The following is a 69,787-nucleotide window of genomic DNA, read 5'->3' as shown; positions in this document are numbered from 1 at the left end:
ATTAAGAGACAATGTACGATGTTCCTGAAAGGAGCCTATTTCTTTTGCTCCTGCTGAGTTACAAAACTTGTTTCCCAATCCTGAGAATCATCAGCATGAAAAGACCATAAAGAGTTTTCAAAAGACTTTCTTTGGCTTTGTTGTTAGGCAGTTCTTTACGGAGAACTGGTAAATGCCTGCTGGGTGCTGTCAAGATGTAAATGCTTCCCCAGCCTCCTCCCAGAGAAGGTGAGGGATTAGGTAAGGTGGATGTGTTTGCAGTCCTCTTAGCTGGTGTAAGAATTATTTTAACGTGAGATCTTTCTGGTCCTAACTTCCAAAAAGAACAGCGAGTCCCTGAACCATGGCGGGCTTTCTAGAGTAACACCTCATTGTAAGATCCTCTAAGGTGGGCTCTTTCTCCGAAGCGGGAGACTCTTAAACCAAAAAAGTGATGCAAGCAGTCTCTTGCTTGAAAAGGGTACGTGTAGAGAGATGTACCTACTAGGCATGAATTACTGCTGTGAAGTGATATCTTGTGCTACCCTCTGCTCTCAGGGGTTTGCTTGCTCATGGTCTGTTGTGATAACTTTGCTTATTCTTAGTCCTCTGGCATTGTTTCTATGTGGGTATGTGTACTGGTGGTACATGATTAAAAATATACTACACAGTGATAACTCACTGATATCTTTGCTTCTGATAAGGAAATAGAAGAGATTTTGCTTCTTTGGCTGTAATTCCTGGAGATCAGCGTGTTAATGAAGCAGTCAATGAACTTTGAATTGGATGTTGTAATGTTCTGCTAGCCGTGGTGCTTATCTGGATTACTCTTCAAAGGAATAATGTCTGTCTGCTTCACAGGGAAGTTCATAGAGCAGTCCATAAATCCTCAGCAATGCACAGACTGGATTTTGTTTTAATTTGTGATCTGCCCCAGGTCATAGTAAGTTGCTAACTAGTTCATTTGGCTGAGATGCCTGCTGTACCGATATAACCTGTATGTACAGTGTAAACTGAGTATTTTCCAAGACAAAAGCGCTTCTCCTTCAGTCTGAATCCTCCCTACCTGGTGGCAAAGCATGATGGCCTAATATGACCAAGACTTGGAAATATTTGTGCTGCAAGGATGTCTGTGCTAAAGTTTGGCTTGTATCGTGGGTTCCTGTGCTGCATATACTGTGCAAGAGGAATGTCTTTTAATGTCTCAGAAGAGATCTAATAGCAAATTTAGATGAATGCCAAGGCATATCTGGATTTGTCAATACAGTTTACATTTTTAAAACGAGTACAGCAGATAAGAGGGTATTCATGCTGCCTGATTTGAGACAGCTCCCAGTCGGAGCTAGGCAGCCGTTCTCTGTGGTGATCTCTGGATAGGCATCGGAGCAGGATTCAGAGAATTCAGGTTCTCTGAACTACCCCGTGGGAAAGCCTCTCTGATAATACGGAAGAGCTAGGGAGTTGAGGCTCTTGATCTAATATTGCAACATCTGTTTCTGCACACAGGCAGGCTGCAAAACTGTTAAACTTATTTACAGCCACTGAAATATTGACCTGCTTTGTTCAGAGTGATTGTATTCCTTCTCTTGGAGGCTCCTGAGTTTTAGCTGTAAGTGAATGCTTAGCACCGTAACCAGAAGTTTGCAGCAGGCTGGCAGCTGCCTGGGGCCTGGGTGCTTGCAAAGAGTTAACCTGCATCGCTGGTTGCATGACAGCCTCCAGCTGTCTGTGCCTTCCCCTCTGGCGTTTCTCTCCATTATTTCATCAAAGCAACAGGCATGGTTTTAATTTTCCATGACTTACTCATGAAATATGATCCTTGCTGTAATAAAGAAATGATTTGGTTGGTAATGGATACATAAGAAATCAATTTCCTATTTTTAAATTAGGTAGGATTAACAATGAAGCAAACAATAAGCAGTGTGAGGGAGAGAGAAGAGTAATGGGAGAAAGACCTGACGGCCCCGAGACGGAGCCGACTGCACTGGGACGTGTTACAATGCCTTGGTTAATTGCTTCACTGAGGCTGTTGCAGCTGTAGTGTTTCTTCTAATGTACGCCCATTTTGTGCTTGAAAATTATGAATTTGGGACGATTTCTAAAGATTCATGACTCTCCTGTCTGGCAGTGACATTTAATGGTTTTCATTCAAACTCCTTGTTCAAAAAACCAGCACCATCATAAATGTCCCAAGAGCAGATGCCCTCCCTGGCCTTCCTGCTCCATCTTCGGCAGGGACAGTGCTCAGCAAACCCATCTACCTGCACCAGCAGGCTGGAAGCTGTTCTCTAGCAACTGTCATAGAGGAAAAAGCTTCCAGCTTCTGCTTTCTAAGGCTGTAGCTACGCAGGAGCCAGCCCATGTGTGGAGACACCGGAGCAGTGTGATGTAGCCTGCAGGGAGATCCTGGCTGTCGCTGCTAGAAACCGTCTGGTCCCTGAGCATCTGGTCCCCCTCCTTTGCCTTCTTCCTGCGGTGCAAAGAACCTGCCTTCTGCCCGGGGAGCCCCCAAGCCTGGCAGCGCTGTCAGCAGGCCCATGTCCTGCCCAGGACTGATCGGTGCAGCCACCTTCCTGGCAGCTGCAGGCATCTTTCCCTGCACTGCAGCTTTTTCCAGGCCCTGCTGCAGTAAATATCACCCACACTTGGTAATGCTGCTGCTGCTTTCACTAGTGTGAGCAGAGCTGCCCAGTTCGGTGAGCGCTCTCAGAGGGGTCTGTGAGGCATGGGATGGGGTTTTGCCTCTAATCTTCCTGCCCTGCATAGCTTTTCCCTAGGTCCGTGGGGAAATTTGCCTCTGGTGCAGCACGAAGCAAGCGCAGTGCTTGCTGGCGTGTGCTGGGAGCCCGGAGCAGAGTGGGTTGGGCACTGTGCAGTGTGCTGCAGAGGCATTGCTTTCCCTCCGGGACGTCGTTCCTTGAAGTTGCAGGCGTCTCTGAAGGCAGATCGCCCTTTAGACCTTGGACTGCAGACAGCTGATAGGGATTCCCCTGCCAAGGCACGCTGCGCATTGCCAGCATGTTTTGGTGTCATTAACAGATGTGCTGTTATTCTGTTTTCCTGTGCACGCACACAGCATGCACACTCTTCCTTACAGGGCACGCACAGGTCCGTGTCCCCAGCGCTATCCGCTGTATCAGGGCTGAGGAGCTGTGCGTTCACAGTCTAGGAGAACCCAAACGTACTGGCGGGTAACAAGTCTGTCCAAGCCTGTCTCCCGCAGCAAATACCGAATTGCAATCTGGACTTGCTAGAGCTGTTTTCTTGGTGCCAGCGTCTCCCTCCTGGCTGAGCTCCACGCTTGTGCTAAGTGGCTTTGGAGCTGCCCCAGGGGTCTGTCACGGGCTGGAATTAGAGTTGCATTTGGCTGGCTGGTCTGCCTTTCCTTCCTGGATGCTGTTCCTTTTTTAGCTTATCTCAGTTCTGCATGGGTTTGTGAGTTCCTGCTGAAGTCTCTAACAAGATTTGTATGGTGGCTTCTTTTTCCTCCAAGCAATCATAATTTGGCCAGAAATAAATGCCTGCAAAAATCTTTTTAAAGCCTCTCCTTCAAGTAGGTTTCAGCAGCCTTCTTGAGAGACAAGCCATAAAAACTGATGGGACTTATGGAAATTGCTGGTAGGACTTCTTGGATTGGGCAGAGGTCCAAGCAGTTTCTTGTAATCTTCTCCATATAGCTCTGTTATTGCTGGGGCAGGTACCAGATGCATTATCGTTACTAATCTCCTGCAAGGGTGGAGGGATGCCTGAGCCCAAATGATAACTATGATGAAACAGAGCCAGACTTCTGTCTCCTTTCTGTAAGAACCAAGAAAAGCCCACCAAATCTGGAGCCTGCTTCTACTTATTAGTGTCAGGGGGATATTGTTTGTATACTCTAAGAGCATCCAGTTAAGCCTTAAACATCCTCCCTCCTCCAGCTGCTGTTCTAGTTAAATTTATGGTATCTTTTCTTTCCACTGGCTACCTCTGGGGCTTTAGGAGTATGTCGGTAGTATCTCAAACTGAAAGGGACGAACGGAGACCAAATGTGTAAGAACCAACCTGAGCAAAGAACCTGCAGGTCCCTCTTGTTCCTGTTGATGCCCATGGAAGCTCTGCCTTTAAACTCTGGTGGGGCTGGGTTTAGGCTCTTTATAAACTTAATATTTAGCTTTAAGGTAATCCAGTGACTAAGGTGGAAAGAAAATTTAGGCACCTTTAGCTTAGTCTTGTTGTACTTTGAAAGAGCTACAGGGAAAAGAAAATAGGAATCAATTTGTGCTAGAACTCGGGCAAGATAGGAGTCAGATTGCTCAACAGCAGCGACTGGCACAGCGCGCTGTCACCTTCTGGAGGCTTACTCGGGTCTCACCACCCTTGGGGCTTCTGCCATGCCCAGGTGCTGGTGGAGCCTCGCGCTTCCCTGGGGCACACCCGCGGGACAGGCGGCAGAAGGGATCCCACCTTCCCGCCTAACGGGCAGTAGGGAAGGCGAGCAGGAGCGATCCGCAGCAGAGCGAGGCTGCTCTAGGTTTAAAGGTATATAATGCAGAGTCACGCTGCTTTTGCAGCGCTGTTGGCTACTGCTGGTGATGCCGATCGCCCTGTGGGCTGGCATGCATCTCCACACCGCTTGCCAAGCGAGGCTACATCGACTTCCGAGCCAGCTGCGCTGGCACTGTCGTGCAGCATTTAGGTTTCACTTTGGTTCCAACCCCGGTTAAATTTAAAACTGCTATTCCTAGCTGCTCTGAGGATCTGGGAGCTACAGAACACCACGGGAAGTTTCTCATCTGTTCAGGAAGACGCAGGCAAACACAGTGGTGGTTTCTGGTGGGTGAAAAGAGGTTTTGTTGTGCTCTTCACGTTCATAGCTTACATGACTTTGATTTGGAGTTGCTGCTGCTGTGCCACCTACATCGCTGTTACAAGGCCTTCCAGTGATTCCTGGAGGAGATGTGGGGGAAAGAAGAGTTCAGGCTGTTTAACTCATCTAAAGCCACTAAAAGTATACAAAGCAGCGGTAAGATCTGTGCCAGCCTAGCAGCTTTTTCCTCTGGGGGAAGTGCTTAGCTTCTTCTGGAGAAGAGCTGGTTTTCAGAGTGCATTTCTGGGATGGACTGTTCCTTGGGCATCTTAACCTGGGAAATGGTGCTGTGATGCTTTAAAAGGAAAAAAAAATCCAGCAGCTTGGTAGAAAAACAGCGGCTTTACACAAGGTTTATTTTGCTGAATAAGAGGCCTTGAGACTACAGAAAAACAACCCAGAAACTTTGATATGCTCCTTTGGGAGAGTTAAAACAGATGGTTTCTTTTTTTCCCCCTTTTCTCCCCCCTCCTCCTCCCCCCCACGGCCAGTATCTGACATTTCCAAAGAAGATGCAAAGAACATTTTGGGGATATGTGTTATAAGGAAAGTTCTGCTAGCAGCTTATCAGCTTGAGCAAAAGCTAAAGTCAAATCTCAAAACCTACATCTGGCCATGCTTATGCTGGAGTAAAGCCAGAGAAACTGCAATGGAGCCAATGAGGAGGAGAAAAATGAATGCAGAGGTGACCAGTATCTCTGATAGCAATGAAGGCGGTGTAACCACCTTCAAGCTGTGCAGGGACATCTCAAGGGGTTTCTGCATGGCCTCTTATCGCAAAAAAGCGACAAGGATATTCATGTTTGAGATGAGTAGATTCAACCTGATTTTGCATGTTAGTATATGTGGATTTCTGTAATCTGCTCGCTGAATCCTTCTCTGTTTAAGTTTTGCAGCCAATAGTTGTATCTGTGATGGCTGCAGAGTGCAGCACAAGGCAGACAATAGCAATTCTTCTTCTTTTTTCCTTTTTTTATACCTAGCTATTTTGCCTGCAGATTCACAGATGTGGCAGGACACATTCTGGAATCTTGTTGACTGAGCTCTGCCAGCGCTGATTTGACAAATGTGCCCTTTTTGTATTGCTGAGGTTAAACCAGTGCCAGGAATGTCCTCCATGATCAACAGTGATGATTGCTAATTTAGAATTTAGAGTACTTGCTTTGCCATTCATAAGCAGCATTTCAGTAGTCGTTCCAGCCAGGTATGTCTCTAGTTATGATGATTGTCTTTCAGTTAGGGAGCCAACTGACTACACTGCAGCAAGTATGGAATAAATCATGTTACTATGGTAGCCAAGGTTTTTGGAAAACAGTATTTCCCAGAGCATAAATGCCTTTCTCTGAATTAATTAAAAAAAACTTTTTTCCCTGAAAATAACCCTATCATCAGAGTTGCAAGAGATCTGAAGTTGATACTGCTTGTTTTCAAGAAGAGTTTTGCAGCAGGCTGGCTTATGCTTTACGTCTGGGTTTTACTTATTTTAATTGAGCCTTCATTCATATAGATTGAATGCACACGAGGTGTGTGGATATTTCATATACTCAGGCTAATTACTACTGAGCCTGACACCTGAGAAAGGGTTTTGAATGAACGAGACACAACAGTAGTTGAAAATTTGACCTTGAAACATGAGAAGCGAGTCCAAAGCAAGACATCAGATCCAGACTTCTCAACCTGTGAAAAGATCCGGCCAAGGTCTGGATCTGAGCTTTATGATTTTATCTGTGCTCATTGGCCACTGAGGCTAGAATTTTTGCCTGAGTAGTTAAGTCATTTTGGGAAACTGCCCTAATCAACCAGTGTCAACCAGAGCCTCCCCTGGATGGAGTGCGTCCATAGATCTGGTTGGAGAGAGACGCACACCCCAAGTTTGTGCCAGATTTATTTCCCGCATCAGATGCACATACCTACTCCCCTGTTAGCTCTTCCATTTACATAAAAAGGGCATTTTAATGTAAAAACACATTAAATTTAGTTATAACTTTTCACTAACAGCATGCAATCTTCTCCCCCCCCCCCCCAAAAAAAGCAGGAGTTTATTTGCTTTGTTTTTTTGTTTTGCTGTTTCAAAGATGGGGCTAACCGAGTGCTTGAGAAAGTGAGCGACTTGCTTGGTCTCCTTGGGTTAAGGTTGCGGGGAATACTGTGTGGTTTTGTTTCAGGGAATCGCAGTATAAATGAGGTATCAGAGGCCATATCAGATAGCATTTGCAGCTGAATTCTGATTTTGGCCTTGTCCCTCTTTTTGCAGCCACCAGTACATCCACAAGTGTTTTAACAAAATACTTTGTTCCCAGCTTCCCAGAATACCAAGTGCGTTTCATAACACAGCTGTTGCAAATGTTATGGCTCTGTACACTTTGTGTTAGTCTTTCCTGTGCTTCCTTTCTCTGAATCCCATTTAATAGGCCAAGTTTTATATTTCTTTCCTAATTTGTTGAAATTTATTGCATTTGTTGCTTTCCCCTCTTCCTTTTGAAAATCAAGGGGAATTTCCAGATTTCAATTTAAAAGCATTTTGTTCTAATTCATTTTGTTTTTATGGAGCATGGTATTTGTTGGAGGGAGAGAAGTTGAGATCATAATCTGGCACGGTTGACTAAGTTTCTAAATTTTAAACCACCGCCTTCTCTCTTTTTAAACATTTTCTCTGCCAATACTAAACATTTTGATCATTCGAAATGTAAATTCTACTCCCCATAGATGCTGATGGGCTAAGGATATATTTACATACAAAGGAGCTGTTGAATGATTCATGTAAAAAGTTATTTTCTTGTTCTTACCCTTAACTGCACAGTAGATTTTTTTCCCCCCATTTTCTATAGTCTCAGGAATGATTTGCCTGCCCATCAGTCTCTGAGCAGTGTTTGAGAAGGTGCATGTGGTTAAAATGTGTGGGGAAAGAGAACCACAAATGGTTTAAATACCTTTGCCAGAATTGCTTGTGATATCCTCTTTTCATGAGTGGCATTATGTTGTATCAAAAGAATAATCCATGGAGGGCCCTGAGGGGAGAGAGGGTCAAGGGAAGAAAAGTTCATTAACTTCTACCAGTGACGAGGCCACCACTGGAGAAAGTGAGGGTTTAGTCAGAATAAGAAATTCATTTCTTTGGACTGAGGTCTGATGTTTTCGAGGCAGCTAGTGCCCTGCCCCAACAATAGTGTTAGCTCCAGGTGGGTGCTCCAAGGTCATGGCTATGTTGACTCACAGTGACGGTACCTATTGCCTCACTGATCAGCATTTTATTGGGTGAGCATCGCTCAGTTATCTCATGCCTGCTGGGTTTGGGCCTGCAGCATAAACCCATCTGGTATGAAGGAGGTGACCCTCCATTTGCAGTATTCGAAGTATGAGGGTTGGGTCTGACCCTGCGTGAGAAGCCACAGGAGCACACTGAAGTTGCTCAGAGTGCTCTGGAGAGCCCTGAGCTCCTGCACATCTTCTGGGCAACACTTCAAAATGTGGCTGAAACACTTCTGCACCCTTCAGGTCTAAGATCCTCTCATTAGTCTCAGTTTTTTAAGGGCCTAATTGATCATAACCTTCTGATATTGCCATGACAGATTTTTCTCAGACCACTTTGTTCTTCCATAAAAGTATCCACATACCAGATACTTGGTTCTGTCATATTAGTTTGGGAAAGCGCCAAGTCCTTCATCAAGCAGAATTACTTGATAAACAACTTTGTTTTACACACAGAAGTGATAGTAGTCCTTGAATCCCAGTGGACTATATATCCTAGTCCCTCCTGGTTCACTTTTCCTGCCTATGCTGAGTTATTTGCAGTCTTTCACCTTGATTTTTTTTTTTTTTTTTTTGTGGGGACCCCATTCATGAGTATGCAGGCTAAAGAGGACCATATAGGTGTCTTGTATCCATGCAGATGAGTTTTTGACCATCAAACAGGTCGACTGATGATCATCTCTCCAGAAGCTGCACAGCTCTCCTCTACTTTTGTCACAACTTTCTACTGTCTATTTATTGAATGACCTGTCTATTGACTTATGTTGTATTATTCACTTCAGAAATGACACTGTTTGCTTCTAAACATGCAGCCAGGAGGTAGGTAGAGGCTTTCCAGGCTATGTGACCTCTCCTAGCAAACTTTGAAGGGCATCTGTTGACCAGCCCTGGTACTGTTTGTTTTGTGAGGAAGCAGGGTCTATAAAAACGCTTATTACACAATGTAAGTGATTTTCTTTTTGCTAAACAAATATTTGCAATATATTTTGGGAGATCAAGCATTCAAAGTGAAAAAGCAGGATACCTGCCAGGGATGTGGGCAGCATGTAAAGGACACCTTTAATCAGGAGAACATAGGATGGTTTTAGTAACTTTATCTACAAGGAAAGAAAATACAGGCTCTTTCAGACCCTATTTTCATTGAGCTCTAAGGCTTTAGGCATCTCAACAAATCCAGAAAACTCTTCCCAAACTATATTTACTTCAACAGCTCTGCCAGTTAGTCCTGCAAAAGCCCGCATACTATGGAATGGAGACAACTCCTATGACTTTGGGAAATGAGCATGTCCTAATACAGGGCTTTCCTAGGGGTAGTTTATTTCATAAATGCCTGAAGTAACAAATAAAACTCAGTTTTGGAGAGCACATGACTAGCTGGATCACTGCTTTCAGCTGGTATCATAATCCCTGGATCATGCCTTTTGCTTGAATAGAAGTTGCAAGGAAAGTTTGTGACTTGAAAGCTATCTTGATTAGGGGTAGTGGGTCAGTGCTAGTCAACAGCAAACTTCCCCGACTGAATTTCTCTCTGCGCTGTGGTATTGACATAAGGCCCAATTTATATGCATGTAGTTTTATAAACAGTGAGAATACTGGAAATGAGGTCATATTTCATATAAACATTTATTTCAATAGTTTAAAGAACAAGCCATGCAAAACATCTGGAAATCACAGGAACATGAGGCATATATAATAACAATATCTTAAATACACATTAGTAATACAAAGTCATCTTTCACTCTGATAAAAGTTACAACCTCATTTTTCTAAAAAATATTTAAGCCATGAAATACATCTAGATAATACATATATACAACATCCAATTTTCTTTCTTTCTTGTAACCGATACTGTTGAAATATTAAAAAATTAATCTGTCTTTAGTGGTTTGTGCAATAGAAAGTGTGTTGCCCTTAGAGGTGGATTGTTTTAGAATTGTATAGGCAAAACTGTATGCAAATAATTTAAGCACATTATAGCTGTATGCAGAATTGTGCATGCAAATGACAAATCAGTTTTTAAGAGCATGTGCACATACATTCCCATAACTGCTCACTTATTCACCATAACTGTGATGTAGTTATAAATCATTAGGGCTGGAGTTACTTCTAGGATGCATCTATAGTTTAACTAAACTAAGACCTACTTTTCAGCATAAACCCCTGCCCATCAGTATGGTACTCCCAGTGAAGATCTGCTAAAACGTGTTTGTCCTGTTTTAGTATGTATGGATTCATAAATAAATGTGTGCTGATCAACTACAACTGTTTTATCCTCTTTTCCAAGGCAAGCACTTCTCCTTCTATTTCATAGGGAAGGTCAGCATTGATCTGCCCCTCAAAGTACTGTTTGATTTCTTCCACCTCCTTTTCCCAGAACTCTTTGGAGACCTCAAACAGTTCAGTCAAGCGGACTTCTTCTAAACCCTTCAGGTTCAAAGCAGTGTCAGCAGGGATGTAACCTATGGCAGTTGGCTTGGCAGAGGCTTTCCCTTGAATTCTGTTGAACATCCACTCCAGCACACGGGAATTCTCTCCGTAGCCAGGCCACAGGAATTTCCCTTGGTTGTCTTTCCGGAACCAGTTAACGTGGAAGATCTTTGGTAGTTTTGCGGCTGGACGATGTGCCATGCTGAGCCAGTGGGCTAAATATTTGCCAAAGTTATAGCCAAAGAAAGGTCTCATGGCAAATGGATCGTGCATAATGATTTTGCCTGTTCAAAACACAAGTGGAGAATAAAAGGTAATATGTGAGCATACTCCTCCTAAAGCACAAAGATTCAGACCCTCCCAGCATTTAGTACTCAGATCCCCTAACTACCTTTCTGCATCTGAACCAATGTCCTTTTAAGAAGCAGCATGTACGTTACCCTTGATGTACATAAAAGAAGCACAAATTGAGCTCATATTTGTAATCAGTGGAAATTAAATTGTTAAAATCTCAGGTCAAGGAGCTTTAAATGAAGAATGCCAAGGCTTCACTTCCATCCACCACTTATTTATGTTGAGCTCTAGCAGACCAGAAAGCTTCAGTTTGTTTATCTCGGACTGTAACAGCGGACTCCATATCAAGCCTTCTGGCATCCCATGCCTGCCCCCTGTTTTGTATGCTTGCCACCTAGGGGATTATTTTGCTTAATTTGACTTTTACAGAGAATTTGAGTTTTAATTCCAGTACAAATATTTTCTATTGTGAAAATGCACAGGTTGCAAAATTAGCTGCCAAAACTCAAATGTTAAAGGGAGGGGAGAGGGAGCAAAGCAGGCTTTCCAGAGAGGTTTCCTTTTAACACAGAAAGGCAGATTAGATTTTGATTTACCTTTGTGCTCAGCAGCTGCTGTTGCTTCAGATCTCATAGCTGCTCCTATAAATACTCCGTGCTGCCAGTTAAAGGCCTCGTACACAAGAGGCACACCTGTAAAGAACAAAATCACTTCAGTAATTAGGGGTCAGGAAGCTTTTTTATGAGAGGTTTTGCTACCTGAGATACTGCTGTATACATATTACTGTATAATTTATTCTACTTTTTCTTATTTTTCACTCAATTGCTTTCCTGCCCCCTTATGACAAAGTTTATAGGAACGTTTTCAAAGCTGGCTCCCGATTACCCAACACATCTATGTTTAGATGCTCAGCTGGAGATATCTGGGGCCTCAATCTCCAGCAGATTTTATTGGAAATAGAATCTGGTCCTGTGGTTGTGATATTAAACTCAGACCTAGCATACTTCTATTTGTTTTCCAACTTTGGTTGACCTTTAGCAGACCAATTCATTTCATTTCCTTGTCTGTAAATTGTTTATGACTGGTTCATTTCTCTATCCATTTTCTGTCCGAGATAGGCTGTGAGGAATTTGAGGGATGTATAGTGATTTGCTACATGTCTAAATACCACCCAGGTTAGTGGGTCCCAATCTCTCTCCAGTCCTCTATTATTATTACCTGTTTTGTGTTAACATCTAACAATTTGGCTGTTGAAATATCAGTGGCTGTGCGAGTATTGAACGCTAAGATGTAGAAGAAGCTAGACTATTTTCTTGCATTTTCACCCAGGATAGTAAAACCTGTGTTTACACACGCTTGTATCTCTATTCTTCTATGGCAAGCATTTCAGCCTTGAAACCTGGCTGCTACATCTCTTACCAGTAGGTCTGCGGCCTCCAAATATGATGGCTTCAATGGGCACACCTTCCAGTGACTCCCACGCAGGGTCTATGATGGGGCACTGGCTGGCTGGGGTGCAGAATCGTGAATTGGGATGAGCACAAGGTTCCCCTGTACAGATTAAAACAAAAAGATCATAATGGCAGAATTAACATTAATTCAGCAGAGAGGGGGAAGAGAGACTGTCCAGTGGGCAGGATTACCATTATCTGGGGTCCAGTCCTTGTTCTTCCATGAGGTCAGTGTTACTCCTGATGGCAATGGCTCATCAATGCCTTCCCAGTAGACACCTCCATCACTGGTTTCAGCTACATTGGTAAAGATGGTGTTCTTGGATATGGTTTTAATGGCATTGGGGTTTGTTTTGATCGAAGTTCCGGGGGCGACACCAAAAAAGCCATTTTCTGGATTGATTGCCCTTAAGTTGCCTGAAATTTAAATGACAAATTATAAGCAAATGAAACTGTCTTAATTCTCCCCAGAACTAGGGACCACATCTGGCTGCTACTAAAAGCAACTCTACTGGACCCCGCAACAATCTAATTTCGGTTACAGACCTTGTTCATCAAATTTCATCCAGGCAATATCATCCCCCACGCACTCGATTTTCCATCCTGGCAGACTTGGGTTCATCATGGCTAAGTTTGTCTTTCCACATGCACTTGGGAATGCTGCAGCAAAATATTTCTTGTCACCCTCTGGATTTGTAATGCCCAGGATCTATTGAAAAACAAGTGCAGGTGTTGTTAAATGTGGTCCTTTCTTCCTGCATTTTTCTTTCTGAAGATTGTCTTCCAAAAAAAGATAATGATAAAACATTTAATTATGAAAATTTGTTCCTGTAAGAGAAGCACAGTACTACAGTTTGAATATAATAGAGTTGCCAGCTCATCAAAAGGTCCACTCTTCTTGCCCTTTGAATATCCATTAAGAGTTCTTACGTTTTTTCTAAATGTGAGGTGTATATATAATTCAAACATTCATTTTTATTTTGCCAGTTAATGATATCCAAGTTGTATACAGCTGTGTTTCTCAGCTGAGACAGAAGGGAACCAGGCAATATTTTTTGGCTGTATGACTGCAGTGGAGTGAAATTGCTTCATGTATGAATACTTGTGCATTTTGCACAATATATATAAATCATTTTCCGAGATGGCTCTGTTATGTGTTTTGGAAATTCTTTAATGGTAGTAGGATGTTTAAATGATAGCAGAAAGTAAAGGCAGGAAGGGTGCAAAACAGATTTAGAAAAATCTAACTCATATCTGCAGGTTTTTGAGTGCATAAACCTCTTTAGAATATGAAAGAGTTTTCAAAACTTGCACTGATCCTTTGCAGCAATTAGATTTATAAGTGCAATGTGGATGCCCAACGATGTTGTTTAGGCTTCGCTCACTACAAGGGTCTGTCTATAAGCAGCCATTATCAGAATCAGTTCTAAATCTTTCTTGACTCCCTATTTTATAGGTACTACTTTAAAATGGCTGCTACTTAACCTTTGTAAGCAGTTTCCTATTTCTTATAAGGCTGCCACGTGATAAATACATATCTCATGTTACAAGACTGTCTGTATGAGACTGCAATTTCATTGATATCAAGATGTGATGTATTTATGTTGAGCTAATTTGGGGGTTAATGGCTGTTCAAACACATGATTTAATAGCTCTTACCAGCATGTGCTCAGCTAGCCAGCCCTCTTCCTTGGCGATTCTGCTGGCAATTCTGAGAGCAAAGCACTTTTTCCCCAGTAAGGAGTTTCCTCCGTAACCGCTGCCAAATGAAATGATCTCTCTGCGATCCGGGAGATGAGCAATCAGTGTTAACTCTGGGTTGCACGGCCAGTTGTTGATTAGCGGTTCTGAAAACAGAACGTTGTACTCATGAATATAGCAATTTCCGTGCTGGATCAGACTGTGTTTCATCAGCATCAAGCCGCTGACAGCAGCCTGTACCAGATGCCTCCAAGGAAACCCCCTGGTAAGTACTAGGGATAATAATCTCCTTTCCATGCAACTCTCATTGAGCTTTGATTCCTTTAATTGAGATCTGAACCTTGCGTTGTTGCACAAAACACTTTCTTTTTATGGTGTTTCCCATGTGCTGAGAACACACAGTCAGTTCCAAAATGTACGCCTGAATATTTCCAGAGGCGACAGTTTTTAATCTTACCTACCTTTTAGTGGTAGAGGGCATCCAACCGAGTGAAGGCATTTTACAAACTCCCCATTGCCCAGAGCTTTCAAAGCAGCTGTTCCCATTCGTGTCATGATCCTCATGCTGGCCACTACATATGGTGAATCCGTTAGTTCAATCCCGATCTTGGACAGAGGAGACCCGACAGGCCCCATGCTGAAGGGGATGACATACATTGTACGTCCTGTAGAACAGGGATGAGAATGTGATCTTGCAAACAGCAAAACAAGGAACTTCTGAAATAATATTTATTAACATGGAGGTGGTTTCTCACTTCTTTAAGAGCTGTTTGTCTTGTGGTCATTTCTGATGATGTTTAGAGATCTGTAACTTTTTGTTTGTCTAATCGTGGAGCAGTAAGTTTTATCTTAAACGCTAAAAGCAGCTGTTCAGACAAATTGTCTAGACAGCAGTAAAGGTGGGTGGAGGCCAAATGCTCTGTTGGTGTAAACTACTGGATCTTTCACTGAAGAAATTTGTGCTGGGGGTGGGGGTCTTCCATTCTTACTTTGATATCTTCTCTGCTACTCAGTTGCTCTGGGACTTCTTGAAAAGCCACACAGCCTTTCCTACCTTGCTTTGCCCCTCTTTATGAAAAGAAAAATGAATTGTTTACTGGAGAGAGATAGAGGACTACGCATGTGCAGACCTTTGGATCTGTTGTAAAGATGCAGATGAAACCTACAAGATGACTAATATCACCTAAACCTTCAGCTAAAACATATTTAATTAAAGATTACAATAATTATTAATAGCATTTCTGTAACTCTAAAAGCGTAGAGTCAGCTTTTATTTTCTCACCCACCTTGCATGCAGCCTGGGAATCTGGTATTGAAGGCTTTCTCAAAATCTTCTTCTGACATCCACCGGCCCAGCTGGCTAGTTCCAGTTTTAGGGATTGGAGTGGTATCTCTCTGTTCTTGAGTGATAATGACAGTTTTGCTCTCAATTCTTGCCACGTCTCTTGGATCAGTGAGAGCCAGCCAGCTGCGTTTCACCAAAAATGATGAGATTGAGTTTTAATCATTTTAAAAAAACAATATAACATTTTTAACCCTTCTACAGGACCCCTTTAGCACAAAAGGGTAAAATGTTTTGTAAGAGTGAAACTTAAGTGACAGAATCAATACAACTGAGATGACCTCAGAAATTAGTCAAATACATTCTCTCATAGAAAGTATCTCAGGACACTGCAGAATGAATAACAAATTATATGGCTTGGGTAATTCTCATTACTCCCTAGTACTCCTCTGCCTCTTACATCACCTTCATTCCCTGTTGCTAGCTTGCAGGGAAAAGTTAAACTCATTTAATTCTCATTCTCATCAGTACGGATAAGTAAAAATAGTTTTACATAGGGACCATAAAGCGATGCCTTGAGCAAAATGGATTCCAAGCAAGTACTTTAAATGTTGGTATATAAGCCTGTGGGACCAGAATTCAGCCTTGTGGATTGGCATTGCCCTTTAAGTTAAAGGCATTGCAAAAGAAATACTGAGTATCATAAAAAGTAAAGCTGACTTATTAGACAGGATTATTTTTTCCTCCTTCAAAGAATTTATTTGTCATTTATTTACAATAGAGAGGATTGCTTTACCATTTTCACCTCTGTGCATAGAAATTTTCTATGAGGATAAAAATGTTCTAGTTGGGCTGTCATAACCATCATCACTACAGCTAAGCATATAATTAACAATGAATAATTTATCTGGTGAATTTTGCCCTTTTCTCTCCCAAATAGTCTGCAAACAGATTGCCAAATTCTTGCACTTCTGAGTTATTCAAAAGTCTTTGCAGATTTCTTCCACGAAGATTTCTTGGTCAGCACGTAATTCCCAAGCATGTACTTGTTAATATTCTCCTTTCATGTTGGGTTATTTGGGAGAGATGAGGGAATATTTGAAAAAAGTATTTGCTGAATACATTACAGTCAAAGCTCATCGGCACAATATGAATAATGCCTGTGCTGAATAATATTTGAACACCCACAGAGCTATTTGAATGCCACAGAAAAGTATTTGATGAATAAATTAATTGACTGAAATAGTAGAATTCTTCAAAAGATGTATTTGCTAAAAAATATTTAACCATTGCTAATGATTAGTTACATAAGTCTCATGATATTGTTTCGGTCCCCTGATAAATGTAACTAATCAATAGAGACAATGTACAGTTGCTGGTCCAACTGATTAATGTAGTTTAAGTTAATTTTGAGAGGAAAATTGTGCGCTTCTTGATTATTTAACCTACGTAAGCTACAGATCTAAAATGCTCATGAAAAGTAAATATTAAAGGGTTTTGAACACTTTTAAATGCAAACAGATGGAAAATGCTTATCACTCCTCTGAGCTCCTACCTGACTTCCTTTCATGCCACTCACCAGTTCTCATACTTGCTCAGCTTCTTGATCATGCCTTGTTCTACCATGACGTCCAGAATTTTTTGGTTTTCTTCTTCTGAGCCATCGCAGATGTGAATGCTCTCAGGCTGGCACAGCTTGGCATTACTTTCAATGAACTCTCTCACTTCTGGAGGCAGGCTCTGCAAGTCCCCCTGGATAACCTTGGGGATGATGTTCAGCTTGGTCTTCAACTGTGGGGGCATTACTGTAGCTTGCGGTGGATCTGGATGATGAGTTTGAAATACTGATCACAAGCTAAAATAAAATGTTGTCCGTTAGATATTATGTCATTCTAACTGGCATAAATGTGCTTTCCTACAATGCATAACAGAAAGACAGCATTTGTAGCAGATTTGATTGTGTACTTCTACTTATAAATCAGTATAAAGAACTCAGATGACTGGCAATTTAAAGCTGGAGAAAATACATAGACACCATTCTACTCACTTTCCTTGAAAGCTCTTGGAGAGGCTTTTGCTGTCCCTTTCGGTTGATCCGATTTCCCTTGCTTTGGAATACTCTCGTGATCGCTGGTTTCCAAGGAGGCATTCTCCTTTCTTAAATAGTCTTCGTGGAGGCGCCCGGCCCACTAGGTGAGGTGAGGGAGGCTTGTCCTTGACGTCACCACTGAATGTGCCTTGGGACACTGCCACTGACACATTGTCATCGTGAAGAGCTGTCAACAAAACAGCCCTGAAGAGGTAATCATTTAACAGGTTTGATTAATGAATGCTGAAAGCAATGACTCTTAGCCTCCGGGTCTGCTGTTTGAAGCAGTTGGAAAATTTACCCATTCGTCCAAACTTTGATCTAGTTTGGCTTTGAAACCCAAAGCATCATAACTCGGTGTGAGGGAAAGGTTGAGTACAAAGAGTATCTGGAACGGGGAACGGGGGGTCAGCCAGGCAAAGCACAGTCGGCGCGTTTTGTAAGCCGCCGCTTGCTAGTTGGCTGTGAAGTGGAGGCTCGTCCAAGGTGTACTTGCTTACCTTGGGAATGTTGCTGATCCAGGGATAAAGTTCAGCACTCACCAGTGACAGGCCTGAATACCCACTACATATGCCTACAGCCTTATTTTTCTCCGTGCAATTCTAAAAATACAAGCAATGCAAATCTCAGCGTTGGGTTTCCTATAGTGCTGGAGAGAAAAAGCTTTTGATTATGGCTCGCTTCAGGCTCTTGCAAGCTGAACAGTTATTTTCCATCACTACAAGCACAGAGAAGAGGCAGGTCAGCAAGTGTCTTAGTGATTAACCCCCCTCCTTATGATCTTATTTGTTAATTTACTGGGGACTTATGGGGGGCCATAAAATATTAATCCATCTTTAAATTAATACCCAAAGACAAGGCACAAAACTGCTCGGGAATGTGACTGCATACTTGCTTCATGTGTAGGTATAGAGTTCACTATCCATACATGTATATATACATATTTACATACATGTCTTACCATGACTGTGTAGGTATCGGCAGACAAATAAAACCTGCTGCCATTTCATCTCGTTCCATTTACACCCAGTCCCAGCAGTGTCTGGGGGCTGGGTGACACGATCCTTTCAGGTCAAACCCTGGCAAGCATTGATGCTGATGGGGCTTCCACCGCAGGTCTAATACATTGTCAACAGCAGCTCGCAGAGCAGGACCTGGTAATCTGAGTTAAGGTTCAGGGACTTCTTTAAATCAACAAAATTGATGCGAGTGTACTACATAAAGGATGTTCACAACCTGCCACCCACCCAGGTCCACGCCAGGCAGTGACACTTTTCTAAAAGGCTTTCATTGATACAGACAGCACTGGCTTGCAAGCCCCGAACGGCCAGGCTTGGCAGAGCAGCGTGGATCGGGACTCCTCCTGGCCCGGCAGCTTTCGTGCATAAAACATCATGGAGCTGAAGACTCCCACAAGTGAAGTGGCTGGTGATCACAGGAACTCTTCCCTTGGGACTGCATCCTCCTATCTTTCCTGCAAAGCCTTTTATTATGTTTTGTAAAAGCAAAGGAAGGAAAATAGTGAAGTAACAGGGGCTGTCCTTGATGCACAGCAAAGCCAAACACTCCTGAAAAGGAAAACAAAAATCTGGTAGGATAAGAGGTGCTAAAGATTGCTCCAGAAGGGGCTTGGCAGCAAGGAAAGGTAAAATCAAAGACAGCTTAATAATGACAGCAGTGCTGTTTGTGTTTTGCGTCTGCGTACTGTGTCACAAGTCGAGCTGATCAGGAATATTTTGGCCATCCTTTTTCTTATTAAAGTATATTCTTAAATACTTCATTAAAAATAGAGTGCGGTATAATCCTCAACAATACTAAGCGTACCGGTATTTCAGTGAAGTGCAAAAAAACTCAAGAGCCCTTGGTGATGGCCAAATAAAGGTCATTATGCACACAAATAACAAAGCGAGAGTAAAACAGCAGCACTTCAGTTTGTGGAAGGAAAGCCAGTGGGCCTGACAGTGATCTCATTGCAGCACGAGTAAAGCCCAAATGAAAGCTTAAAATTGACAGTGTAACAGAGTGGGATTAGTCCTAGTGACTCTTCAGTTTTGAGTGGAGGAAAAAAAAAACCCCAAACCCAGAGCATTAGTTTCTGCCAATTAAATTATAGTCAGGCAGGTGTTGTGCAAATTTTCTCACACTGCAATCCTAACCTCCCACAATCTTGCTATACAAACTGTGGGCTTCTCTTGAGAAGACACTAAATATGCCAAATTGGTGGCACTGTGTTATGAACATATGTCCATTAAAAATCACATTAAGGATTCCAAATGTTTTTCATTTGTGATGGCAGCAGGGCTTGAGTGCAGATGTCCACTGGGAATTCTAGACACTTAAGCATCAAATTACTTGTATTTAGGTAACACCTCTCATCAGAGGATCTCAAAGCATATTACAAACACTCAGTGAGCCTCAAGCCCCTATATAAAACATGCATACTACGTCGTACTGCGGTACAATGGAATAACTGGAGCTATACAAGTCAGGGCCCAGATTTTCCCAAGAACCTTCTCATTTGGGAGATTCAACTTTTACATACCCAGCATGAGGTGTTAAAGGTTTAATCTGAAGATATTGTGAATTCTCGTAACTCCCAGTGGCTCCCACAAAAAATGCAAGTAGCATCTCCAGCAGTTCAGCTGTAGTGGTTTTGAGCTGCCCACCCAGCATCAGTTGTGCTGCTGTTTGCTACACGTGCTCCTGGTTTTTGGATTTAGTAAGCTGGGAAATCTCACTAGTGAGAAATATGGGAGGTGGGGAGATGTAATGGCTTTTTTTCAAAAAAAGTATCTGTAATGTAAAGTTTATTTTCCATTTAAATGTTTTTTTTTTTTTTTTTTTTTTTTTTTTTTTTTTAGCAGTAACTATTATAATACCTCTCATCTATTAGCTGGTACAACTCTTTTGGTTTAAACTCTTCTTGGCACTTTTCCTCTGTACTTTTTTGACACTTGAATGTGATGCTCATCAGGTGTCTTGGAAGCTGTCAAATTATTTAAATGAGTGTGAATCTGACATTTCTAGATGATTGTGTTCAGTAAGTATCTTGAAAGAAGTGTTTTTAGGATGTTTGCTTTGATGGACACCATTCAGGCTGTTCAAAATAAAGGTTTTGAGCACTTCAATTTAGACTGACTTACTAGAACCCAGAGCAGTAAATGTAAAGGTTCTTTAGATGCTCAGAGAGTGTCACAAGAAAGTTTTAGACCTCATCACTACAGAGAGGTGCAATAAAGCACTCAATGAGATTTGAAAGTTGTTAATGGCATATAATAGAAACACTACTCCCCTCCCCTTGCTAATCATCCTAGATATTGTCACTTCACAAAAAAGTTTTCATGTGACACCTATTGTTTTGTTATAAAATAATAGGGCTTTTTTAAAAAAAGATTCTCTGGGCTGTTCTGCTAACTCGAGAACATTTTCCTAATTGTTTTTTTTCCTATGATGCTGTGCTCTGTTGATGTTGAACATACTGCAATTGTCATTGTATTAGTTGCTGCACAAACCCAGATCCAAGGTCAGTCCTTGCCCAGCTAAATGGACAGCTTACAGAGACAACATCGGGGAATGCTCCCTGAATTTTACCAAAGAAAACCTGAACTACACACATTGCCTACAATGGCAAAAGAATCTGCAACAGAGCCAAAGTTTATCCCACCCCCCCACACACCTGTGTGACATTTCCACCTCACAACCACATTTCTTATGGCTGGTTCTTCAGCACCTGACACAGCTGCATTACATTTGGTGGAGGATATAGCCACAGGTGCCACATAGTCCTTTCCCTGTGGGTTGTGCTGTGTGAACGGTGAAGCTGGGTCTCTGGGACCAGCACGGACAGAGCGCTGCATGCCGTGAGTCTCCAGTCATAACCGATACACCATTATTTGTCTCTAGGCAGCTTGTAAGATTGTCTTAATGTGTTGGTGGATCGCTATGGTAGTGTAACTTTTTAGTCTGTCTCCAAAGTTAGGCGGCTTGTTCTCGTTGCAGAGAAGTGGGAAGGGATAAGCCTGGCTATTTTTTTCCCCTGATTATGTGCTACTTTCACTAGCCAGTCCAGCATTTTCATCTTGACAACAGACATGCAAAAACTTCTCAAAAGTAATGGAAGAAAGTTGCCATGCATTAGTACTTGCTCCTGTTTTCTAATCAAAGTCATGAACCTTGGATGTTTAGTACCGCCTCGAGGGCTCAACCCTGAGCTGTGCTTTAGGGGAAGTCCTTGTTGTGTCACAGTACCTGATGCCAAGACTAACCTTATGCCGCAGGCGGATGTCTTTCTTGCTTGTCATTCCTCTGCTTTGGCAAGGGAACTATGTACTCTGGGACTTTTCCTTACAGGCTGACTTTTACAGGCTCTGAGATATGGTTCTAGTCACCAAGTGAAAGTGAAGGTTTTCTCTTCTGTTTTCTCTTGTAAGGAATGAAAACTGGAGCCCTGAGTAGGGTGGTATTGTGGCTCATACACTGACTGTCTGTAAAGGATATTGTGGTTTTAATTCCCCTTTTCCACTGGCTTTAATTTGTCACACTGGCAACCCATCTCAGCAACACAAGAGAGCACACATGCAGGCCACGGTCCAGTCCTGAGATGGGAGATTCTTCCAGCAGCTTGAGACGTTATAGACATTTAGCCTTGCACTCTGATTTTACACCTGGATCTCATGTGGGAGGCAGCACTGCAGGCTCAGGGAATCCACAGAGCAGGCAACCAAGGCAAGTGGTCCCCATTAATGGTGCTGGCTCACGTAGCGGCTCTGAGCAGCATGTTGCTGTTCATCCTTCTCTCTCACCAGCTTATTAGTTCTGGAGATGGGGTTGATTCACATAATGCTAATGAGTAGTCACTTTTGGAGCACCCTTCTCCACCCGTGACTCCAATCTGGGGACTCGTCTCTCTTACGTAACACCCATAGCAGGCATCAGCGTGAATATTTGGGTAATGGGCTCTGTAGCCACTGCTATCTGAAGAGCAGCCATGTACAAGCAATCCTCTGAAGTGTGAGTTTGGGAGCTCTCCTAATCTACTGTGGAGGATCTGATAGGCCCGTGGAGAGTTTGGGCCCAAGAAGAGCTTGACTGGCTTTATCCTCGCCAGCACAAGGTTGATAAGAACATAACTATTTTTGCGTGGTTAATACATTTTTTGGCTGGATGCACAGCAGAACCACAGCCAGGAGAGAAGGGGACAAACTGTACTAAACAGAGTGGAAAATAGTCAGCATAAGGTTGTGTGTTTCCCTTCACCTATGCAGCATCTGCTCTATTCAGTCATACAAAGCCCAGATGGCACTGAGAATCAGCTTTGCAAATAAAAATGGGTAACCCTTGCTGGAGCGAAATCTGTTTACCACGTAGCTGTGTGTTTGCAGCTGTCAAGGACTCCCTGCTTCCTACCTGTGGAGGGGATAAATGACAAATATCCTTGTAGCAAACCCACAGTTTTAAGCAGCAGGCTCTGTTTCAGCCTTTTGTTCCATAGCAGTCTTCTGGCTTCTTGCTGGTTACTGCGGTTCTGCTAACTGTGCCCCTGGACAAAGATTTCACCTGCTCAGGCCCTATGGAACGCAATAGCATCACCTTTTTAAAACTGGCTTACTTTTTCTGAGATGAGAAAACCCTGATTCCTCTTGCTCCTTCCCATTCTGTGCTGTTCCCTGTTTCTCTCTGTGCTCCTTTGCTTGTTAGCAGCACTCCATTCAGGAACATTTCAGTGTTACACAGCTCTGCCCACCTGAGCGGCAGTGTGCTTTTTTCATTTATTTAAATACTCCCATTCACCTTTTATGTCTCTTGCCATTTTCATCCCTCATCATGTGCAATCTGACCCAATGGACACCCGTTTCTATACCTCTTTCACCAGCCCAGTGCTCTAAATAGGCTCTGGACAGCAAGCATGGGCACAGACTCGAAGATCTAGGCTCTGCGCTGGGTTTCCTGCTATGGATTTCCTCTTTGACATGACATCCCTGAACTTTTATTCCCCCTATAGGAAGGGGACTGGGAGGTGATAATGCCACTTTCACTCTTGTGCATTCTTCCTAGTTTGACAGTTCCTGTCCTGAGGCATTTAAAACCTAATTAGACAAGATCATTATCTCTTACCATATTTATGTTCTGGGCCACAGGTAGTACTCTCTGCTGGGTCCTCTTTAAATTATTGTAATGCAAATAATATGTTCTTACTTGAAAGGAAATACATTTACTATAATCTGTTTTCTGCTTTGCCAGCAGCACAAAAGCACCAACCTGGGCTGAACTGTGTTTTCTGTTTCAAACATGATTTGTTCTACATTTTTCTCAGGAAAACAGCTTTGATGAATATTTCAAGCATTTTGTAACACTGAAACAACAAAAGGATAGAGAAGCTGATCATGCAGAAATAAGTCAGGTTACATCTAAAGGTCAGCAGGCAAATGTGCCTATGTCAAGCACTACATACCTTTTGGTTCTTGAACCTGACTGGCAGGAAAATCAATATTACAAAAACCAATTACCTCTGTAATAGATTGCGTGTTTACTGGTAAACCCTGATGCAAGTGTTAAGAGGTCAGGCGAAATCCTACATACTGTACACTAATTGCTTAGCACATTTCCAATAGGAAGAAGGCAACACAGGCGGACCACAATGGGATGTTTCTTTCAATGTAAAAGCATCTTTGATGGCCAGTATAAATGGTTCCTGCCAGAGAAGTGTCACAACTATGATTATTGCTATGAATGACAGTCTCAGTAAAGAGGCCAAGGCATCAACTGGGCCCTGGAGACCACAGTCTTTTCTTATCCTTTTAGGTCAGCAAAAAGACAGAAGTCTGACTGTGCTGTACTCGTTTCTGTTGATTGACCACCTGTATCCAGACTTACTAATTCAGGCTGATTCATAAGCATATGAATACTGTTTACTTAAAGAGAAACCTCTTAGACATGAGCTTAAACTGATATGTACAATTGAATAGCAACTGACTTGCATACTGCAAATAGAAAAAAGTAACCCACTTGCTAACCTTGAACAGTTTGCAAATTTGCATTGCAACAGTACCAAGGCAGTACCTCATTTTATTGGGTGAAAACATACAATGCTCTCTGCCCAGGAGATCTTACTGTTTAAGAGAGCACAAAAGAAGGCTGCTATGAATGACAGAATAAAAGACCATAAGTTAATAGCGAGATAGCTCTGAACAGAGTAATAACCATTATTCAGAATACACCAGCCACTTGGCTGTTTTCATTGGCTTTCTAGGCACTTCCTCATCTCAGTGCTTAGAAAGATTATAAAGAGGAGGACAATAAAGCTGATTTTGTTTATTCTTACAGGAGCGTAGAAATATGGTGTAGGAGACATGCATCTTTTGTGTTACCAGTCCCTGATGGAGAGGCATGAGGTTGTTTTTGCTCCTTATAAATGATGGTTTGTTACTAAAGCAAGGAGGAAGATTTTAAGTTTTAAGATATCTCTGCTGATAAATATCAAGGTGTAATTCACCTGCTGTCAGTGAAGTCACGCTAATATGCATTCCTTTAAATATGCCCTTAAAAATTTTGTAGCCCATTCTAGATTTCTTTGGATTTTAACATGAGGAAGCTCTATTCAGGTGCCCCAGAAACTTTAGCACTTGCGCAGATTTGTGACCTAAGCTGCAAAAAGCTCGCATGGAAAGCCATTGCTCTTCTGAACCCACCAACCAACTTCTTACTGCTGATTTTGCAAGGTTTAATGTGCACACTACATATCCACGTGGAAGCAGAATTTGAACTCCTTTGGGTTGTACATCTCACTCATTGATTTATTAGGACAATGATTTAATAGTCTCGTTCTCTGGTGATCCTATTAACTTCCAAGCACTGATGCCTGCTTAGCTGTGCACAAAGAGCTGTTCTCAGAACTGTTTTCCTGATTAAAGATTAACAATGTGATAAAAGCAAGGAAACACGGGCATCCTTGAATTTTGTTTCTTACATCAGTTGAGTTAAACCTTTACTATCTTTTCTCACTGTGTATCTTCACTTTGTGTTTGGCAATCAAATTCTGCACAGCTCTAGCACGTTTCCTCCAGTTTAGTCAAAACAAGAAGAAAACTTTCTGCCTTTTAAACTTTTAACTCTCTGACCCTTGCACAAACAGCAGCAAGAACCTTTACTGACTAACTAAAGGGAGTTGTCTTTAAAACTTTCTTTGTTATCTCTTGGATTAAAGAGCAGTCTATAAAAACAGTGGAAGTCACCGAGGTGTAGCTAACTGTGTAACCATGTTATTGTCTTTTGAAATGGAAGAAGTAATATGCTTCTAAGGCAAACACCCTTCTTCCCAGCAGACCCAGGTGCACAAGTCTGTTGTCTGCCATAAGCAGCAAATTGTGTGTTACTGGATGAGGGAACTGTTTCTAAATATGTCTTGATATTAGATGAAAAGGTTAATAGATAAATTGCAATTATGGTTAATGTTTTTTAGACTATTTCCACAACTTGTGTCTGAGCAATCAGCCCTGGTACTTTGAGCTCCAAGAAGTTTATGTTAAATACTTCCTCTTTTATATATGCCACATCTCTATATTATTATGCCTTTTCTGTTTTTGTCATGCTATATAATTGTAATTATTAACAGTATGGGACAGTACTTTAAAAGTATAGGCAAGACTTAAAAGCAGAAGTCCTTTAACTGACTAGAAGCTGCTTGGGTTCTTCTATGAGGCCCACTTGTATTTAAAAAGAGATGATTCCCATCTCTCAAAGCCAAGATGAACACTGGAGCAAAGAGAGCAAAGCAAAGCTTTCACCATGCCCTAGGCACAGCCCTCAGCAAGCTGACCGTGCGGGAATGGCACAGCCCAAGCAAGCGCTGCGCCTCAGCGTGAGCTCCGCATCTCTCCTCGTCCTTCTCTGTGCACCAAGAAAGCCAAGTTGTCATTTATTGCTGGGCTAGTCACTAGTCAGTCAATACCCTCCAAGATGACGTTCATCTGTCTTTGCTTTGCTGTGCTCCCATATCCCCCTTGCTTTGAGGAGTAAGTAAAGAAACAAGTAGGACTGTATGTTCTGAAGTTCCTGGGTCTGAGGCCTGAGTAGCTTTATATGGCTGTAGAGATGGGAACAGAGCCTTACGCTTTTTTGTGTGAATCCAGGTCAGATCTAAACACTAAATGACATCTGCTGAAATAAACTGCAACTCCCATCTCAGGGCATGTCTGGGGGAGAAAAAGCTTACTTTAATAATAGTCGTCTTTCCAAATGATCACTATCTGCTCTGAAATGCAGAATGTATAATTTCTCCTGAGAATCAAGTTAATTCTGAATCTGCAACTTTCTGTTTCCTAGAACAGCATCCAAAAGAATATAATCCAATTTTTTTATCTTGCTCATTAGCTGACATGCTTTCATTTTTTAATTACGGTTTCTGGTGGTCTCTGAAGTGCTTCATCAGTGTGAAAGGCAAATGCTAAAGGAACAGCAAGTTAACAATAACACCAGAAAGTGCAGTGGAAAGATTTCAACCATTTAGTGACTACAGCTTCATAACTGAACAATATTTAAAGGAAGCATATGAATTAGATTATAACGCTGTACTCGATTCCTGTGAAATAGGTGGTGGTGTGGGGAAGGTTATTTACTGCTGTCAGTATTAAGAGGGGCACTATCTCTCTGCAAAATAGGTGATGAAGGTAGCAATTGTCCCTAGTGTAAGAGAAAAAGTAAAGGAGTGTATGTTCTTAGACCAGTGTTAAGGCATACAGATACCACTATGACGGGCGTAGTGTAAATACAACATACACTTGGAAACAAAACTGAGACATTGGAGGAAAGTGATAATGGAAAACTTTCCAGATGCCAGGTGGAATAGGATATTAAAGCTGTCAAAATAAGTCACAACAAAAAGGCTGAGCTTTCTAGTAGACTAACAGGAGTCATGTTCTGGATGAAAATGGAGTTTTCAAGAACAAGAAACAATATCATAAATGGGATTATTCTGAGCATGTAAGGTTAAATTGGGGCTTCCTTTTTTGGCTTTTTTGCTTTGGTCTTTTTTTCTTTTTTCTTTTTCTTTCTATTACCTGAATTGATCCCATGCTGTAACAGTCCTGATCTACTCGGAGTTTTGTGGACAGGTCAAAAATCTGCAAATAAATCGCACCATTATTGCTTCACATATTTATCTATTCTGGGCCTAATTCCAAACCCATTTAAATCGATGGCAGACCTTCTATTGGCATCAAGGGACTATAGTTTCAGACCTATGACAGGAAGATGGAGGTGCAAAATACACACAATAATGGCTGCTTACACTGCCTCTGCAGTCATCTGAAGTGACTTTCTAAAACACAGGAAGGGAATCAAACTGAAGACTCTGAATTAACTTCAAGGTCAAAGATGCTTTCTTCCATAGTGATGTACCTTTTTATAAAAGTCAGCTGCGCCTAACAGGCACTCAGCATCTTAAATGTATAAAAGACACTGTTCCGATTTAGAGTGAGAATCTGAACAAATAATCCAGTATTTTACTCATGTCAAAAATAGCTGAGCTGCTTATACACAGGGAAAAACACAGATCAGACCCAAGTCTCCTCTGTTTCCCTAGTGCAGCCAAGAGTAGAATTTAGTCTGCTGATTTAGGATTTTAGTTGTCCATGTATTCACCTTCATGCACTGGTAGATTCTTATCAGCAATTTATCTGCAGCTTTGTTTTTTATGTAACCTTTGTTTAGCACAAGAGAATGGGAATCAGTGAAATTCTCTATTAGAAAATACTCCTAATAAACATTAATTCATATTGAATATGTTTACCCCCACAAAATATAATTATGATGCAAAAAAGAAAAAGATTCTCTATTCTTTTCATGGTATAAATGCAGAAAGGAATAGACACGTCAGAGGAGTGGGTAAAAGCCTGAATGCAGTTAGAGATAGGTGATGCAGCAGACAGTATTGGTTACTGCAGAGATTCTATATACAATAGACCATAATGGCCATTATGGAGCCGTTAACCTCTATTGTGTCAAAATGTAATTAGAGAGTGGTAGAATTTCTAGATTGCTGATCCAAGTAGTTCCTTTAAATTCAAGAAAAATGAATTGAAGTGCTATTTTGTGTTTGAGTTATAAATCCTTGAAAATATCAGTTTATAATGGAAATAATGACAGACCTTTAACTATGGCTGCATGGACCGTGCTGGTATTAATAATGCAGAAGTACAAGGCAGGACAGCACTTGGATGTTGATGACTGTTCAAGTGCACAGAAACTCATTAAAATGACCTAAAGGAGGATATATTATTATAACAACTTTTTTCCTCAGTGCCCTTGAACTATCATAATTGCATAGTATACAGTAGCAACTTGGAAAGATTCAGAAATGCGTAAGAAGTATAATTTCTGACTGCAGTCACCAGCAGTGTAATTATATGAATGTATTTTGTATTCTGCACCTTATTCCTTGTGGTTTTGAGAGTCCACCGATTCTGTGGATTATAAATAATGTGGTGTCTAACTAAAATATTGGCCCCAAGTTGTTGGAATAGATAGTCTCCTTTAAATAACTACTTTGAATTTGTGTTGATTCCAAGTAACTTAATAGTTATGAATAACTTGCATTTATTAAATATAAAAGACAATGATATATTATTCTTGCCTTCAGGATCCTGCAGACTTGTGGATAGGAGCAGTTGTTGTCAAGGGTATTTATGGGAGTTATAGAACTTGTTATCTCTGAAGAAAAAGCCCAGTAATGTCAATGACCTAAAATCAGGCTCATCATGAGATTTGGTTTTCAAGATGTGCAGGTTTTAATTTTTCATTCTGCAACTCGTTACAGCGGCCCCACCGATATGACCCTAGTACTTCTCATTGCTAGATCTTCTGCAGGAATTACAATCACTGCCTTTTCCAATGATGTTGTATAGCACCTACTCTCTTGGGCGCCCAAAGTGCAGAAATAATAACGTCCCTGCCAAATCCTGTGGAAAATGGCATGCATGGATCCTGGATACCCAGCAGCATACACTGTATTCAGAAATATGCAGTATGCACAGCATAATATTGGCTTTGTGCAAAATACCACCTCGCCTGACTGAACAGTACAGCTAAATAGATCAGAAACATTTGCTGCTATTTTGTACTAAGGGCATTTCAAAAATGCTGGTTTTAATGGGCTACTTACATAGGTAAGTAAAGCCATGAATTAGGGCTTTTTTTTGTTTTAAGTTCAGTACACTGTTGAGTGGGATCTGAATCATGCTAGGCTAAAGGCACTTTACCACGTGCTGTACTTTGTAACGTACTGAACTATCATTTAGAGATAAGGCTCCAAATCCTTCCTTCGCACCGGTGTATAATAGAGTACTAATAGTAAGTGGGACTCATAAACTGTTGGAGGGTTGCAAATTGCTAGCCTTGAAGGGTACAAAAGATTAAATGTTAGTTTCTCAAATCTTACAAGTTTACCTCAAAGACATTTTTACAATGCCTTTGGAGGACTCTTAAACCTAAAACTTCTTGTTCTTTCACTGAATAACCAATCCTGAACTAAAGTATAGTATAATGATGCTTATATATCGCTCTACTGCCTCTGCAAGCGTACTTCAGCCCACTTTGTAAAACACTCCAAGGGAAAGCGATGACACCGCGCTAGCGGTCACCAGCTCTTCAGCCACGCTCGGCCGACATGGAACCCGGGCTGAAGCGCTTCCCCGAGCGAAACGCGGGAAGTACTTTAAATACTCTGAAAGCGGAAAACCAATCCAGCTCAGCCCGGCGGCCTGCAGCCGAGTGGGAGCACAAGGTTAAGGACTGACAATTACGGCTGGGAGATCCTCCTCCTCCTCCTCCTCCTCCGGGGTTGAGTGTGGCAAAACGCCCGCCTGTCCCCACACGTGGCGTCGCCGCCATGTCCCCGCATGAGGACGAGGGCCCGGGGAGGCCGCAGCAGCAGGGCTGCCTGGGGAGCCCACGCTGCGCTCGGCCCCCGGAGGCCCTGGCGGGGAACCGACAGGAGAAGGAAGCCGTGAGGGCACAGTTCCCCCCCCCGCCCCCCCCAGCACATGGCGCCCGCGGGGCCTCTGCAGCGGGCGGGTTCCCCCCGCGCACACACCCACACCCACCCCGCGGGGTGTGCGGAGGGGCCCGGGCAGCGAGCGCGTCTGCCCGGTGCGGGGCCCGGCGGGCAAAGCCCCTTCGCCGGGCGCCCTCCTAGGCGGGGCGGCGGCGGCCGCGGAAGGGCCGGGCCCGGTGCCGCCCCCTGAGGGAGGGAGGGAGGAGCGCGGCCAGGGGAGGTGCGGGGCTGGGCGGCGGGGCAGGTTGGGCTTGGGACAGGCTGGCGCTGGGGAGGCGAGGGCGAGGAGAGGGGTCGGGCGGGGGGGCTTGCTGGGGGCGGCTGTGGGAGGAGGGGCTTGGGGCAGGGGGATGGCCGCAGCCCTGGAGCGGTTTTGGGAGACAGGGCTTGGGGCAGGGGGGATGGCAGCCATTCCCTTGTGGAAGGCGGCCCAGCGGGTTGCGTGGCAGACCGACCCGTGGGGTAGTGCCGGAGCCGGCGGCAAGGCTGGGGTCTTGTCCCCAAGGCCTCTGATTTTTCCCTCGTCTTTCCCCTCGCCTTTCGACAGGTTGGCTCAGCAATGGATGCGGCCTTCGGGCTGGTGGAGCCTTTCACCAAAATCAAGGGTACGGGAGAAGAGGACGACGAGGACAGGGTAGCCTGGGTGAAGGAGGAGAGCAGTGCCTGTGACTGCGGTGCTGGAGTCACCGCGCTGGATGGAGGAGGTGACCCCCCAGAGTGGTCCCTGCCCCCCGAAGAGGGCGAAAAGCAGTTGCTGACATTACAGACAGTGCATCTGGAGGCGGGGGAAGACGCCTTCCAGGGGGAGCATCAGCTAAGCATGCCGCCGCAGAATGGGGAGCGCGCGGGGGCGTGGGACGGGGCCGGCCTCCTGCAGCCTCTGGTGGTGGTGCAGCAGGGGCACGGTCTTCTCCAGGACCTGCCTGCAGGTGTGGCCCTGAGCGTACAGGAAGGGGTCTGCGTGTTTTATGACCTGGAGGTGATCCAGAGTAGTATTTTGCAAGAAAGAATGCAAGCAAAGAATTTAGAAAGCAAGTCACCAGAGAGCCCGGTAGACATGCTACTGATTGAGGTATAAATTCTGCGTATGGTGAAGACTGATATAATAGCTGTTAGCTAGTAGTGTCGTACTGATACGGTTCTGATTTTAATATTATTTTGCCTAAGCGTTCAAGTTAATTGGACTTAAATATCAAATTCTTCATACAGCTTTTTAGAATTTTCATCCTATATTTAAAAAAGCAAACCAAAGATTTAACCTTCCTAGACTATTAACCCTATTATGACAAGTTTTTAATTCAATTCATTACTTGCTAGTTCTGTACTATTTGTGTTTGACAGCATAGATCTGTTAAGTAGCGTTGGACAATTTTCCTTGTTCTCCTACATCAGTACAATACAGCAGTGATTGTTGTCAAAGCTGGATGCATACCATGGTTTCATTTAACGTGCATTGTATTGAAAGGACATGCAAATCTTGGTATTAATACTGTGCTGTTGGTTTTATTTTAAAGAAAAAAGCATATTTCCCCTTTTAAAAGTCATCTGCCACTCTATATTTTCAGAGGTATGATCGTATTCAAACTTATCTAATGCGGAAAAGTACCAGGATGTTATTAATTGCCATATGACCAAGAACAACACATGGACATTACAAGCTGGCTGCCCAAGTCCTTTATTAGTTTGGTTAAAAAAAAAATTAAGAACATATTTTCTTTGGCCTTTCATTTTAAAAGATAAATATGTTGGAATTAAATTTAAAATGTTTAAAAAATATTTCAGGATGTAAGTTTCTATGTTCTGAGTGCTGTAGTGTCAAAAAGATGCTATGAAATTTGATATAAAATTTTGAAGACTTAGGGCTCAATTTTACAGATTGCTCATCCTCCATTTAGGCTGCTGCACGTTAAATGCGAACTTTAGTTGCAGTGCTGTCCATCACATTTAGACTGAAAATCAAAGTGAGTTAGTAGCTTGCTTCTTGTTGGTAGCTTGGATGTTTTCTGACTAGTTTTGATTAGGAGAGCTGTAAACTTTTTTCTTTTTTCTTTTCTAAATAGCTTGACGGAGATAAAGATGTCATCGCACTTGAAAATAAGGTCCAGCCACTAACTCCATCTGAAGAGGGAGGAGAAAAGGAACTTTTCAGTGTTGGGGAAGCAAAGAGCCTGGACTGTAAAGCCAGTGGTGATTTGTTGGTTTCATGCAATAAACACAAACAACAGGAATATGTGAATCCATCAGAACAAGCTGTTACCAAAAGTCCCAAGTCTCTAAAACCTCAAATTAGCACTTCATGTCAGAAAAAAGGTAAAAAGTTGACTGCATAATATTTGTAGTTTATTTTTAGATAGCATATTTTAGATTAGATTTATAAGTAAAGTTGAAATGTTATAGGAAACTTTCACAGTGTTTATTGTTAGGTTTAGATTAGCTTAAATCTCATTTTTAATGGAAATTTGGAAGAAGGAATAATACCCTTCAGTCCTAAGTGAGGAAGATACTCAGTTTGATGTCATCTGTGTAGTGTTCAGGAGAGAGATTTTGAATAGTGTTTAGAAATTAATGGTCTTTTGAACAGTATACAATACTTCAAACCTCCAGGGAGCTTTCAATGTCAATATTGTATATAAATGCCTTTGAATAAACCTAATAAAGTATTTAGTCTTTCTTAGTCCCTTCATTCCATTTCAAAATGTGCATGTTCAGGGGCTTGTGGATGAGCTTAGAATGATTCCAAGCTGCAGGCTGAGAAACAGTGGTAGGTAAATATCGATGCCTGTCATCAAGGTATCTACCAGAATCTAAATAGAAGTGACAGAAAATAGGTGATTTAAGAAACACAGAAGTATGTTGCAGGAGTTAGGGTTTGACTTAGAAGGGAATAGAGGCGTGACTTTCTCAAGAAACTGTGTGCTGTAAAAGCTGGATGACATCAGTAGAGTTGAAGAATCTACAAATGCATGTGCCATAATATGGATATTGTACCAGTTGTTAATATCCCTTGTTTTAGTCACTGTGTTTATAGGAAACACATTTGAGCAGCTTTAACAAAGCTAACTATTGTATGAGCATGAATCCATAATGAATAAATAAAAATAAAGTGTTTTCGTTTGCTGTTATTGAAGTGTTAGCCGCACATCTCTGTGCAGTATGAAGCACTGTATAAAATACATTTTGGTCTCAGCATGAAAATCACTACAGAAAGTGCACTTGGGAGCTGAGATGGCTGTTCTGGAAAGGCTCTTCAAATATGACAGTATTTGCCATTTGGCAGTTCTGAATCTTCAAAAATGAAAGTCTGTCATATTTCCTCTTAACTTGTTACTGTCTAAAGAAATTCATTATTGCTGTGATACGAGTTTGGAAATGTTACGAAATCCAGAAAGGAGCATAACTCTCTTCCTTGACTTCTTCAAGGAATTGATCTATCTTTCCTCAAATTCAGCTAATAATTTTAAAGAAGCTTCATCCATCATAATAAGTTTTACTTATATTTTATGGATTCAGGCCTACAAGAAAACTGATGATATCTTAACCTGCCATTTCCAGTTCTTTGAGCAAGCTTAATTAATACTAGTTACACAGTTGACATCAGGAAGTGTGTAGCATAGGTCCCGATGAGCCAAATACTAATACCATCAAGAGAGGAAGTTTCCTCCTGTCTTGGAGGTGAGAGCTAGACTAGGAGTTAGGTTTCCGGGGATTAGGTTCTAAGCTGTATCACTAACTCATTGCACTATTTTTGGATGAATCACTTCAGTCTTAAATAGGTATAATAATTCCTGTCTAACAACTTGACTTTTTTATAATGCATTTTGAAGTTCTTCTATTAAAGGTATTGTAGAAGTGTGAAGTAGTTTTACCCAGACTAGAGGAACTATATTGAAATTGGTGCTATTTTTGAAAAAGTAAAGTCATTTTGTGGCTCATATGATCTAAACGTGATTTTGTTCTCACAGCAGTTTTCAACTGTGATTTGTGCGCGTTCACCTCACTCAGAATATCAAGTCTTAACCGTCATGTGAAAATCCATTCTGATGAAAAACGTCATGTGTGTCACCTGTGTCTCAAGGCTTTTCGTACAGCTACTCTCCTGCGTAACCATGTGAATGCACATACAGGTAACTAATGTATGAGAACACTTTACTGTTGCATATTACCTGCAAAATTTAATAGACAGGTGACTTTGTCTTAAGGGTCATGTTCAGTCATCATTCTGTGCTCAGAACTTTCACTGATTTCACTGGGAGTTCCACACTGAACACACGTGATTTACAGTTATTAACTCTCTCTGTAGGTATGCATTTATCTTATTAGGTATCATTATACAAAATTTTTCAACTGAATATAGATTTCAGTTGGTACCGATTCCTACATACGTGATATGTTCTATCTCATTTTTTTCCTCTTTTGTTATTTAACTATATGAAGCAAATTGATTAACCTTGTGTTTATAATAAACCTAGGATGTATACTTATTGTCTATAACAATTTCTGAGATCCTAAATTTTTATATATAAGAAAAATTGTGCATGCTTATTTGAAAAAATGCATTGTTGTGTTTTTAAATAAAAATCTAAGATTTGGTATATTTTTACAGGGACCAGACCATATAAATGCAGTGACTGTGATATGGCATTTGTGACCAGTGGTGAGCTTGCACGACACAGGCGTTACAAGCATACTTTAGAAAAACCTTTCAAGTGTTCAATATGTAAATATTCTAGCGTAGAAGTAAGTGCAGCATTACTGAATCTTTTGGGAGGGTTTATAGACTTTCAGATACTAAGATTTCAATATACTGTGAGGTCATAGTGTTTTTGCTAGACTGTTAACCTTGAACTTTTTGCTGAATTGGGACCTACCTGTGCATGTATCATGCTGCCTGTATTGTCCTTGTTTGTTGTCAAGTTCATATCTGAGATCAGTTCAGTAAATTAGAGAGGTAATGGCAGTTGTCAAGCTACAGTATTAATATTTAGCTTGCTTGAGTTGTACTGGTGAAAGTCACCATGGTGATGTGGAAGTATGTGTTTTTGCTGAGTTGGGAGGAATGGCCAAGCTTATGGTTGCTGCAGTACATTCATACTTTGAAGGAGGACCAAAGTGTGTTGAAGGCAAAGCAGGGAGCTCTGTGGGATCCCAGGAATCAGTGGCCCATGTATCTAGTAGCCTCAAGGTGAAGGCCAAGGTTCTGCTAATGGCCTGTGGACCACACTGAAGTATTGAATTCCATTCTTCTAGTATGTTATTGCAGAATTATTGTATGATATCAGATAAATAAAACTTTGTGAAGGTACGCCTTTCATGTTTTATGCAGATCTTTTCTTCCCTATCTCCCCTCAGAAAAGGAAAAAAGCAGTCTGAATTCCTTACTTTGTCCATATAGTAAAATTTATAAATGAATTATATGAAATTAGTACTTGTGGATTTATTTAGCTTTTAAAAATTAGCTCCCTTCTAAGGACCTTTTTCTTTTTTAATGTACTAAAACTGCTGCTAGATAATGTATTCATCTTAACTTGATCCTACAAAAAGATACTTGGTTTTCTTTTTGCATTTCACTGAATATACCGTAGACAAGAAGACTGGCAAAGTAAAATGAAGCTAATGTATAATGTTTATGTGCTTGATGTTTGTTTTTGTTACATGATTGGAATTTTCTTAATCTGGAAATAAAAAAATTAGAAACTGCCTAAAGGTTCACTGGGAAAAAATAAGTTTTCGGTCATGCACCTATGACTGAATGTGTCACTGTCATGGTTGTATCAGTAGATAATCAGTATCTACGTTTTTACATGCTGCATCCAGATCTAAAGCTGTAGGCCAGCCTGAACTTTATTCTAGACACCTCATGTTGCCAATTAGATTTTGAATAACTTTTATCTTTAAAAACCTTCTCAGTTTACGTTGCTCTATTCTTTCCTTTGTTGAGGTAAGGAATTATTCAGCACTCATTGCTGTTGCAGAACTTTCACTGATACTTCTGTAAGCTTTGCCTGAATAAGGAGAGCTTGAGGAGCCCCCTAATAATACCATGCATATGGTTTGACTTTTGTATGGCAAAATTGGTTTGACTTTTGTATGGCAAAATTGGCAATCATGCTTAATTTTATTCAAGTGAACAGTGTTGCTGATTTGAATGGATCTAGCAGTGAGTTCATAAAGTATGTTTATAAGTGGAGGAATTCAACATTAGGAAATCCTAGTTTTAGGTTGCATACCTACAGTGTTTGTATAGAACGTATCACAAGAACAATAAACAACTGAAAAATGAATTAAACTTTTGTAATGAGATTGCTTCATTAGGATTTGAAGATGAATAAATACTTTGATTAGTGAGTTTTGGCTTTTGTTTATTTTTCCTGAGTATTTTCAAAGTGTTTTAAGTTTGGCTTATCAAAGTAGCCTGAAGGTGGTAGGTATCCCATTTCGCTCATTTAGAAATTGTAGCCTTCATGTTCTCATTGTGAAGTTTCTCCTTTTCTTAATGTCAGTGTTAGAGATGGAAGCAAGAAGCTAGATGGGAAGTTACCTAACTAAAAACACAGAAGTCTGATTATGCAGGAAAATTGGGAAGTGGACTAGTTCTGGGATTGATATAATATTTGAAATTGCAATAGAATTATTTTGTAAAATTGCATACATTTTAATTGATTGGGCTTTTGTAATATAAATGTTATTGCAGAAAATTTCTTATTTTTATGCTAGGCAAGCAAACTGAAGCGACACATTCGCTCACATACAGGAGAGCGTCCTTATGCCTGTTACCTTTGCAGTTATGCTAGCAAAGATACATGTAAACTGAAAAGACACATGATAACTCATTCAGGTAGGACTTCGTGATGTAATCAATCCTATGTCCCTTGTATGTCTTTAAAATTCATAGGTTTACCAATTACTTTAGAGTGACCTAATTTCAGACTCTAAAATGCAATAGGCAGTTTTTCATTTATGATTTTGAGTAAAAACATGGGAAACATTATGGGGAAGAAAGGTAAGAAAAGAAGTTACCTTCCCCCATTATCAGTGGCTTGTGTTGCATCACTTCTTTATTATATGGTGTTTACAGCTGTTCAACCCTTCTTCTTGCACATTTGATCAACAGTATTTTTTATAAAATATTCAGGACAGAATAAACGATTATTAAAATAAATTATGATTAATAATTTAGAATTATATTAATGGCTTTATGCTTTGTTAGTTTGACTCACAGCTACTGGAGACCTAAGATCTTGCATGATAATCAGCTATGTAAACTTGTTTAGCCTTTTGTGCATTGTCTGCTAACAATAAGATTTTGGTGGGCCTGGAGACCGACGCTGTTAAAATGTAGATGTTGGTCTATGGGAATTTTGCATTTGCATCAATTATGGAGGGAAGCGTTTCTAAGTATATATAATTTTTTGATTTTCATAGGTGAAAAACCGTATGAATGTTATGTTTGCCAGGCCAGATTCACTCAAAGTGGTACCATGAAAATTCATATATTACAAAAGCATGGTGAAAATGTGCCAAAATACCAATGTCCACATTGTAGTACATTTATTGCAAGAAAAAGTGACTTGGGTGAGTTTAAAGAAAAAATTGAAAATGAAATTAGAGATAATTAGGGGTGAAAGCTGTATCTAATTTTTACTGTGTATACCGATACCAAATATGCTATATTTGACTTTATATCATTGCAGAATATCTCCAGAGAAAATATATTCATTGATTTAAAGGTTACTTCCTTCTGCAAGGAGATGTGGTGACATCTTGTGGTTGATCCTTTTTTTATGTTTAAAATGTGAAGTATCAAATCTTTAGCTTTCTTTGCTTAATACCTGTGGCATTGTGACTTTCTGTTTCCCAGTAAGAAGGTACCTAACAAAAATCTACATTCATGTATTGCCGAATTTATTCTTAAAGCTGCAGAAAATGGAGCAGATCTGTATGAAGCCATTTCAGTTCTCACGTTCTGTTTCCTTCTCAGCTCTAGTTAATATATGAATATCTGTATAGCTATGTGAGAAACTAAAATAAATTGAATGTTTTAGTATATACATGTTTTTACATATACAAAATCAGCTTTTACCTCTTAGCTTGAAATTGCTCTGCATTTTTTGGTTGCTGAGCACATCGTCCTTGTAATTTAGAAGTATACATGGAATTGCATTAATTAATAAAATGCAAGTTAACTTTTAAGTTCGACTTTATCAATTCTGCCTGCAGTGTTTTTTCTATGCTTCAAACATTCAAAACCCTTAGAATTCTAAATTTTATTAGATCACTACCAAAGATGGTTTTGAGGTTCTGTAACAGTTATGAGACATTGCAAGTGATACAATACACTAAAAAAAAAAAAGCTTTCAGGTGCCTTTAGCATCTATTTATATTTTCAAATAAAGCTCCTATTGAAATCTATTGGTATTTGAAAGAAGTGCAATTTTTTTTATATATATACACCATTTCTTTGTTCTTTTTTGCATTTATCATTTTGTTATTGTAAATACTACTTTGGGTAGCATTTATTTGTGTATATAGATAAAAACAGGCACTTGCTAGAATTTTCAAAAGAATTCGATTTCCATGGAAATCGATGAGGCTTAAGCTTATAAACTGCTTAATTTCTCTGGAAAGTCATGGTGTCTTGTTGCATCTTTAGTTAGTCAAATTGCATTGAGAAACTGGCTGTTTGGAACTTGAGAGAGCCAAATCCCATGCTTTCTGAGGTTATGAGTTCAATAGTATGTTTTCTATGTTTTTGCCACTATAAGAAGGAACACAGAAGGTTCTTTTCTGTATTTTACTGTACCACATACGCACAAGTGCATACTCAGGGCTATGCACAATCTAACTCTTGTCCAAAACTGTGGAAATCCAAAACTCACCATTAAAATTAATTGCTTTTACTAACTGTTTAGGTGTCCACTTGCGAAATCTGCATTCCTACATGGCAGTGGCAGTTAAATGCAGTTACTGTGAAGCCGCTTTTCATGAGCGCTATGCTCTTACTCAGCACAAGAAGACTCACAGAAATGAAAAAAGATTCAGATGTGATCAGTGCAGCTATGCATGCAAGCAGGTATTTAATTGAAAAATGATTGCTTATTCAATCAATGCTTTGGTAAGGTAAGGTTAGCTTTGGGGATATATTTACCTTAAAAAGATAAAAGTTTTTGTTACTGCAGTTTTATAAAATACTGTAGTTATATTTATTTGCAAGATAAATGGTTGACGAAAAAACAGTAAAATTGGAACGCGAAAAACGTCTAAGGCTATCTGATAAATCTTTTGTACATGAATTGTTTAGGAGTGTAAAGTAAGAGCAGTCATTTTTTGGTGACGTTTTGATGAGAACAAATTATTTGTACTGTAAGTATAATTTTCAGCAGTGTCACAGAATGTGGTCTGAACTAAATTTTTTATTAAAGAAAAAAGTGCTATAAAATATTTGGGATATCATTGTTTCCAAACTTTGAGAAATGATTGGATTTCAGCAGAGGATTGCTGCAAGTTTAGAGGCATAGCAGCTCAACTGGAGAGAAGTTTCCAACAGAAAGTGGGAGAAGGGATGCTGAGAGCTCTCAAAACACTCAAAATAGGCAGTTCTTGATTCTGTGCTTACTCTCACTTTTATAGAAGAGAATTTCGTTTTATTCCAGACATCCCTCACTTGATTTCATCCTGACCTGAAAAAATTAGAAAACTTAAATTTGATCTTATTGCCTCTTATCTTCTGCCTTTGGTCCTGATTATCTTCTTTGCTAACCTTAATAAAGTTAGGAGGAAAAACTCTGACCTACTAGTCAGTAGGCATTAACCTAACATATTCTTTGGCATCTCTTTACAGTGAAGGATAATTAAGGAGCCTGTGCAACATCCTTGTACTTCTGTGTGTGTGTGTGTTTTTTGAACTTGTCACCAAGTTGGATAGTTATATTACAAATACTTTTTTGTTTCAGGAACGATGCTTACTTGTGCATAAACGAACCCATACTGGTGAGAAGCCCTTTACTTGCTTGTGCTGCGGCAAAAGCTTTCGACGAAAGCAGCTTCTCACTGTTCACTTTAGGAAGCACCACGATTCCAATTTTAAACCTACAGTTTATGAATGCCCTAAATGTGGTAAGGGCTATTCACGCTGGGTAAGATACTTCCTTTTAAGGAATCTCAGTGGAGTTATCTTTAGTCGAGTATTACATATCACGTTGCCGTAAAGGACTGAGAGTAAAAAGCAGTGTACAGGCTAGAATGTTAACCCCTTAATGCTGAGCCAGCAGCAACTTGTTTGTTTTTTTCTAAGCCTTACATTGGTGAATTAATAAAGACATTACAGTTTTCCTCTTTTAGGTAGAAAATATCTGCCAGGTGGTATTTTCAGGGGTGATACCAGTTTGTACAATCCAGTGTTGGAGTTATTAATGTTTAGTACAATAGCCTACTCAGAACAAACAGGAAGGCAGTGTGGAGGTGTGAATTTTAGCACAAACAGAAGTACTTGGAAAGCTAATTGAAGGGAAAGAGTTCTGGGTCCAGTTCAGCAAGGAAAGTATGAAATTACTATTCGCTTCAAAATCATATGCTATAAGAAAGTATCACTGCTTTTGGATTAACTATAAAACTGAACTGTTAACTACAAAAGCCAATGCAACCTTTTTGACATTTTATGTGTAAAACCTTATTGCTTACCTGTGAATCAGATAATTTTATTTTATGCCCATCAAGTGACAGTGTTCCTATAAAGCAGAATTTTAATATGTATTCTGGACAGATCTTCAGGAGTTTAAGGAAGTTGTTAACTAAGTCAGACTTTCACTTAGTGTTCCAAAATTTGTCTATCAGAACCATATTTGTTTTTTTGGTGTTAAAGTGCTTACATAGATTAATATTTGATTTATATATTTATGCTTCATTATGCTAACAGAGTAATATGCATAAGCATGCTGAAAATTGTGGATTGGTGAGGGCAAAAGCTGTTACATCCAGGAAAAGAAGCAAGGGCAAAAAGAAAAAACGCGAGAACCTAAAGCATGTTAAGCAAGAAGGTAATCAGCGAATAAGTTAGAATTTAATCATGTAAATTAGAATCAAGAATAAAAGGCTAAGGCAGTGACTCTCCCCTGCTGTTTAATTACTGTTTCACAATGAAGCTAATTTAAGTGCTAATAATGGAAGAACGCTTCAGAAAAGTCTTTATTGCGTGTCAAAATTCTAGTCATCTGAGCTTGGGTCATTGCTCAGGTGCCCATATTCCCCTGCTCCTGCAAATGTCTTCCTAAACTCCCTACTCAGCAAAGCTTACAAATGCATTTTTCTTTTCCTTTTTTAAAAAAAATCACTTTTCCTTTATCATTTCTGAGTGAGCCATAGTGAGTTTTCTTAAGAGCCCCTTTTTTAGTAATAGATACTGCCTTAAATATAGACCAGCTTGAAAACTCTCCAATTTCAGAATTCAAACCGGATGTTAATCACGACAGAGCTAGCACAGCTTAGCAAAAGTTGTTCTTCCTTCTCTCATGCTTTTGCCAGATAATGGTCAAATAATCATAAAAATGCTAGTGGTTTAAATAGCTAGATTTATCCCTCTGTCATGTCACAGAAATGATCAGGCCAGTTTACAGGGCTCTTGGTTCAAGGTGTGCACTCAGACCCTTGTAATTACTTAGTATTAATTAATGTAGATAACTCTTGAGCACTGAGTGTTCATTCCATAAATTTCAATATATAATAAAGAGTAAATAATCTCTTTTCTCCTCTTCCCTTTGCTTCCCCATCTTTTCTGATTAGCTTAAAGATTCCCAGAAAGTGAGTAAGTTCAGATTTTGGCAGACCAGAAGGGTTGGGAAGGGTAGACTAATTTGTCAGTTGATGTCCTCTCAGAGGGAGTTCCACAGCAATAACCTAAGTGTTTATACCAGTATATTCCCGATAAAATTATTTATGCTTTATCTTCTTTCAACCCTAAAAAGATGTTAATTTTTATTCTCTTAAAGAAACCTTAGGTTGTTGTCAGGTTTGTTAATATTCTAATAGTTCCACCTTTCAGCGTTAACTTGACCCAGAGGCAGTATCTGCCCATAGTTTCATTTATGTACGTTTCTGTTGAATTAGCCAGAGCACAATGTAGAATACTCAGTTAGTCAAGGCCAAAGGCAGACACCTTGTATCCCCATGCATTGCATCCTGCCTTCCCCTTGTCTGTTTGGTCTCATGCTGAATCTCTGCACTGTTGCAGGGTGACAGTTGTTCATTTGTTTCTGAGGTCATCTTCAGGGCCCCTAAGGGAAGAAAAAAAGCTTTGCCTGACTGGAGTATCCTGTTAGTTTTTGCCTCTCTGCCTCACAGATACTGTTTGAAGGCCATAGTAGTCTCCTTGATATGATTTTTAAGGTGATTTTTGTGGAGAAAGGGTCAAGAATGGAGACATATCTAAAAGCCTAGGTGTCCCAAAACCTTACATTTTGGTATATCAGATTATATTTGTGCTGACACGTGGCCAATGACACTGAGATAAAATTTGACATAGTGAAAAGAAGAAATGGTGATGTTTTTCTGAATCTAATGAATATATATCAGCAGCTGAATTTACATTAGCATTGACACTTCTGTTTTCACTGGTAAGGCTATAATGGTATGGTTAGAAAAAAATGCTACAGCTGCAGTGTTCTGTTTTTGCAGTAATTAGATTTTGTTGTTTATTAATGTGTTGCTATATGCAAATTTTATCTTTCTGGTGTCTTGAAGGTCCCTTCAGCTGGAAGTTTTCTTTTCTAAGCAGAGATGATGTCTCTTTAGGTGTTGCTCATGCAAGTACTCAGTCCATTAATTCACTTGCACAAAAATTAGAAATCTCTGTGCTGGTTTCAGAAGGTTTTTCCTGGAATTGACTTTTGGGAGTCTGTATTGCTCTTCACTTCTTGCACAACTTGCAGAGGCCTATAGGATACTATATGAGGCTTTCTAAAAGATCACATAATCCCAATAACTTTGCTCTTGTTAGAAAATACCTGTGCAACTGGTGCAGTTGATGACTTGCTGTTACTAAAATGAAAAAAAAAAAAAAAAAGTATGTGTGCGAGAAGTAAACTTCGAGTTAAATAATGCTTAGTTTTCCTCTGATAAGAATATCATGGGTACTGTTCATTAACAAAACTTGTAATACAGTGTTCAAAATAAAATTCATTCATCCCTCTGAATAAAATTTTTAAAGATAAAAATGTGTTATTATATATTGCAAGTATTCTCTCCACTCAAGTAAATTGTGTATTTGTTAAATTTATTGAAGTATTTACTACTTTTTCTGGTTAATCACCACAATATTTAATTTTTTGCAAAGTTAACCTGGAATCCTTCCAAGATGTCTCCACTGTGAACAATGAACATTGTGCCAGTGAGATTGTTCCCATTTTGGATGGAATAGAAACAGCAGCTCCAAGCGAACAGAAAACAGAAATGACATGTGAAATGCTTCTCAACATGATGGACAAATAATGCATGAACAGACCCTGGTTCTCCCTGTTAACGCTGTTTGTAACTGACCAGTTCAATGTGCGTAACTATGTCCAGTTAGTAAGCTAGAAAAGACATTGGTTGAAAGCTGTTGAAGCCCTTCTGCACTTGTTTTTTCTTCTTGTTGCAATTTATACTGTGTCCTCTGAATAAAGAAGTGGGCTAAAGAAGTGCAAAAGTTATAAGGAAATTTCACCTGTTGTATTATATTCACATAATAAGAGAACGAAGAAAAAAATTACCAATTTTCAAAGTAATTTATTAAAAAGTAGATAGGTTTGTTTCAACTTGCATTTCATTTTTCTTCCAGATTTACTCAGAATTATATACTGATCTGACGCAAATTTATTCCTCTGTAGCTCTGTACATTTGAGAGCTGCATGAACTTCAGCTTATTTGCACTTTACTGAGGTGAGCACATGAAAGGCAATGATAGTTTAATGCAAGGAACATTTGCTAAATCTTCTTCCTGTAAACTTTAGTTTCTAATAGATTTCACAGTACTAAAATATAATTCTGTGCTAAAATAGTGGAATTTTATACCCCACAGTTTTAGTAATTGTTTAATGTTTTCACATTTACATTTAATGTATTTTAATTTTCATTGAATTTTCTATTAAAGTAGTCAACAATCAAATCTTAAAACTTGCAGTAGAAATTAGCCACGTTCTCTTTTCCCGGTGGTTTTCAATAGGTATAATGTCATTGTTTTCAACAAAGTTGCTTTAGTTTTACTTAAGCATGGAAAATGGTGGCCTAAGCAGATCCCTTAATTTTTGGCTTCTTGTTAGAATATTAAGTTTCTGTAAGCTTTGGGGTATGGTTTCATAGCTGACTCAAACTAATACAAGACCGTGCTGCCACTGAAGGGGTTAGTCCTGTCTTTTTCCCCATGTCCTGGGCATAATTTCCTTTTTTCTCTCTTGCTTCACCTCTGGCAACCATATAACTGGGAGGGTGAGTTGGATCAGCTTGCTGATCTAATTAAAAACTAACTTTTTTTGATGGATTAGTTTTCAGTCAGATCAGTAACCTGAACTGACAGGTCACTCAGCTGCATGATCATTAGAGCTGACAAAAATGAAGAAGCAGCAGGTGTGCTGGGGACAGAGAAGTGTGCAGGACCACCTCATTCTAGGCATGCACACCTTTACATCTGCTTAAGCTAACTTAGATTTTTTTTCAAGTGATAATTTTAATGCTAGTAAGAGCAGGAGATAACAGTTTACTTTTTTTTTTCTTTAAATAGCAGTCATGTAAGGGTTTCCATGTATTGACTGCAAGATTGTGCTCACACATTCAGTACTAGATCCAAAGCACACCTGTGACTTTGATTTTAATTAGGTCTTCAGTAAAGCATACTTGCATTATTTGTGAAAGCTTCATGTTTATACTGTATTTAAGAAGCAGAGAAATTCTGTCAAATATAATTCTCTTTTTTCAGTGCATAAGAACTAGTGGTTTTATTGCTTCATTCATGATTAATTAATATATTTAGACTAATTACAGAAAGTACTGTTGATTTTTTTTTTTTATGATTAGTTACAATTGCCATTTACACTGTTTAGTCATTTTTTGTCATAATTAATACTTGGAAGTCTGTTCATAAAATCTTAAATACTTTTAAAATATTCATCTTTAATGCTACTGTTCTTATTCTTTATAAATAAACAGTAGCATTGCTAACCTAATCTTAATAATGTTGGGTCATGTAATGAGCAAATAATTTTAATTAAAAATGCCAAATGCTTATCCTAATTTCAAGATATGTTTATAATTAAGTTAAAAGCACATGTTAATACAGAACTTGCACAATGTAAATTCAGACTGATGCTCTATTTATTTTTGCATGTTGAACAAGCTATGTTTGGTAGCTGTGTTTATGTGGTCAGGGGTGGTAAATTCTGCTGTGTACTGTGTGTTCCAGATTAACTGCAGTTTGAGATCGAAATACTTGAACTTTTTGTTACTTTGAAAATTCTGTTAAAAATAAGTTTCCTTTTTTTCCGGTTAGTATATCAAATGAACAGCTTTATCTTATGCATGATAACATATCTACATGCCGGTTCTACTAGGATAACTGTAAATTCAGCACCTGTTTTACTTTTAATATGACGTGAGCCAATGGTATACTTAGCAGCTTTAACTGCCATGTAATGTCTTAAGTATCTCCATGTACTGGTTCCCCTTACAGGCTAAGAGGTAGGAGTGTTGTCAGTATTTAGCAAGAGAAACTTGCTGTCTTTCAAGAGTAGGTTATCCAGTTTATACAGTATAGACCACCTGATGCTAAAGGGCCTGGTCAAGACCTTAATCAACCAGCTCTATCAAATATATGAACAGGAATTACCACGGTGGTAAAAGAAACCTCATTCAGTTTTTTAGCATATGATTTTAGTAATCATTGAGAAGTCAGTATATCTCAATTTATCAAAATTACTCGTTAGTTTTGTCCTCCCATTACAATGGTGTTATTTGAGTGTTTAATAAAGATTCATGGTATGTCTGTTACTGTTTTGTGGCAATTTTCATAATGGTAACGTTTATCCAGTTTTAGTAGGTTAATGATTTGTTCTGGCTGCCTTGTTACATCACAGACTTCAGAATACTTTTGTCTATGTTGAATGTTTAAATAATATTGTTGACCTCCTGTGTTTTTCCTGTGCCATTACCATTTCTCTCATAAATACAGAGCAACAAATATCTTTGTTGAAGTTAATTTTAAAAATCGTGTAAATTACTTGATCAGTTTTTTGAATATATGTTGTTCATCTGAACTGCTGTTAATAACCTATTTGACTTCCATCTTGCCCCAGTATCTGAAAATCAGACTGCATAAAGTGAAATATGAATGTAATAATAAAAGATCTTGTTATCTCTGAACTTGCAAAATGATTTATTTAAGTATTTGGAAGCCAGAAATGTTGTGTGCTTTTGAAAATCAAGAAAGGATCTAGTGGCCCTGTGTGTTTTTAACTGGAAACAGTTATTGTTCTTCATGTTAGGAACTTGCATTATTATGACTTTGAGATGTTTATTTTACAGGGATAATTTAATGATAACATTAGTATCTTTTAGAGTAGCACACATTTATTAATATAGTTTAAAACAGTACATGTGATGAGCATGTGCCATTTTAAAATACTTTAAGATACTAATTATGGAGGAGCTGTTAAATACCTGGGAATGATTCATGTCATGAAATGGGTAGTACTGAGGTATTCTGTAGCATTCTCTAACAGTGTTCTCAGATAGTTTGGTTACTCGAAATAGAAGATTTCAGTGTGAGAGGAAGCATACATTCTGAGTTTCCTCTACAGGCAAAAAATGCCTACACTTTAAATAGTTAATGTATGAGGAAAAGTACAGTTTCAGTACAGGCACATGGAACACATACCCAGTAGATAAAATGAGGGGAAAGAGTCAAAACACTACTTTGGACAAATTGAACTAATTAGGTTCCATAGTATAACTGAGATTTTGAAGCGTGATAACTTCAACAATATTAATGTGTGGCATGTGGTCCTATAAAAATAACTACATCTTGATGTGTCCATTAGAGTGAAGTTGTCTTCAAGCACTGCTAAGCTTTGAAGAACTGTTTTAAAAAATTCTAGAATCTGTCAAGGAAATGGAGAAAAATAGCTTTGGTCAGAAACAGTGGGGCTATATCTTGAAATATGTGCTTGTATGGTAACATTTAATTAAACATTATCCTGTGAATTAATGATGGATAGAAGTAAGTAGGTTTTCCTGTAGATGGCAGTGTATGTTCATGTCTATTTTAGCAGTCATCAGAAGACCAACAAATCATGAAATGATGCATGTTAGAGGTGCTTTTTTTGTCTTTGTTTTGACTTAAAAATCATCAGCAAGATACATTACTATGCATGTTAAGACTATGGAAAAAGAGTTCTTGGCAGCTTTTTTTCTATAGCAGGCTAAGGAGTTCTGGTGTGTCTACAAAGTGTAGTCACCACTAATGTGAGAGAGGGTGGGAGGTGCCTCTGTCTTCCTTCTACTGATGCGCAGCTGTGCTGCGATGGGGCTGCCTTGCTGCTGTGCAGGTGGACGTCCCCACTCAGTGGAGCTGCCACGGCCTCGGCTGCGCAGCCCTGGCCCTACACATTCATTCACTGTGGTGCTTTAACCCTGCACTCTTTTGCTGTTTTTTTTTTCTTTTTTTTTTTTCCCCCCTGTAGGCTTAGTTGACTGAATTGGCTAAATGAACGATCAAGGGAGTGCCAGCAGTGCAAGGGAGGTGCAGGTAGCAGGCACTACGAGCAGGGCCTCGCACTTGGCCCTGGTGCTGCCAGTGAGCCAGTGGGTTTGCTCCGCTGGCCTGTAAGACCTTCCCATGGCGAGCACAGGAGCAGCCACGGTGTCTGACATCCCAATGGCTTGCAAAGGAAGAAAACTGCATTGGTGCAAAACCACATATTTTGAGTAAAAGTGTGTGTTAGGCAAGAAAAAATAGTATGTAATGAGAGAATCAGCCTGCGTCACTTGGTTTACAGTACCATTGGAGAGTTTTCTAGAGCTGAAAAGAAGAATTACTGGAATAATGAAGTGATCATCCCACTTTGTAGTATGATGAAATTAGTAACTGCTGAGGTTCAGAAGAAACTTCACGTCTTGCAGTATGTTTCATAATTGTTAATTATTTGTTCTATTGTATTTTCTTGTAAAGTATGTGGTTACGGCAGCGAATGATGACAATCAGATCTGTTACACAGGTGAAAAATGTCCTTCAAGGTGAGCTGAAGTGTGCACACAGACTATGTGGCGTGATTTGGCCCTTCAGAATGGTATGAGCTTGTCATGTCCTTTATTTTTGTTTTATTTTTTCCCAAGTTAAGCTTGGAGAAAACAGTGTGGAAATGGTCCTTAGTCAGTGTCACCATAAAGACTCTTTTTTTTCCTGCATGCTGTGATGTAAGATTTTACCCTGAGGTGGTCTTCAGTCATTCTCTAAATAGTATTCTGATAAGAGCAGATGAGGAAAATAAATCAGCTGATTTCCACTTCTGTGAATATTCAAAAAAAATTTCCTTGCAAGATCATCTGAGGTTCCTGCTATTCTCTTCTTCATATCCAAAATAGTCCTCCTCTTTTTTTCCTGTCTTTCCAATCTTTTTGCTGATTACTGAGTCTGGATTAGCCAAACACGTTTACTGGCTGTCAGTACATCTACTGGAGATCTTTGCTGTGAATACTTTGGTTATAATGAGTTTTGTTAAGGTTATTTGCTAGCAACTATGCTGCAAATATAGCCATGTGAGATATAGCTGCAATTTATCGTATGCCCTTTGTGCTCTCATTCCTTGTGCACATTTGCCTTGTTTTGTAAAAAGAACAAGGTCAAATGTTAGTCAAGGGATCTAAGCACTAGCAACTGGAGTAAACCTCATGCAGGCTGTATGATTCTCTCACATTGCCTATAGCAGGTCGTGCCACCGGTACTGATAGTAGCAAAGTTATTCTGCTGCTACAGCCCAAAACTTGCTTGAAGCTGGTAAATGGACCTCCTTTTTGCGCCCCAATATAAAGTGGGTTTATTCTTCAATTACCATAAGCCAGACTCCCCCATCTCTCAAACGTCAGTTAGGGCAGTCCGCTCGGAGGGTCACTCAGCACCCTTCACTCTAGAGCCAGAGTATAAGGCAGCGATTTGACTCTGAGCTGTGGTACTGAGGTGGCTTTACAAGACACATAGCCCAAATGAATTGCTAGTTTAGATACCTGTGCCATCTAATTGTGGAAAACTGATTTCCGTGTGGGCTAATTATCCTTGCTGAAAGAATGTCTGGCAGTATTTTGGTTCCTGTTTTTCCTTGCTTTTTTTCTTTTACCATCTTTTCATTTTCTGTTTCTTTTAAATATTAACAGCTAGGTACTGCAAAGCATTTCATTGGCAGATTTTTCTGTGATTTACAGAAAGGGCTGAGGCGCGGGGCAATGGTGATTCCCTCAAGGTCACCAAAAGGCTAACATCTGGAAATTGGACCCAGATTCCTTTCATTCCAGTGCTCTAAGTAATATTGTTCACCTATGTTCACCTATTTCACTAGGTAATATTGTTCACTTATGTTTTAATGAAGAAATTCTGGATATCTACTGCTACTGATGTGACAGAAAGTTAACAAAAGGGAATTAAAAATTTTCGTTGTCATGGAAAAAACAGCAAACTCTCACAAGAGTAGTTATGGTATCCCCATTGTGCAGAAGAGGAAGATGATACAAAGAGGCAAATTAATCTCTGATTTAATTCTTTTACCTTCAGCAGCAATGAAGCCCAACGATGCTACAGTATGCTGCTGCTTATTGCCTGTCTAATAATCTTACTGAACTAGAAATAGAAACCCAGGGGTGCTGCAGCATGTAAAGATTAAGTTACATTAGCAGAAGATGGTGAGCAAATGTGCAAGGACCTAACAACATTAAGCCAGCACTGTTAATCACTTTCAGAGCCATTAAACTCAGAATATTAAAACTGAAATAACATTTTTAACTTCTTAAAGGTCAGCGCTTGAGATGATATAAAGGCAGTACGGCAGCGTGACTAATGGCCATGGGCGAGAGTGGTGTGGTAGAGTATCTCATAAGGAGGAAATACGGAGAGGATTCAATTTCCTGGTAGTTGGGAAAGTTCATATATGAGATGCAGACTGAATAGTCTTAAGACCTTCTAAAGTAGGAGGAGTAAAATGAGTAATCTTCTTAGACACAAGGGGAGACCTGTCCCCACTGAATGTAAGCTACCTCCATGTAGTTACTGGTGGGTTCTCTGAAGGGTGGCTGAATGTTGCGTTACATGGCTCCAACAGTGACCTCCACTTGCAGTTTAATATCTATTTTTTTTGTTTTGTTTGAGAAACCGAATGTTCATTTGAAAGCAATTTACGTTAATGCAGTATGCCTTCAGGCAAAAATCATTCCCTGTTGTTGCGTTTTTAAACAGTCCAACTATTGTTTGAAGTTAGTCACTGAAACAGTTGGACTCTGTCTAGCGTCATGGGTGTGTGATCGTTACAAGATGGTAAAGAATTTTCTGACAGTTTTAGTTCAATCTGTTTTCATTTTGAATTGGTACTTGACAGTGAAGAATTTAGTTTCTTTCCTCATTGGTAGTTGACTGTTTGAGTTACCTCTGTAAATGATTTTGCCTATTGACTTTGTGTTTTTCCAGATTCAGTCTGTGATTACTTTTATCCCTGCCCTGTCCACATAGCAAGATTTGCAGCTAATGGGAAGAGTGCAAAGGAAGAGTGACATTGCTGTTTGTTTTGATAAGGAAGAGCGTTGCTTTTATTACCAACTAATCAAATGGTAGGTAGTTCATTCATTGTGTGAATTCATTCCAGATAAATGTGAGTTGAGACAGTTGGGGCTTCCTGTTGGGTTTAACTTCCAGAAGTGATGCATAATGCACAGTCCCATTGCAGACTAAGATATTCAGCACCTTTTCAGGCAATTCTTCTGTACTTTGCATACCAAAAGGATTTTTCTGCTTGTCTTGAAATTCCTAAGAGAAATGCAGGAGTTTGTAAGGGTGCCTGCCAGCTCCATCGTGACAGCACAGCGTAGCAGTGAACTGCTGTTTGTTCTGTGGCTGGCCACTCTGTCTGGCAGATGCAAGCTAACTACAGGAGGTCATATATATGGGCAGGCAGGCTGTCCTAATAGTGGAGTTTTCTCTTTCTCAGAAGGAGATGATTGAATAGAAACAATACGCTGCTTTCCCCATCTGATGATGAAGACTGACAGTTTGTAGGAGATGAGTCAAAGGTTACTGATGAGAAGATCCATCCAGATAATTGCTGTAATTGCACCCTGAGGACGCAGCTCCTATCACAAAGCATTAGGCAGTAACTCTGTTTGTAAATATATACTTGACAGTGAACTCCATCCTATGCCTTAAAACAGAAAGTTTCCTTCGTTAGATATAAAGGGAGAAACTTTTCTTTTAACTTTTTCTTAAGTCAGCCATGTTTTCCTCTGTTGGCAGGTGAATAGGAAATACTCCCATCTGAAATAGCTAATTGTGATTTAAATGTAAAAATACCAGTTAGAGTTAAATCTTTTGACGAATACATTAGCTGCTGTTATTTCACAACAAATAGCATGAGCAGAATGAATGAGTGAATATACATCATTCATAATACTTAATTTGAAGATGCATCTTTTTCTTACAGTGTTTGGTTCATTTTTCTTGAATTTGTCCAGTGACTACTCTGCAATTAAATACAAACATCTTTTCCATTGGAGGGTGAATAGTCTTAGACAGGATGCAAACAGTGTTACTGCCACAAAAATAGCTGTTTAATCCATCTCTTCATAAGACGCAGAAATAAGGAATATGCAAGCATTAGTGTGAGAATTGATACTGAGGAATGAGAGTCAATGTAAGCACATCAAATTTCTCAGTGTATCAACAGGTGCTTTTAAATACATGCTTAGCTATTAGGAGCTAGAAGTTAAAAATTAGTCTCATATACATATTTAGGCACTTGCCTTGTTATTAAAGATGCTGATCTCAGCAACTAGTTAGCAATTTTAGATATTGTGGCCTTAGCTGCTTAAACTTGTAAATGAGAAGAGGGTGAACACATCTGGATTTTCAAGAAAATACGCAAAGCATTTTAAAGATATTTATGTGTCTAAAAATCCATTAGAGTTTGAAATGTGACTTTCAGAAGTGTGCATGGCTATGTCTGTCGTTGCTGCAAAAAGCAACCCCCAGTGCTGGTACTAGCAGCACACGCCGATTCTAGTGAACGGCTGCGCAGGTGTGGTTGGTGATCTGGTACCCAAAACAGTGCTTCCAGGTGAACAAAATCCTGTATGTTCCAGCTTGTGACTGTGTTCAACATGAAAGCAAGCCTGATTTTGAGAGCAATCACAGTTTAATGGTATAGACATACCTGTTTGATGCAACTTCTGCTGAAATCATTGACCCCAGATTAGTTTTTATTTTTCAGAATTTAAATTGTTGTATGGTTGTTTATGAAACCAGTAAAAGTCCCACTAGGTACTATGAAAGAATCAGATTTGTGGCCAGATGCTATGTTTAGAAATTGAAAACTTTTATTTTATAAAATTAATTATTCTAACTTGAGAAAATTATGTTGCCTGAATAGTTATGCCCTCTTGCTTAATAAAGAAGTAACTTACGGAAGTCCCTGCGCTGCATGATGCAGAGATCATTAGCAAGGAAATGATGAAGTTTGTTCTCTTCTAGCCCATGCTCTCTGGGACTGGGGAACATGCATCTAGCCTGGGAATCAGCACCTGCCTGGCACATTTATATACATTAATTTACATTTACCATACTGCCCTACTGTTAGGAACATTTTTCCTTTTCAATATGACTCCATTTTTTATGACTACACACTAAGAAAGAAATTGTATATAGTAATTATCATTGACAGAAGTTTTGTTCCTTGCAGCGCAATTTTTTTTTTATCAACTGTCTGGTCCAAGCTTATATTCATGCCTTACGAAAGATACAAAAATAATGCCATCATTTTTTGCTAGTTCGTAGCGTTACAAAACAGAGCCAGTCTCATGCTTCTCACTGAGTAGGACCAAAACCCACAAGCTTCGTGGTTGCGTTTCTGAGTGAAACTAATGAAATAAGTAACATCACTACTTGTCAGTCCAGTTCTTGGCAATTAGTGTTTAATTATATGAAGAATGAAAAACTTTAAACAGAGACTGTGTTCACTAAGCAGCAAATAAAATGGCATGAACTAACTAAAATATAAAAATCATGTGTTTTTTACCTCAGACAACAGATCATATTTAAGTAATGTTTTTACCACAGAATGCTTCCTATTTTAATAGACTATTTCTCTGTCCATAGGGGAAGTTGCCTTCTCTTTTTTGAAGTAGAGGCCCAAAGGATAGGAAACAAAATGTTTGTTTTTGAAAGAAGATACAGTGTTCCTATTCTAACAAAGCTAGATGAAGAACCTTGATTAGCTTACCAACAGCAAGGAAGGTAAGTGAGTATCCAGAATTAAGTATGATCTTGTTTATTAACAGTCTTTTACATCTGGAGAAACGGACATTCATACGTGTTTCATGTGTCAGTTTTCTATGGTTACCAGAAGCTGACAGAATAAAGAAGTGCAAGAGTAACCTGGCGCTGCTTTAAACAAAGACTTGTTCCTCTCTGATGCACTCTGGGGATTGCTTGCATGTCGAGGCACGTTCCTTTCTTACCGACAGCTACACAAAGGCAGGGGGAGAACAGCATTTTCTGGAAACTGCTCAGGTTTTTTTTTTTTTTTAATGTGCTGTTATTTTCCTCTTCATAGTTTTCCTTCTGCTCAAATTCCAAGAAGGTGTAATAGGAAAGACAAGTATCTTTCACTGACATACATGCCAATGTAGGTATTATGATAATAAAACTGTGTTCTCATGTTGCAGTTTCTTCAGTCAGGTTTTCTTTTTGTTCAGTTAAATTGCTATGAGGCTTCTCACACCTGTAAAGGCTGTAGGATCAGAAATGTAGTGGTTCACATCATATAACGGTCATGCAAACATTAATTTAATCATCTCTCTACTATTATGAAAGGAAGTAGATTGTAACATAGGCCTAAGAAAGATTGCTGCCAACATTTTCTTCTAGATTAGTACAAATTGTTTGTAGGGTTTTCAGACTCACTCTGTGCATTGGAATATGCATAAAATCTGTTAAATCCAATGATTTCCTCCTTACTCTGGTAGAAAATCCTTAGAAAGAATGAATGTATAATTCAGAATATAATGTTACATTTTTTATGCCCAATAACAGAAGAGTGGGCTGATATTATGGTGTTTTGGTTTATATCTTTTGCCATGCATTCAGCAACATGCAGAACAGTGTTTCACGCCCTCGATGTATTTTGATATTTAATTAAAATGCATTTAGTGTCTGTAATTCAAATATACTCTTGAAAGTCTCCCCAAAAGCTCTCGTTGGTGTGAAGCACTAACAGACTTACACCAAGCATATTTGCCATTACTAAAAACTATGCGACGAGAGACTTGGAAAAAAATCTTCTTGAAATACAGTATAGAAGAACTGCAAAAATCAGAGGCTGTCTTCTTGAGCCAACTGCCGCATAGGAGCTCTGCCAGCTATTTTTGCTAGGAGTGCTTAGGGTAGAAGACAAACATGGTTAAATTAGCTAGAATGCTGGAAGTTCACCCAAGGATACTGCCTGAAATAGTTCACCCAGAAAAGGACAAAGCTTTCGTATGACAGCCCCTTCAGAACGCCAATCACAGTAATAATGTTTAATAAGTAAATATCAAATGCAGTTATTTTGCTGTGATTTTGTTTTACAACAGATTATTGGGATGCTTTGATGTCACCTAAAGCCCTCTGACTGTGCAAAACTCACTAATGTAAAAACATATGGAGGAAAATGTGTTTGTGTCTTGGGCTTATTTTGTTGTGACATGGTTTTTACTTCCTCATGAATACCTGTCTTTTGACCTTATTCACCCTGAGATAATATTGACATAAAAAGCACAGGAGATTTGATCTTCCCATGTAGGAATAAAATTCAGTGTTTACTCATGAATATTTTTGTACTTGTTCTTGTTCAGTCATAAGGAAAATGGAGAGGAATGAGCTTGCAGTACAAGTTGAAATATAAGAAAGTGTTTAAGCTGTTGTAGTTGCAGATCCTTGTTCATTATGTCATGCTTTCAAACTTGTTCGGGAGTCTGTAGAAGTTGGCTTGAACGTTTGCCTATGCTTGAGGCAAAGGAGCATTTCTGGAGGATAGCAGCAACCTCTTTTTGGCTTTTCAAGGAGAGTCTAGCGCTATTCTATCAAAGCTCAGTTTTAGATTCTTCTGACAGCTATTTAGAGATGGCAGACGTGGATGAGACTGGGCAAAACTTTTCTGTTGTGAGGGACGTTCTGGTGGTTGTGCAGGAGGTACGAGTGTGCTGGCAGACTGCTAAGGGCTGACCCCCTTCTTTCCCCCCTCAGCTACAGCTGAGCTATACCACTTTGTGGCCTGCTGGCTGCCATTCAGCTCCAGTGCGTTGGGCCTGATCAGGAGGAGAAAATCAGTATTCTTGATGCTGGGCATCCTTATTCTTCTCTTCTGGCTCTCTCTCTTCTCTCAGGTAAAATGACCAGTTATTATTCAGCTACCACCCTGTCTTCTGGCCCAGATATTCTGCATGTCAGCTTGCCTGGGGTTCTCAGATACATGTTCCCTGCAACCCCACTATTACAGTCAACGTATGCCATATGCGTACCTAACACCATGCAAATACTCTCTGCCTTTCATTTGATCGCTCCAGTTCTCTCATCTCAAATCCCTTCAGCTGCTGCAGAAGCTTTACAGAAGTTCCAGTCGCTCCCCAAATGACATGTGTGTGGATGCACCACCCCATCTGTTAATTCACATTTGCAGGCACAGACCAGTTTCTAATCATGTAAGTAGACAGCAGCTATATTCAGCCCACATGTATAAAAAGAGTAATTTTGAAATGCCAGCAGAGGTACAAACCATCCTGTGCCCTGTTTGTTGTGAGCCCTTTGCAAATGTAGCGCTCATGGTCCTGGGCTCAGCAAAGGGTTAACATGGGGCTGTGCACAGGCAGTCCCCTCACTGCATCTCCTAAAGAAACATTAATTATACAGAGCCCTGAGGATTCAGAGCAGCTAAAAAGGCTAAGTAGTATTTAAAACCAAGACAGTCAAATAATCAGTTGGATTTGATCTCTAATAAATCACTATGTTCTGATGATAAAATTCAGTAAGAGTGTGACAGTCAGATGGGGGTTTGGCAGCAAAAGTTTTAAAAATAAATAGTCTTAAATTGCAGGAAATTACAGCAAACAGCTCCTTGGAGTTATTTTTCTCAGTGCATTGTGTGTCTGAGAAGCGAGGCAGCCTGCTGGCAAGCTTTTGACCTTTTGTGTATGAAGTAAAATATGCAGGTGCAATGCTGTGAATGCACAACGGGCGACAGTGACTTTAGACTGAGGGCTCATGTAAGGAGGGCCCCACTGGCTTTGTCAAAGGTGCTCCAGATTAACCACATAAAGTTTTAGACAAAGGCGGTGAAAGGCTAGAACCAGCCCTAAAGGACTGCAGAACACGTGCATTTCCTAGATGCGGTGTTATATTCAAAAGCTGTAAATCAGCCAATGAACGTCTTATTTTAAATTATCTTCCTAATAATAGGTCTGACTCTTACCTCCTCTGCCATGATTTAGGTCTGGGGTAACTCTTGTCAGGGCAGTTGGGTTTAGTTCACAGTTCTGTTGCTACAACTGTGATCTAATTATCAGGTCCTGGTATAAAACCTGCATGATATGATTTTCTGCTTCTCAGTATAGGTAGTTGTATTTGAAGAGAAACAGGACAAATTTATCCAAAGACATTTTACAGCTCCTTTTACCATAATAGCTGAGTTACCTTATAATCTTTTACATGCTTTTCATCACATGAAATCCTGTGAAATAGGGGAAGTGCTATTGCCTTTTTCTCGTGTGATTGGGGAGCTGATGCAGCAAAAGGTTGAGTTGCTGGCGAGAGAAGTTTATGGGAGAAAAAGCCATGGACCTACCCCAGGCTGTAGGCCGACAGAGCAGCAGGTTTTCTCATTAACTTTTTGTCATGGCAAGCAAAAAATGTATAGAGACATCTCAAACAAAGAAAAAAAGGTTAACTGTTATTTTAATGTTTTCTTGCTCTCTTTAAAGTTTCACATGAAATTCTTTCTTCATGGAAGATAAGGTCTATGTCAGTTTTGCTTTGTATCGTCAGTGTTGTTTTGCCCATCCTAATTTGTCAGCTGCCCCTTTTTTATGTGAAGTATATCATATTTATTTTTAATTTCCAAGACAAGTTTTGATTAAACTATTCCCAGTTATAACAGAAATGTATTGTGTAGCTTGTATGACTACATTTTGCACCTTAATTTAAAGAATCATTAGTTGCTCGATTCTAAATGACTTATGTCCAAGAGGAAAAAATATTCTCAGATAATTTGTTTTAGACATAAGCAATTTAAGGCCACATACTAGTTACTTAAATAAAGTAGCAATTTCATGATTTATATAATATAATTAATACTATATCGTTCATTTATTATAAGTTCTAAAATTCTTTGCTGATACCTATAAATAAAATAGGATTTAAGCATGGGCCTTTACAAGTAAGGACAAATAACTTCATTTTACGTTGGTAGAATTAAAATAATATGGCTTGCCAGCCCTTCAGCAAAATGAGCATGAAGTATGCATTTTTAATGTATCCTTGTTTTAAAGGTGACTTGGAAAGCATTTTTGGAAGTTTTATTTATGACCTATTTTTACTCCTTTATAATAGAAGAAAAAGACCACAGGCGTTTTCATTTTCTGTCTCTCTTTTCACACCCTTTTAAAAATCCAAGCTTCAGAGCTGGGGAAAAAAAAGAGGTAGTTTCCATCTACAGGAGAACAGATAAACTCTAACGGTGAGCATGCTTTATTACTGCACCATTTAATTTTGTATGCTGTGGAATATTATTTTGAATTGTTTATAGTTTAAGCTTCATGAAGACTTAATATAACTGTTCCTGAAAGAACTATATGAATTATATGTGGGACACCTTGCAAGCAGCTGGTTCCTGGAAGCCATATCCCACAAAAGTGCAGAGGAGCTCTGTTTTATTTCGCCATTGAGATGCTACTGGGCCAGACTAGAAGGTTGGAGGTGAAGGAGATAACTTTGTATAACCCATCTTCTAGCAGTGAGGAAGCAGAGTGTACTGTTTCTGACTACACGGACTGTGAGAAGAAGATCGGACAGCAATTTAGCTTACTTCACCCAAGATGGACGAGGCAATGGCTGAGCTGATAGATTTCACAAAGTAGGAAATTTGAGCAGGTAATGCTGAAGCACAGGTGAACACTGGCAAAGGCTCTGACTTCAGGTTTTGTTTTAGTTTTCTAACAAACAGAGACATCTCCTAGTGTCCACTTTTAATTGCTGGCTGCAAATTGCCTGGTAAAATTGCTTTATAGCAGAAAATTGAATTTCCAGTTAGATGCTCCCATGATACCTTGCTGGTACTCACTAAGGAGAGGGCTGTGGTGCACAGTGGAAGATGCAGTACAGTTAGATCTGATTAGTGGAGGGGCATCCTCTCTGGAGAACTAACACGTGAAGCATTTGCATCTTTTGAACGTTATGACAGCATTTATGATACTTTTTTTTCTTTGCCAAATCTAAATTCTCAAGAAAGAAACAGTATGGAGATAGAGGTAGAGAGACATTTTTCAACTAACCTGAGTTATTTACTCTCCAGGGGGTCAGATATTAGTTCTGGGTGTTGGTTTGGATGAGGGCTATGGCCTCAGGGAATCAGCAGTTAGCAAGTGGAGCCCAGGACCTATCATACTAGTCATGAATTGTCTTCATGCTAGTCTTGTTTTTTTCTTCAGTGTAAAATACTTTTGGCTTCAAATTTTTGGAGAGTTCTTTGTGCTTGCAAACTTACCAGAAGATGTGTGTCAGGTTATATTTCCAATTCCTAAAACCATTTAGTAAATGTGAATGTGAAGAAACCAAATTTAAATATAATAAAGGTGCTATAAATAGAAGAGTGACATTAGTGTTGGGAATGTCAGCACTGAAGTGGCTGGAGAAACGTACTCTCAACTCTCCATGTGCAGAAGAAGTAACGAGTTTTGGGTGTCTCTTGAAAAAAGGAGTTGTTCCACTCAGATTTTCAGCATGTATCAGATGAATATTCACATAAACAAAACTAAAGAGCACTAGTCATTCAGTTCTCAGAGGTTAATGTTGTTGTTACTGTTCCAATACTTACCAGTTTTTCAGGCTTGAAAAATCACCAACTTCTACTGTGGAAGAAAATCCCACACTGTCACTAACACTTCTGTATCTTTAGAAGTCATAGGCAAGCACAAAATGGACTTGCACAAAAAAGTATGAATCAAAGTTTTATCTACTGATATCTATCACCGTTAGAAACAATTTTTAACTTCCATATTCTTATTAAATTTCTTTTTTTATTAAAGGATACAACATAGAGGAATTTGTATTCTCAGCTAAGTTTTTTGTCTAAAACCAGTTCTAACTTATCTGCTGGTGGCACCATTACACAAGAAGAATTTAATCTCAAATTCTCAAACAGAAAAGATGACACAGATTTTATCTTTCAGTCTGATTTAATGGGAAAATTATATTTTTTTCTTTCTTTGTAGTTTGAAGTCAGTTAGACTATGTAGCTTATTGTCCGTACTTCACAACCACAAATGCAATTAAACCAGGTGCTTGCAGCAGAATTTGGACTGAATGTGCCATCATGGCTCAAACAGTGAATAAGGAAAGGAAGAACATGCGCTCACGGAGTTGAATGTTGAGATTTCCACTGGAAATGCAAGTGATATTGCTGAAATCTGATAAGAACCGATGCCTTGGGACTCTGACTCTTCCGCCGGGACAGCACTCGCTCTTTTAGACCCCAGCAGAGTCTGAGTGTTGGCCACGGTCTACACTAGTGAGCTTCAGAGGGGACCAGGGCAGATGGAAAACTGTAGCATTTTATCAAAAAAGGTCCACGTCCAGGGCAGCTGAAAAGACAGACCTTATCAGCTGGTAGGGCTTTGACTATCTCTACCCGTATGTTAAAATTTCTCACCTTAGGTGGGAACTTTGGGAGCTATGAAGTCTGAGAGCACCACTCACTTCCATCCCTGGTGCACCGAACTTGTTCCCTGCAAGCGCTTTGAACAGCAGCAGAGCCCGCACGGTGTCATCACAAACGAAGCCTCTTGTAAATGCAGTATTTTGGTGCCATTCGTCCTTTGCGGATGAGGTTTAAAAAATGGGCTTAACAAGGAACCTGCAAGTGTTGTAAGAGGGAGGGAAATCGGCTGGCAGTGTCACCTAAAGCGGGTGATCTTTTATGCAATCATATCCTGTTCTTTTCCTGCCTCTGAGTACTTCTACATTGGGTTTAATTCTCCTGTCTTTTATTTCAGGAATCTTGGCAAAATAATTAAAATCCAGTTTGGAAGCCTGTTCATCTTTTGGATACTGATGTTTATTTGTTCACATTTGGCTTTTCAATTTGTAAGTGGATAGGAACAAGCCCTTAATGTTGCATCTCCTCTCTAAATTTTCGCAAGACTTTGGTCTGTGATGTGACTTGTTGATAAAATGCTTCCTGGTACTTCTTCATTTGCTACAGAATGACTGAACAAAGGTACATTAGTTCTTGTTTGTGGGGTAACAACCGACATTTGTTTCTTTTGGCTGCTGAAATAGAGAGAGGTTATTCTGTTCTTCACCAAAGTTTATACTGCTGTAAAAAAATCTATCGATTAAAAAGAAAACCTCATTTTAAAACATATCTATAGTGTTTGTGTGTATAGAGAGGTGATCAGGGTTAAGGTTTTTTTTTGTTTTGCTTGTCATATAATGAACACTATACATTCAGACTCTGGATACAGATTACATCCATTGTTTATGTGGTCATTGTATATACGTATATTTAATGCCTGTACCAAATCTTTCTGCTTCTTTGCTTCCTTTTTGAGGATGCTATTGATTGCTGCAGTTATAGTGTTGTTAATGTTAGTGTGGATTTAAATCATTGCTGTGGCTCAGGCAGTCCCCAAAGTGCTGATAGCTAGGAGCTGGGAAGGTACTCTGGGTAGGCTCACTTTATGTTTCCCCCATTTTATAATACTCCTTTCTACTGATTTGCTGTTGGCAAGCGTTGGAAGCAGGTTAGTGTGTTTGGTGGCTCTTCCGTCTGATGAATCATACTAATTGTTAGTTAAATCATATTTTCTATGCACTTTTTACAGGAATAATTTACAGAAAGTGTTCTGGATCTATATTTTGCATTTGCTCAATAGTTGCTGAGTTCCTCAAGTCTGAATCTGCATTTTCTTCATGCCTACATTGCCTTTATCACTTGGACAAAAATTTCGAGGTGTGAAAATATTCAACTTCATAGTTTCTATTTTATTTGTTTGATTCTGGTTTTCCTAATCCTTCATGTCATTTCCTAGACTTTTTTTATTCTCTATTTGCATTGAATTGTAACTGTATGAGGCAATCATATATGAAGTGTGACCGTGAAGTTTGGATTCTCCTGTGACTAGGAGAACCAAGCACATTCTACAGACGGAATGGCAAATATTTCCCACACATGTTTTTTCCTAACTTCATTTTCTAAAGAAATGCTATGGAGATTGAAAGCTTTGAGTAGCTACCTAAGCTAGTGTCTCTTCTTACTGAAAAACACAAAACCCTTTTATTTAAATACATAATGGATTGTCTTAGGATCTAGTGTTGCATTAAGATCTAGTCATTGTCTTTCTTACAAGGAGCTAATTACTATAGTCCCCTTCCCCACTCAAAAATGGGAGAATCCTATAACACTCTAGTCCACTGTGAATGTCATTATCCATGGCATATCATCTCTCTATGTAAGAGATAATGTTATGCAGATTATAAATGCTCTCAAAAACTTTGGTAATTTTATTTTTCGTCCAGTGTTAGAAGACACAGATTCATCCCATGTTGCTCGCTCTTTCTCATGGTTAATGCTGGTTTATATCTGGGCAGAAGTAATTTGCGTAAGACATATTACTTACAGGACAGTGCCTAAAAATATTCCAAAAGGTCATTGCACATCAGACAGAAGGCAGTGCTCGTTCCAGACACCCGCTCTGAGAACTACAGGTCTTTGTTAATATTAATTGTGTATATTTTAAACAGTGCATGTTTTAAAAATACACTGCACAAACATGCAGCAATGAGCATTTTTTAGCCTTGGATAACGGAGGTCAGTTCTTCACTGATGATTTTAGCGAGAATTGTTTCCTGTTTCCAGACTTTGAGGTTTGTAAATTGGAGCCATAATGTGCATATGCAGGAGAGTGGGGTATATTTCCATGCTCACTGTTCTCAAAAATGCAGCTGAAATGAAAATAGTAACAAAGATGTATAAATTACCAGGAAGATACATAACCAATCATTTGCACAAACATTCACCGTGATTGCGCTTATAATAGTAACTATGTACACGGAACATGGGGAGAAGATCTGCTCTGAGATCAAGGCCAGATTCTTTATGTGCTCCAAAAGGTGCTGAGCTTCTCTGAGAAGGTAGCTCACAACCCTCGACAGCTTCCCAATTCTCTCTCCCTTCCCTGATAACTAATGGCCCAAGGATGCTTCTGCCAAGTGAGCTTAGTGCTTACAGTGCAATTTGCTGCAGCTGCTTTGCCACCCACCCCTTGTCCCTCTGATACTCCAAACCACTTTTGGAAGACCAGAGCAGAGTATAAGCTGTGGCAAATGGTTCTGTGAGTCAGAGCTGGGATCAGGCTGTGTTATCCCCAGGGATTACATGCTTTCTTACAGGAGTTTTACAAATGGGAAAGACTGAAGTGAAATGGAAAAGCTAGCTCCAAAAATATAATAGTTGCATACAGTCATCTTTGCTGATATCCCTACCTGTGAGCCCAGATAAAATTAAAAGACCCAATTCTCTCCTCAGGTGCATGTTATCTAAGAACCCCCAATTCTCAGGGAAAATGCTGTGATATTTTTAAGACTATATTAGTATTGAACAAAGAAACTCTAACACCTGGACACCTTTTCTATCAAGACCATCTCGCTTTAGGATGCCTGGTTTGTTATTAATTTATCCTTAATAAGGAAATGTTGAAAAGCTCTGATTCTGGCTTTGCATGAAAGGCAGTGAAACTGTATGTGTACATAGTTGTTTGCAGTGTGACAGAATGGCAATTTAAAAACCAAATGTATGTTGCTATTGAGCATGGCTTTTTCAGAAAAACTGGTGCATGAGTGTGTTTACAATGGTAATTATTCACACACATTTGTAAAAAAAAAAAAAAAAATGCTGAAAATATGAAGTGTGGTGATGAAAGGGATGGTGGTGCCACAAGTCTAGAAGGTGACACAGTGTAGGTGAAGTTATTTCAGAAATCCTTTAAATGTTAAGCTTATGAAGGTAAATACTCGTTTGCTTTTGGAAGAAAGATTGAGGTGAACCATGGGGTGGTTGCTAAGCAAATGGTTCAAAAAGGAAGTAATGTGCATATGTTGACATTTCCTATTTTTACATCAATTTTTCTTAAATAACTTATGATATAGCCTTGAGTGGAATAATTGCGTTTAATAGTGCGGTATGAAGACAGGCATTTCTAGCATCTTGGAAGGGCTGCCCTGCATTGTACCTCTCTTCTGTTGCGCTAGATCATCCCCTTCGATTTGTGCCCAACAAATGCTTTTATTTTGTTTTTGAGAAAACAAGACGTCTATTGCCCAGGCAGAAATTGGGCAGCATCTTGTACTTGCCGTGTGTACAACCTTTTCCACGTAGGGAGGCAAAGTGTGAGTTGGTCTTTGACCACCTATCCGTGCCCACCCACTTGAGGTGGCTCAGTCGTCTGCCCTGTCTCCCCAACGCGCAGGTCTCATCTCTCCCCCATGGAGCACAACTGCAATTCGTGAGTTCATTTCCGCTGACCCTACTGGAGAATCAGATCTGTGAAGCAGGTCTGGGAGGAGAGGAGGTTGGTAGGTTGATCGTGAAGGAGTATCTTCCTCCCTGGACCCTGCCAGGTGTCTTTCCATGCAGTCCTCATCGCTGCTCGCTGGATGTCGTCCACCTCTCTGCTCCGGAGAGATTCTCTGGATTTTCCTGTTGACAGTCTAGGTATCGGCCCGAGCATCTCTCACATCAGCGTTCTTTAGCCCTGCAAATAATATAAATAATGGTCTGCTGTCTTCTTTTCAAGTAACATTTGAACATATGGTTTATATGGAGATGCTGATGGACAGCAACATCTGCTGCTCCCAGTCAGCTCATACGCTCTTATTTGGATAGTAATTACTCCATTGGCTATGATCTGTGTCCTGTGTTTGCCCACTATCTGTTTCTGTCAGGTCTGTGTCTCCTACAAACTACCCATTATATGGTGATAATAATTAAATCTCGCCTCCACCAGGCAGGTCTGAGCAGGGGAAGCAGGGCCTGCCTTGTCCGTGCAGCTGCCAAAGAAGATGCAACTCATAATGACGCCTTAATCACCTGCCTGCTAGACAATGCACGGGACCACCTATTTGTTTCAAACAAGCTATTTTAGCAGCTGTCAGATGCTAATGGCTTTCAGCTGCTGACAACCTGTGCCCTATGCAAACCAGGGGACATAGCATGGAAATGTGCATAAATATTCATGTGTGACTAACAAAACCAAAAGTGTAAGTATGGTTATCAGTGCGCTTGCATGAATATATTGTAGCTTGCCCTGTTGTGTTGGTTTTAGTGTGATGAATGCAATGCAAGCAAATGTTTTGAAGTAATGTTGTCCTTTTACTTTTGTGAGGAAAAATCCACTGAAGGCAGTGGGGTTGCAGAAGTGTGTGAATAAGAGCAGAATTTGTGTCCCTGCATAATGTAGGCAGTTCTAGATTGGCATCGGGGTATGTTGTGGATGACGTATTGGGACTTTTTTTTGAGAGAGAGAGAGAAAGGAGTTTCTTTGTTTAATCATTCTGTTTGCATTTCTGTTCCAAACCTTCATATGAAAAACTGAAAAGCTCTCACCAGATCTGTGCTAAATGCTCAAGGAAGACAACAACCCCGTGACTGAGCTCAGGGCTTTGGTTTTTAAATTAATTCCCTATTTTCAAGAACAGGAAAGTATCTGATGTGGTGAAGACTTGATAATTGCCCACTATTCTAGCACCCTGAAACAGCTGTGACATCAAAATAGAGATGTGAGTGAGTGTCTTTCTTTAGAGAGACTGCTTTACAAACTAATGCATGGGATTATTTTAAAAATATTTTGTTTGTAATGTACCTTTATTTTCTCTACCAGATTCTGGATAGCCATGTTGAGAGGACACATTCAGATTATAGCACACAATTTGGATAAAGAATATTCTGTAAGAATAGAATCGGTGGAAAGGCTGACTGTCTTTGTGAAACCTTTCCTTGCTAGGCAACTTTAAGGTAAGTAAGAAGCCAGTGATATGCATTTGCTCATGTTTCTCTACCGTTATCAATAAGTTGCACTAATATGCAGGATCTCTAAAGTGGTTTTAATCTGTCTCCTTTAAAAGTAATTAATCTTTTGGGAGACGAGGAAAGCTCTCTTCATATATGCCTTACATTTTTCACCTCTACTGCTTTGAGTGAGTTTACCATTAAAATTCAATAAGAAGTTACCATCTTTAGGATTGCATAGAAGGTGCTGAGCTGGACAGGGATTAAAGGATCAATCCTGCAACCGGTTCGAACACAGCTAATTGTACGTATGAGAGCTTCAGTAGGAAAAAATCACACTATGATTTAATCATGGTCTGATTCTCATTTGCACTGACTTGTCTATATTCTGCTGGGAAAGTGTAGGATTCAGTCTTCACTGGCACTGACCACATGAGAAAGATTTCTTGAGTATGTGTGAACAAGGCAGGCTCCGTGAGGGCATCGAGTTGATTAGCTTCATCTAAATCTGAAAATATTGGTAATAAAATTGTTATAAATTTTTGCTAGTACCCTAATTCCCTTGTATAACTACCCATATAGCCTATGTTTGTATGTATATTTTGGTGGGGTAGAGGTTTTGTGGAAATGAAGTTAATTCAGTGTTTCAGATATATAAGCATATTTTAATTAGATATTGTTGTCATAAGAGTTACACAAAAGGATTCAAGTACTCTATAACTTTGTATGAATAAAATATTAAATGATACAGGTGCTGCTCATGAACCATCAAAGACTTTCCCACTGCCGCACTATTTTATTAAAATGAAAAGAAGAAGAGAAAAGAAAAAAACAGAGCCATGTGCTAATCCTTTCCTTTGTTGCTTAAGGGAAATTTCAGTATAAAGTAGCAATTTCCATATCATTTGAATAGCAGTTGCAACCCATTGATGTTTAAAGTAAAATGTGCAACTACTATAATCAGCAAAACATATGCAAATGTCTTGTCTTTCTTCAAATGCAGTTTCCTCCTTGCAGTCTCAATTAGATTTAGAGGGGAAAACTTCATCAGATAATTAAAAATATACAAGCTATTCTTTCATTTCTTTCATAGTAATAGCTTGTTAAAAAGCAAGCTGTTGTTGCAGTGAGTGTGGCTAGATGCAGTGGCAGCATGAGTGGGGGGCTGTGCAGTAAGACAGCCAGATGTCCCCTCCTGAACTCCATCACATGCCACGCAGATAGCCTTAAACGAAGGTGATGAAAGGACTCATCTACCCACCGGCCTGTTTCACTAATAGTTCTGTAGCCCTTTGGGACAAAAATGGCATTTTAGGTCTGTTTATGCCCAATGGCATTCCAGTGCAATTCTGTGCACACTTTTGTAAATACGTGGTAACAAAAATAAATGACATTTAGCATTTAGATCCCAGACCAGTGATTTGGTTTGTGTAGGGTACAGTGTAGCAGGTTAGACAAAATCTCACTCAACTCTCTGAGCTCTGCCATGGCAGGTGTCTGTGATTATTCCTCAGAGGGCTTTTTAGCTCTAAAAAACTGTAATGGTATGAAGAAAGAGTTTACTTTATCCCTCGTGTTTCCAAATTAAGCAACGGACACATGCTGACAGTACTTTTCTCTGCTTGGTGTATCTAAGCTACTGGCACAATGACGAGAGCTGGCTACGGATTTCTGTCAGAATGATTTCTGACTGAAACTGCCCTTCTTGGAAAACGGAAAAATTTCCATGAAAAGACTTCAGTTTTCATCAAAATAAAAATTAAACTTCTGTTAGAGCAATGCAATAGATAACAGCAGGGCGATCCACCTGGATAAAAGGCTTTTACCAATTTCTCTAACATGTCTGCTGATAAAGCCCCTCCTGGGTCCCTGTCTGGGGAGCTGAGCCTGAGCGGGGGCAAGGCAGGGAGGTGCGGGGGACCCAGCCCTCTGCCTCCTCCGCAGGCCCTGTTGCCAAGCAGAAGAGGTTGCAAGATGAGGCCAGGAGCTTCCCCATCTTCTTGGAAGTCTCCTCTAATTATTTTTTCCTGGATGGAGAAAGAACATGAAATAGACGTGGCCTCCTAAACAGGTTACTGACAGGATGGGAAAACCTGCTTTGCTTCCCCTAAAACACTTCTGGAAATCCCTTTGATATGTACACACACACACACACACACACACACACACACACACACACACACACAAAAAATCTTTTTTCCTAATCAGGCGGCATCTTATGGAAAAGGATTTCCATCTTGTGGTCAGCCGCGGTAATAATACACTCCTGCTGGGGCTCTTTTATAGCAAAACGTGATGTTTTTAATAACAAATAATGCTAATCTGTTGAAGTCACTTGTGTAGGTAAGTGTTGGAGACCTCACAAAATCTGCTTGCATTTCTACTTGGGCATGTCCACCTATTAGCAGGTAAAAAATATTTCAAGATTAGACTTCTTCAAAAGGCCATCTTTGGAACAAAACCAAATTGGAAGAGGTATAATGTAAACTATTTATGACAGAATATACAGTCTTGACCGAATATACAGCATGATGGTTTCAGGAGCCACGTACAGGAGCCCAGATTCAGAATGCAGCTGTAGCAGAAGAGAGCCAACTGCTCCTGAACTTTGGGAAAAATTTGTATCCAGAGCCAAATTTTGTTCCTTGGACTGTTTTTTATTCCAGGATGAATCTTAGGCTTCGTACCATGCAATCATAACTTCATGAATGTACTTGTTCTTCAGGACAAATTTTGAAACTTGCCCTAATCTAGAAATAGTAAAGTGCTGCAGGGTTAAGTGCTTGAGTTCACTGGAAAATCCACGCACTGTAGTGGGAAAGATTTTTTTTAACCTATTAAAAGCAAAACAAATCTGTAAAGGTCACTTTAAATATTAAGTACTGTGACTGGAGGGCAGAGAAAGCTGTGTGAGCTGGTGGAGTTAAGAGCTGCTGGTAACCAGGATCTAGTGTGAGTTGTGTCTCAGGTGCCCTCTAAATGGCCTCTATCTTACAAGCATATAAATACAGGTGAGACTATAAAAAAGGGATAACCTCATTCTTATTTATACCTATTATTTTATTTATTCTGGTTATACAGCATGATGCCACCATTCATGCACTGAGGGTGTTCTGATTCACATCACTTAAGTGAGAGCAGGACCATACTTGCATATTTAGAAGGAGATTTAAATAAGATCTCAAATGAAATACTTAAGACACGTATAAGAACTTTACAGGTTCTTTTGTGGGGGGGTGGGGGGAGGCATACAACAAAAGATGCTGGGTGTACCCTTAGTAATGCCAAGAAGCTTATTTTCAGAAGTGTCTGAGTCTCAGTGAAAAACACTGATTGCTAGCTGTATTTTATCCAAAGCTTTTACAACTGCTGGTGAAATCAAGCCGTATTCTTTTTTTAGGAATAATAAACAAATTTTAGCATTTAGGTGAAGAATGAGGCACCATATATATGACTTATCTGACATAGACTTATGTAGGTTTTAAAAAACAAAAGCTTATGCTTTAAACATTAGTGCAAAGAAAGTAGAAAAGAAGAAAAAATTGTGAACTCTCTATAGCATTTGGTAAAAATTGTTTCCATAGAAACTTGCTTCCCAAATTTTACACATGGGCCTTGTTCTATTCTTGACTGAGGTCAGTGGGAGTTTCTGCCATTGTTTCTACTGAAACACAATTGGATTTTTATATTCCTTATGTGGAAATACAAATCTTGGACCTTAATAACAAGAACTTAAGGAGAAAAATACTTGTCTTTTTATTAAAAAAAAATCATCGGAACTACTGGTTAGTTAAAAGCATTAAAAAATACTCCAGGTAGGGCTTCCTAAAATAAAACAAATCTCTTCTTCCTTTTTAGATCTTTCTGGAGAAGGCTGTGTTTATACCATTTATTTTAAG

At 39.7% G+C, this 69,787-nt stretch overlaps 2 protein-coding genes across 2 annotated transcripts; one reads left to right on the top strand and one right to left on the bottom strand.

Moving 5' to 3' along the window:
* Positions 1–9,681: 9,681 nt before the first annotated feature.
* Positions 9,682–17,373, bottom strand: PCK1 (phosphoenolpyruvate carboxykinase 1). Its single transcript, XM_026101926.2, has 10 exons — positions 17,280–17,373; positions 16,812–17,087; positions 15,237–15,418; positions 14,412–14,615; positions 13,909–14,096; positions 12,796–12,958; positions 12,442–12,666; positions 12,218–12,349; positions 11,395–11,490; positions 9,682–10,788 (listed from the first exon to the last, which is right to left on the bottom strand). The coding sequence occupies exons 2-10, from the start codon at positions 17,033–17,035 to the stop codon at positions 10,334–10,336; spliced, it is 1,869 nt and encodes a 622-aa protein (XP_025957711.2). The 5' UTR covers positions 17,036–17,087; positions 17,280–17,373; the 3' UTR covers positions 9,682–10,333.
* Positions 17,374–30,825: 13,452 nt separating this feature from the next.
* Positions 30,826–41,653, top strand: CTCFL (CCCTC-binding factor like). The gene is made up of 9 exons (XM_064521552.1): positions 30,826–31,441; positions 32,430–32,679; positions 34,332–34,493; positions 34,973–35,106; positions 37,084–37,204; positions 37,792–37,941; positions 39,279–39,439; positions 40,320–40,502; positions 41,282–41,653. Exons 1-9 carry the CDS (start codon positions 30,929–30,931, stop codon positions 41,420–41,422), a joined length of 1,815 nt encoding a protein of 604 aa, XP_064377622.1. The 5' UTR covers positions 30,826–30,928; the 3' UTR covers positions 41,423–41,653.
* Positions 41,654–69,787: the final 28,134 nt, after the last annotated feature.

The sequence above is a fragment of the Dromaius novaehollandiae genome, chromosome 16 (assembly GCF_036370855.1).
Source record: "Dromaius novaehollandiae isolate bDroNov1 chromosome 16, bDroNov1.hap1, whole genome shotgun sequence".
In the NCBI taxonomy this organism is placed as follows: domain Eukaryota; kingdom Metazoa; phylum Chordata; class Aves; order Casuariiformes; family Dromaiidae; genus Dromaius; species Dromaius novaehollandiae.
The sequence above is the reverse complement of the archived record's forward strand: the minus strand, read 5'-3'. Positions and strand labels throughout refer to the sequence as shown.

Coding starts and splice junctions, on each gene's coding strand:
- CTCFL (XM_064521552.1), top strand. CDS start 30,929: ATGGATGCGGCCTTCGGGCTGGTGGAGCCTTTCACCAAAATCAAGGGT. Junction 37,205..37,791: donor ACACATGATAACTCATTCAG/GTAGGACTTCGT, acceptor TGATTTTCATAG/GTGAAAAACCGTATGAATGT. Junction 40,503..41,281: donor GTAAGGGCTATTCACGCTGG/GTAAGATACTTC, acceptor TTATGCTAACAG/AGTAATATGCATAAGCATGC.
- PCK1 (XM_026101926.2), bottom strand. CDS start 17,035: ATGCCCCCACAGTTGAAGACCAAGCTGAACATCATCCCCAAGGTTATC. Junction 15,419..16,811: donor CTGAGCAAGTATGAGAACTG/GTGAGTGGCATG, acceptor GGTGAAACGCAG/CTGGCTGGCTCTCACTGATC. Junction 12,959..13,908: donor GGCTAGCTGAGCACATGCTG/GTAAGAGCTATT, acceptor GTTTTTCAATAG/ATCCTGGGCATTACAAATCC.